Raw genomic sequence first — 72,089 nt, forward strand, 5'->3', positions numbered from 1 at the left:
GCTGTGGTCCGGTCCCAGGTCGACGGGCACGTGCACCTTCCGCCGACCACTGGCGACAACATCGATGTACTGTGGAGACCTCACGCCCCACGTGTTGAGCAATTCGGCGGTACATCCACCCGGCCTCCCGCATGCCCACTATACGCCCTCGCTCAAAGTCCGTCAACTGCACATACGGTTCACGTCCACGCTGTCGCGGCATGCTACCAGTGTTAAAGACTGCGATGGAGCTCCGTATGCCACGGCAAACTGGCTGACACTGACGGCGGCGGTGCACAAATGCTGCGCAGCTAGCGCCATTCGACGGCCAACACCGCGGTTCCTGGTGTGTCCGCTGTGCCGTGCGTGTGATCATTGCTTGTACAGCCCTCTCGCAGTGTCCGGAGCAAGTATGGTGGGTCTGACACACCGGTGTCAATGTGTTCTTTTTTCCATTTCCAGGAGTGTAGTTCACACCAGTTTATTTGTTGTTTTCATTTCTGCGAGAGGTCTATGCATCTACACTGCTATCACTATTCATCGCATTTACTTGCAACGGTTATACATTCTTACCAGTGTACAGTATGACAAGACTATAGGAGAACAACACACTACAGAAGAGAACAGACACACCAGTGACCGGATGGAAAGTTCAAAATTTTGTGAGAAAGAAATGGGACGCTGAGGGAGATTTCAACATAGATCTCTCGCTTCGCAATCCATCACCGTGACCACATAACCACAACGCCGCGGTTCTTGCGATTCGATAGATGTTACACATCCTCAGCTTCGACCGTACACTTTCAATTTTGCTTCTTTTTTCACAGTTCAGTAACCTTCCTGCTTTCATGCTTGATCTGTGTTCAGTTTTCGACCGGCTATCCACTGCGCCATTCTACCGCTAAATCTGATGGGGGTGCGAAGCAGCGATTCCCTTGTAAAAATGCAAATCTTGCAGCGCACGGTCTAAACATCAGTCCTATAAAGTTCGGTATCCACAAGGTAAATAGTTTCCAGTCTACAGTTGCTGAAGTAGCGAAACTTTAGTTGTAGCCACCTTCTATACACAACGGTGTAAGAACCAAGTAGAGAGGCATGGCCAGACGCATGGCGTATACCTTCTCGCGGCGATGAGACAGTAGTTGATGTTAATGTAGAACACGCCACACAGTGCAATGAGGCACATTAGTGTCATTTCTAATCGCTTTGGAATTTGGACATGGATCCTTTTGAACCCGATAGATTTCGTCCAATTCAAAGCCAACACAAGGTCGATTTCTCTTAGGACCAATTTATGACCAAACTGACTTTGACTAATCATGTTACCTGTAATCATTGTTCAAATCTGGAAGTAATTGTATGAGGTAGCGTCAAGCGGTGTGAAAAACACTGCTGGTAAAAATGCTGAGCTGCTCTCCCATTACACTGTGTCTCACCGAAGATTAACGTGGCGATGTACTGTGACAATGTGTACTTGGGTACACTAACTGCAGAAGTAGTCCACCATCGTTAACAGCATAGATGGCCACGTAATGTAAAGCACTCTATGCGGATACCCTACCTCATTGTATTGCATGGAACTGGGGATCTAGAAACGATGGAGAGGCTTCGTCGCCGCCGTAGCCCTTAGTGGTTCACAACTCCACAACAGGCTACAGCAGTCCACTCACCCCACCGCCGCCCCACACCGAACCCAGGGTTATTGTGCGGTTCGGCCCCCCAGTGGACCTCCCCCCCTCTCCCCCTCCGGGAACGTCTCACACCAGACGAGTGTAGCCCCAATGTTTGCGTGGTAGAGTAATTATGGTGTACGCGTACGTGGAGAAAGTGTTTGCGCAGCAATCGCCGACATAGTGTAACTGTGGCGGAGCCGGCCGAAGTGGCCGTGCGGTTAAAGGCGCTGCAGTCTGGAACCGCAAGACCGCTACGGTCGCAGGTTCGAATCCTGCCTCGGGCATGGATGTTTGTGATGTCCTTAGGTTAGTTAGGTTTACCTAGTTCTAAGTTCTAGGGGACTAATGACCTCGGCAGTTGTGTCCCATACTGCTCAGAGCCATTTGAACCAACTGTGGCGGAATAAAGAGAACCAGCCCGCATTCGCCGAGGCAGATGGACCGCCTTAAAAACCATCCACAGACGGATTCGTGCCGGGGACCGGCACGCCTTCCCGCCGGAAAGCAGTGCGTTAGACAGCAAGGCTAACCGGGCGGGCCACCCTACCACATAGTGACATAAATATTGAGCGAGACTTAAGTACTCGATTGAAGCTTTTCTGCTTATAACATGGAAGCAGTACACAGAGATTGTTTCTTGCGTAATAGTTTAGTCACCTCTGCAGCCTCCAGGAGAGTGTAGCAGCGGTATTGCAACATTCTGTACATCAGAAACAGAAGCAGAAGTACATACAGCATACGGTCATCAGCAACGAAATTAGAAGCAGCTATGTGCTAGTTGCCGAATGACGTGTGCGACAACCGCGTAATATCAGCGAATTTGATCTCGGCCACAAAATGGTATTCTAAAGAATGAGCCACTCCATCTCCGATATCCTGAAGTCATTGGGTTATATAGGTGACACTGTGGCAAGGGTGCACGAAACTCATCTTTATTAGAAAAAGATTTAGGTCAAGTGTCAGCTGCCGTGATTAACAACGTTTTGACGAGAACTGTCGCCGTAGACGACAACAGATTATGACAGACGGTAGACAGAAAGTGCACCAGATCACTCGCAGTTTCAGTGCTGGACAACAACAATCGGCGAGCAGCCATACCACCCAGCAGACCCCGTTATGAGTTACACGAGCCACCACCCCACACGTGTGCTCCCACTGCACGTCACAGGTTGCAGGGACCACGATGGGCCCAGGAGCATTATCATTTGATTATGGTAACAAGGAACTATGTCGTCGTCACTCGTCATACGGTCATCAGCGGTACTCGTTGATACACGAGTACGTCGGAAACCACATGCAATGACGCAACTCTCTTGCCCACAGGGCACCGGTAAAGCAGATGGTGGTCGTATTCTCCTCTGAAGAAATTTACGTTGAATTAAATGAGGCTGCTACACTCTGCTATCGTGTCTCACCGGCGAAAGAAATAAGAACTTACGGGCAGACCATTCGATCTGCAAGCTTACAATGCTCATTAAGCGACGTCGATTGTACGCAGCACATTGCTCCACACATCAACCACACCTTCCCATTGTGTCAAAATGCTTTGAGGGTACATGGCAGTGAAAATACAGTAGCTCATGAATTGGCAGGTCGTAACAGACTAGAAAACTGATACATCCACGTGTCAACATTAAAACAACTATATACACAGTTTACACCACATACATCTGTAATAAGTCACTGACAACAGAGTACATCATTGCAGTTAGGGTGCCGTTGGAATAGCATGTGGTGACCACGAACATAATAATTTTAATAACACTGACAGTCAAATTAACATATTTTAGGTTATGATTTCGGTGTTCCCCAGTACTACATTTGGTGTGCGAGGCTTATCACGTTTTTTACATGGGGAAGTTGTGGGAAGAATGTTCTTAAAACTACATGTGTAACCTGTAGAGAAATTGCACCCCAGGGGCCGCAGTATAGGTGATGGACAACAGGAGGAGAGACGAATTGGGGGGGGGGGGGGGGCGGGCATAAATGCTGAGTGTACGACCTGGCTGTGTGAGTGATTCTGGGAAGCAGAGCTCAGTGGATTGTATCTGCAGAGAGACTTTTGCCTGAAGCTCTCTCCTCCTTCCACTTCAGCTCGGGCACACGGGTGCCAGTCAGGAAAACATTTTATCTGGTCCAGGTGGTAGTCCGTCGTAAAGGAGACCAGTTGGTGGAAAGTGAGTGGAGAAGCCATTTAAGAGAGACTGCTGTATACTATGCTTCTGTGCAAATGGTCGGTAGGTCATTGACTTTGTTCACTCTCATGTTAGAAGCTGGGACGGTATGGATAGTGCGGTTGGTGTACGTCTTTAATGAAGGCAAGACCTTACTCTCCCAGCCTGATGCCAGGAAGTCGCCAAGTTTTTTTGGCGAGCTGCGAGAACGTATATTTCACAGACAGGAGTGTCTGGGAAACTTAAAAGCCTTCTATCAGAGATTGGAAATGATCGGCCAGAAAAGATTAGATCTCCCCATAAATGAGTGACTGTGGTCCCATATAGGTTGATTTTTTTTGCCGAAACATGGCCTTGCTTACCGTGAGAATGACGCCTCCATAGCCCAAAATCTTTTTTTTTTCTGACAAGAGACATTTGGAACCTCTGATTTTCTCCTCTCGGGATGTGCAAAGTCGAGGCTTGCTGCCACAGCGTAGGAGCCCGAGTGCTATCTCTGGATTGGTTACCAGGCCAACAGAACAGTCAAAGGGGAAGATTCAGTGAGTAGAGGATAGTTCGATTGGTTCGTGCAATGTGGGGGCGGTTTTGTATTTGCTAATTCGACTTCTGTACCGAAGCCTGGTGGAAAGTGGTTGTGATTCTTTGTTTTCTTCGTCTTCTGGTTCTCCCCTGGTGAAGAACTTCAGGTCTTTCCCTGCTGAATGAGACTTGTGGTCTGTATCCTGTGGTGGACTAAGAGCCAGTGGCAGTTTCCAACTGTACCTACAGTGGAACTGCATATCATCTCAGACACACCGTGTGTCTCTAGGATGAACTTATTCGTCCTGAGTTTTTTGTCTGAAGTTGGACAATTCCAGCATGCACTGTGATTGTGGCCAGACCCGTGAACGGGTGCACTTCACACTGAAATCTGTTGGAATTTCAGGGCTCTGATAAGGAAGTTTCCCGCGTTTTGACAATCAGAAAGTCAGACCGCGTAGTTTGCAAACTTTCGTGGACACACCAGAACATCACAGCACACCGCTCTTCGCCCTCAGCGCGCCGTTTTACGCTGCCGCCTGAATAAAGGTAAAAGGGTGAAACACTGCTGCCACAGCGTGGGTTTATTAAATGATATTCACAGTCCCCGGCTCTCAGGTGAACCATAGTTTGTTGTATACTTGGTCGTAGTTGATTCCATTTCAACAGAGTTGGATGTCACAGTGGATTCATGTAAACAAAGTCATATTGCGTTGTAAAAGGCATTAATTTAAGGGAGAGCGGGCCGGAGTGGCCAAGCGGTTCTAGGCGCTTTCAGTCTGGAACCCCGCGACCGTTGCGGTCACAGGTTCGAATCCTGCCTCGGGCATGGATGTGTGTGCTGTCCTTAGGTTAGTTAGGTTTAAGTAGTTCTAAGTTCTAGGGGACTGATGACCCCAGATATTAAGTCCCATAGTGCTCAGAGCCATTTGAACCAATTTAAGGGAGAATTTGTATAGCTTCCACTCAATGTATGCTTTGCTAATCAAACACCATTCCCTTTCTGATGTGTGTGTGTGTGTGTGTGTGTGTGTGTGTGTGTGTGTGTGTGTGATCTGGGCCTTGATATTAAATGCTCAGAAGCATGGTGAACGAGTTGTTTATTTTATGTCACGTGTTTCCTAGGTGGACGAGAACTTTCTTTCAGACGACACGATCAAACCGAAGACTATGATAATCGGGGCAATTTAGTTGAACTATTACATTTAATGACACAAATAGATGATTTTTTTTTTCAAACCATCTGCAGACTTCAACTGTTTTCAAGACATCTCAAGTCACATACAGAATGACCTCATCCGTTCCATTTGTACAGGAATTTCGAAAGAAATAAAAGAAACGCCATTCGTTGCGGTTATTAGAGATGAGACGGTGGATTTTCAAGCCAGTCCCAACTAACTGTTTTGCTGTATGTATTGTTCACTGGTAAAGTGTGTGAGATAATTTTGTTAGTCGTTGATGTCAGTGACATCCGAAGTGTAGCTAGCTTAGCGTATCATATGATCGGCTGCCCAACTTAATTTGATTAGGTAGAAAACTTGTATCTCAGACGTACGATGGCTGTGCCTTAATGACTCCGCAACATAATGGAATACAAAGGTTTGTGAGAGGCAAATACCTTTCAGCTCTCTTCGTACATTACTACGCTCATAAACTGAATTTGCTACTGAAACAGTTTGTTGAACATATACGGGAGTGCAAAAAAATTTTTCCCACAATTTCTGGTTTCGCCTCCTTTTCTCTAAATCCACTAAATGATCCAACGCTTTGGTTGAACTGATCAAACGATGATTTCTTTAGTATCCGACGCCAGATGGTTATACAACAGCAGAATAGCAGAACTAGTGGCAAACTGTAAGACTAAACTCGAAGAACTTGTCAACTTTATGAAAGATGATCTTCATCAGTGGGACGGCGAAACACAAGCGTGTGACACTTAAGCAATTTAATTTCAATTCTTTCTATAATGGTTTTTCATGTACACTTTATAAGTCAGCAGCTCTGTTAAAAGTACTGCAAACTACACTCTTTGATGTCGACTATTGTTTGAAGTAAGTTGGCCAGTTTAAGAACGAGTTACAGCAACTTCGCACTAAATTTGAACAAGTTTGGTCTAAAATCTAGCCATAGGGAAGCGATGGTGAGCATCCAAGAAAGAAACAATGGAATGACGTGACTGACAGAGAGTCATCGTGCTATGCTTTGTTTTGTGAAACTGTTGATACTGTCTCGCGTCAGTTAACTGATAGGTATGATGACTTGGATAATTAGAAGTTTTTTTTCGCATTTAATTACTAAAATTATTACCAAAGTACAGGTAACATACGGGAGCCGAATTTAATTTCTTGAAGGTATCCTATGGTGGATATTTTGATATCCTTCGACTAAGGACGGAACTATCTGTGATATATTCTTCAAACGTATTCCGGAACCAGCCAGTATTTAGACAAAGTCAGTATCTCACCTCCTGTCATCACAGTGAAGCAGTACCTGAAGCATCAAAACGAATGAAATTAGTTTTAGCCATTGCTGCAACCAGTGCTTCTACAGAAACACCATTTCCGACCTTGAAGAGAATCTGAAATACACAGTCGCGAATCACACTTGCTTAGTTGTTTTGTCCTTTCAAAACCGATTGCCCAAGTCCGTGAAACAACTAGTGTCATCTTACGGCTACGTGACTGAAGTTTTCGACAGGAAGGATAACAGACTTTACCCTCAAGTATCGTTTTTACCGATTGTGTGACAGCTGCTTATTTGTTGGGTCGCGTGCGTCCCTCGGGCCGTGAGTAGGACGCCATTGCTCTAGTTCGTGGATAATTTACTTCTCCGTGATTTCGTTTCTTCCATTAGTGCTAGTCCCGTAAGATTTCAGAGGAATGTCTGTGAAATTTGGAAGGTAGAGATGAGATACTGGCGCAAATACACCTGCGAGGTCGTTATCATGAGACACACCTAAGTAGCTCAGTCGTTAGAAGCCATTCCTACAAAAGATAGAGTTCTCAGATTCGAGCCCCGGTCTGGCACACAGTTTTAATCTGTAGGAAAGTCTCATATGGTTGGTGTTTCCCAAGTTTTTAGATCTGTATATTCAACATTTTTAACATTTAACAAAGAGAATATTTGTATCGTTTTTTTTTTTTTTTTTTTTTTTTTTTTCAGAGAGATCTGATCCTGTACTGTCAGTTATTTGATAGGCATAACGAAATATGTTATCCTATTTTTCAGGACCCATAACAGGGTCACATGTTTTCATATAAGAACACAAATATCTTACAAATGGTTAATTTTACATGTAACTTTTTGCAGATGTTACGGTTATATCTGGTGAAGACTTTTCGCAAAAAATCTCCGCGAAACTGCACTCATTTTTATAATATTTCAGTGTGATATAAATACTGATAGCTACTGTTGATGGACGAAAATAAGGAAACGCCGAAAACACAACACATGACTATGCCTAATACGGTGCAGCAAATTCGTAGGTAGTCGTCTCGGAGTGGATAAATGCAAGTCCTGTATGGCTATCAAGGGAATCTTAGATCATTCATCTTGTAAAACAGTGGTAAGTTCTGATAATGCTGATGGAGATCGATAGCGATCACGCATTCTCCTCTCCAAAGCAGACCACAAAGGCACAATGATACTGATATCTGGTTGTGTCAACATGTGAGAATCCTTATTCATGTAAGGTACAGAAATGGGTATTTTTCGGGTATCCGGTCACTAAGTAGGCATAGTCTTTACGAGGTCGGGCCTTGTAGATTAATAGACCGCATATGACATTATCAGTGTAATACTAGGGCGTGACACGACGCAGTAACAGATAATCGTAAACAATAACATAATAACAATGACAATAATAATAATAATTACAATATTGTTACTTGGATAACCGTAAAAAATAATATAATAATAAAAATGATTGTTATAAATGCAACAACAATACTATTGCTTTTTAACAGTTTTTTAAAGCGGTAACAACGAATATCTCACGCCTCGCCACTGATAAAGCTTGTGGTTATTAGGCGACTCATTGAAAACATAAGACGTTTTGGGATCTTATCTGTCGGTGTAGGCCCTTTAATTGTCAGTCCTCTTGTTCTACTATAGAATTGTTAAAAGGAAATAGCCAAATTGCTTTAGTGGTTGCAAATTCGTAATACACCGCCAGTTTGTACCGGCAGTGCCGTTGCCATGCCGTTGCCATCTGGCGGCAGCATTGTGAACTGAGAGGCGTTCAGTGGCGCGCTACAGCTTCAGCAGTGCTCCGCAGAGCGGCGCTGTAGTCTCCGTCAAGCTCTCGCGGAGTTAGGGGAGGAATAAATTATTCCTCCCCTACCGAACGCTGTACGGTTGTTAACAGAGATGGAATTCAGATACCCCTTCTAGAATTTTGCATTGAAATTCATGTGCGTCATCGCAAAATTATTGTCTTAAATATTGTCTACTATATGCAATACCTCTCGTACGAGGCGATTAATTATTTTGGAAGATGCTGCTGCACTGACGATACTTCATAATCAAGAGAAATTACACTGTTCAAGATTCCGACCGAGTGCAAAACATCCTGGATGTGCTACAAACAAAAGAAATGTGTGCGAGTATGAAATATGTCTCCTGCGAGTCTTATCGCGAAATTGGTAAGGGCCGTTTTTACGAAACGAAAACAGTGACGCCTGGCAACATACAGGGTGGGTCGCTTAAATCCGGACACATTTGAAGAATTTCCTGCTGTGTCTTAGTTCCGCCGGAGGTCACGATTGGCGTTATCGAAAGGCATAGGCATCTAGTAAACAGTCAGAACCTTAAAATGTCCGCAATGTTACGGACAAGTGCGGAGTACAACCGAAGAGCCATGATTATCGAAATAGTTCGATTCTTCTTGGTACCCGTCAGTATTGAATGTCACCGAGCGAAAAATGCGTCGGATGGTAGAGGGGGACCTCATAAGAGCCATTTAGTCTGGCTCTCGGATAACGTTGACATGTTCTATTCAAAGTAGTTATGGCCCAGGATTTGAACCCCCTCGACTACAAGTTTGGAGCATAGTCGAAAGAGTTACCAATCGAGATATCGCATGTCTACGCACCGCTATCGGAGCAGCTGTCACGAATATGGACAGCGCTGTTTTAAAGAGTGTGTGCCATCGTTTTAGGACAAGATTGGAGGCGGTCATTGCGACTGGAGGGTGTTGCATCGAGTAATGTTACTTTTGAGCGATAACACTACTTATTTGTAAAAGGATTTTCATTTCCGTTTGTATTTTATTTTAATACATTTGCTTTAAAAAACGTTTCATTTGTCCGGACTAAAGCGCCGCACCCTGTATTCGTAAATTTTCCTTCAGTAGACATTCGTCAACATCACAAGTAATTTGGCTGTTCTAAGATTCAAATTAAAATAGAAGCTACAACGCAGTAAGTGCAAAAAAATCTAGAAAAGCAAGACGACTGGGTCGCTATCCACACAGCTCGCATCGTCAAGGACTGGTTTTCTGAGCACAACTACGAATTGTTGCATCTACCCTGGCACCTCAGTCACCAGATCTCAGTATTACTGGGCCTTTGTGGTCTACCTTGGAGAGAAGGATGAATGATCCTATCAACCTCAATCAGCATTATCTGAACTTGCCACTGCTTTGCAAGGAGAATGATCTAAGATTCCCTTGAAAACCATACAGTGCTGTATCCATTCCGATGCGACTACCTACGGATTTACCACACCGTACTAGGCATGGTAATGTGTTGTGTTCTGGTGTTTCTGTATTTTCGTCCATCAACAGTTGTTATCAATATTTATATCATACTGAAATATTATGACAATGAGTGCAGTTTTGCGGAGATTTCTTGCAAAAAGTCTTCATCAGATATAAGCATAACATCTGCAAAAAGTTACATGCAGATTTAACCATGTGTAAGATGTTTGTGTTGTTATATGAAAACATCTGACTCTGTTATGAGTCCTGAAAAATATGATAACATATTTCGTTATGCCTATCAATGGTTGAAATGGCTCTGAGCATTATGGCACTTAACATCTGAGGTCATCAGTCCTCTAGAACTTAGAACTAGTTAAACGTAACTAACCCAAGGACATCACACACGTCCATGCCCGAGGCAGGATTCGAACCTGCGACCTTAGCGGTTGCGCGGTTCCAGACTGAAGCGCCTAGAACCGCTCGGCCACAAAGGCCGGCTATGCCTATCAAACAACTAACATTACAGTATCAGATCTCTCTAAATAAACTATACGAATGTATTCTCTTTACTAAATGTCGAAAGATGTTGAATATAGAGATGAAAAAACTAGGGGAACACCAACCATATCAGACTTCCAGGCAGATTAAAACTGTGAAAACTGTGTGCCAGACCGGGAATCTGGGATTTTTTTCTTTTTCAAGAAAGGCTTCTGACAACTGAGCTATTCAACCGCTTCTCATGATACGACCTCACTGGTTTACTTGCGCCAGTACCTCACCTCCTACCTTCCAAAAATTACAGACGTTCTCCCGCATATCTTACTGGACTAGCACTAGTGAAAGAAAGGATATTACGGAGAAATAAGTTACGACAAATTGATATTTGCAGTTTGAAATACCTGCCACACGACGCTGTTCTCTCATTGGTCTATCCCGTTCTTAACATTGCTGCCCGTGCTATATTTGAACCCCCAAAGTCTCGTCCTTACAACCGGCCAATCCGCCAGACACCGAGAAAACTTATGTAGAAATTCTAAAAATGGATAATGTTATCCAAATCGTCGTGAAATTTGTAAATTCAAGAAATTCCTCAGACGTTTGGATGCTGAGTGTGGTGTAACGTGTCTCAGTCTGGGTCAGTTGTCGAAAGGGCTTTATAGTACTAATTAAATCAAACTGTTCGCAATATCAATAGCAAACTCGTTGCCTGAACTTGACCGTGTCAGTAGGGTGGCCGACAGATTAGATCTATAGTAGATTTGGCTGCTCATTTAGGTGACTTAAACAGACGTTTTCAAGGTTGAAGCCTAGTATCAGTAGAAAGTGTCAAACAACAAACGCGTTCCAAATGAATTTTAAATTATGGCAAGCACAAGTACAAATAATTTATTACACTTTAACACGTTGCACAAATATCATCCTAAAGACAGGACGAAATACACAGCCAAATGTTTCGATTTGAAGCTGGAATTTGAAAGTACGTTTCAAGGTTTCCTGGAAAATAATAACTTTTTCTACTTATGTGACACCTTTTACAATTAACAGAGATAGGTTGAAAGAAGATTTTCAGATGGAATGCAAGGAGTTGCAGTCTGTCATCCAACTAAAAGAGAATTTTTGATCATTTAATTATGTTGGACGTTTGTAAATTATACCTTTCCAGAGAAAAAATGTTAATGCTGCACTGTCTAACAACCCTAACCACAACAAAGATCAAAATTTTATAATGAATGTGGCGTTGCTCACGCTGCTAAATACGGCATTTTCGGGCAACATCAAAGTTATTATGTGGCAGGTGTCATTAGAGCACAGTTAATAGTCATTTCATGTAATAATGAATAAACTAGGCACTCATCTTTTCGTGTTTCCCACGCTGGTCTCGTCGTAAAATCGTGGCTCAATCGTCGAAAATCTAGGTGGTAATGATTCCAAGCTCGGATGGAAAAAGGCCTAGGTTTTATTCTGCTATATTCAAAAGTTTCGTAGATGCGCTTCACAAACCATTCTTGAAGATTAAACCTTTCAAAGTTAGCACAATAGTGATGTAAAAAAAAAAAAAAAATAATCAGCACTCCGAATTTAAGTTTCACTTCCTTTTTACTGCTTTTATTGCAATATCACGTAATACACAAAACATCACTTCACAATACAAAACATACTTGAAAACATCTTCCTCACTTTTAAAGTTCACTTTTTATGAACTGACTACAATTTGCGTCTTTCCAACATGACGTCCAAGACTTGACTTTTTCAAGGTCCGACTCTAACTACTGCTTACGCGCCCAAAAATCAAGAGTTACTAGTACGTCAAAGATCATAGTGACAAAACAAAGAATACACATAAGAATAATATCATTGCAATATAAACATATCGATGTATCACAAATGAAATTAAATCTGAATGTTGTCTCAGAAATATGTTAACTACTTCTACAGAAAAACAGTAGAATATTACTGGTATCGAGAGGTTCGGGTGAGGTGCCGCAATGGTTACGTAATTCAAGTACCATTACAGCTGTCACGTGTTATACACAGTGATCAACCGCAATATAGTGGCTACCGACCTACTATCGATATAAATTCGTCCAGTCGATATAAGCGTCATCTGGCGAGGAATTACTGCTAGTCAGTCATGGGCACGGTACATACGAGGATTGGAACTTAAATAGTTGCAACTATTTATTCACAACCAATACGAAAGAGTTACATGTTTGCACCTGTTACTGTCTTTCAAACTAGTCACCAGCGTTGTGTAGAACCCTTTTCCAGCGATATGGAAAGCGTAGTATACCATTAGCAGAGACTGTTCTGTTGATGGTGCGAATGGAGCGGTTTACTGCCTGTCGAATCTCTATAACAGTTCTGAAGCGCATGCCACGAAGTGATTCCTTCATCTTCGGAATCAAATCAAAGTCACAAGGACTTAAGTCCGGGGAGTAAGGTGGATGGTACAGGACTTCCGAGTCCCATCGACCGAACACAGAAGCCACAGCTTGCGCTGTATGCGCCCGCGCATTGTCGTGCAAAATGATGGGTGGGTTGTGAAGAAAGTGTCGCCGCTATTTCCGCAAATATGGTAGCAGGTGATGCTCCAAAAACGAGCAGTAACACTGTGCACTGACGGTCTGCCGTGGAGCAAGGTAATGCGTTACGATAACACCATCACAGTCGTACATGAGAATCACCATAACTTTCACCATACTGGGACTTTGACGCACTTTGGACTTTGGCGGCTACCCATAATGACGCCATTGGTTAGATTGGCGTTCGAGTTTTGGTACGTACGATGTGGCCCATGTCACATCCAGTGTTACGATACAGCGTAAGAAAGCCTCTCCTTGCGCTCATACGCTCCAAGTGCGTCTGAGCAGCGTCGTAACGCACCCATTTCTGCATTTCCGTCAAGTCATGCGGAACCCATCGTGAAGCAATATTTCGCATGCCCAAGCGTTCCATCAGGACGCGAAGCACATTCGTATGCGCTAATCCGGTTTCGTAGGGGAGCTCACGAATCGTATGGCGTCGATCACTGCCCACTAACGCGTCAACAGTATGCACTTCGTCTTCAGAGACGCTAGAACGACCTGTCCAATGGCTGTCTGACACAGTTAGCCGACCTTCGTTGAAGGCTTTTACCCAACGTGCCACTGTTCTGTACGGCAATGCCGATTCCCCGCACGCCTCTTGAAGACCTTGATGACACTGTGGTGCTGTAGGACCTCTGGCACATTAAGTCTTGATCCAACTCATCTGTTCCTGTTTCGAAAACATAGTGAAACCGTTACTTTAGACCGCTCGCTCACAAGTGACTGTCTTTCCCTCGATTGTGCGCACGCCGGTGACGTGGGACGGGCAAGTCCATTTGCTCGGAGGTAAGGCAGGTATGTCAACAAGGTGTGCTATCAGCGACAATAGTAGATTCCATTGCATAGTGTCTCCACAGTAGTGTTGCCACCATTTAAGTTCGAACCTACGTATACTATCAACTAGCGTGCTGTCCGTGTGTAGAGCGGGGAAGACGCGAGATCTATTTGAATGTGACCGAGGGCATATTTTGATGGCACAGAGACTCGGCTCTAGCATTTAGCTAACTACATGATTTGTACGGTGTTCGAGGAGTGCTGTGTTGAGTGTTTTCAACACGTGGAGAAACAAAGATTAAACAATATCCAGACGTGTGGGGTTGGGCGGCCACACCTCGTTATAGATGTAGGACGTCGTAGGCTGGTAAAACAGGACAGGTGCCGAACTGTGGCGAAGCCAATATCAGAATTTTTTTTTTAATTTGTGGTAAGATCTTATGGTAAGAAACTGCTGAGGTCATCGGTCCCTAAGCTTCCACACTACTTAATCTAACTTAAACTAACTTATGCTAAAGACAACACACACACCCATGACCGAGGGAGGAATCTAACTTCCGACGGAGAGAGAAACGCTGACCGTGACAAGACGCCGCTGACTGCGCGGCTACCCAGGGCGGCAATCATCATACTTTAATGCACGGCAGACTACAAGTGTGTCTAAACACACAGTGCACCGGGAACTAATAATGATGGGCCTCAACAGCCAACGACCACTGCATATGCCAATGTTAACACCACGACATCGGAAACGTCGACAAAAATGGGCACTTGACCATCGACACTGGACGTTGGAGCAGTAGCAGAGCGTCGCATAGCCTGATGAATCCCGATACCTTCTTCATCATGTCGTTGGGAGGGCGCTGATCCGTCGTTTTCCAGGGGATCTGTTCCTTTACACCATCACTGCGAGACGGAGACAAGCTGGCGACGGTTCCATTATGCTCTGGGCAACATACACATTGGAATCCATGGATCTAGTGGAGCTCGTGCAAAGCTCTATGACGGCCAAGGAGTGTCGTAAACTGGTTGAAGTCCACTTACACCCCTTCATAACGATTACGATTTCCGAAGTCAGTGGCGTTTTGCAACAAGATAATGCGCCATGTCACGAGGCTAGAAGTGTGATGCAGTGGTTCGAGGAACTCAGTGGCGGGTTCCAATTAATTTGCTGGTTCCCCCCCCCCCCCCAACTCGCCAGATCTGAAACCTATCTGGAATATGGTTCAACGTGATGCCAGAACTCATCGCCCCCCCCCCCCCCTCCCCGGAATTTACGGAAATAAGGTGAATAAGTGTGCAGATGTGGTACCAACATCCTCCAGTGACCTACCAAGCACGTATTGTTTCCATGCCACAGTGCGTCGCCGCCGTTATCCGTGTCAAATATGGACATAGCGGCTGTTAGATAAGTGGTCATAATGTTTGGCCTATCAGTGTACGTCTTCTTTGTTTGGAAGCCTGTACGGTTATGAATAGTTATTTTCAGTAGTAAAGTAGACAAAGAGTAGGATCAGAACCAAAGTAGCAGATGAACACCTTGAGAACACCCTGAGAATTGCAACCACTTCCCTCGAACCTCATACTAATGTACCAGTTTCCCTAATTCAAAGTCTAATGTCACAATAATGGTATCATTTGTAATCACTTATGTATAAAATTGCTCATGAATCTGATATATAAAATGTCAAATTAATTACATATTGCTTTTTTAATTAATAAATTCTAAATTAATTTTTTTTGCTCGGCCACTATCGTTAGTTTTAAGTATATTATGTGCGACCCAAAAATAGTCGTGTTCTTCCAGTTTTGCCAAGGTAAGCTGAAAGGCTTGACACCCTTGACCCAGTGGATGTTTCCCAGAGTGAATTTTCTCACTTCAACCGACTGTGCGCTGATTTTAAACTTCCTGACAGAATTAAACATCCTACTGGCTCGAGAGTCGAATCTGAGACTGAGGAAGTAACGCTACGAGAGAGGGTCGTGAGTCGTTCTTCGGTGGGTCAGTCAGTTGATCACAAGCCCGCTGTTAGCAAATCCTGCCTTGGGCATGAATGTGTGTGATGTCCTTAGGTTAGTTAGGTTTAAGTAGTTCTAAGTTCTAGGGGACTGATGACCTCAGATGTTAAGTCCCATAGTGCTCAGAACCATTTGAGCCATTATTAGACTGTTGAACTTGATCAGTTCGAGTTGAGATTCATTGGACTAATGTTCTCGGAATCTATGTTGGATATAATAATGATGGACTTTTAAGGTTTATAATCATACTTGTACTTAAGACATGCTGTACGAATACTGAACAGATATACCGAAGTGATGGATATTGTTACTTCCATAAGTCAGTTTTGTTGCATTTCTTGAAGACGGACGTTATTTACGCTGTATTCCAGTCACTGTAAACAGTGCTCTATTGGATAAAACTGTGGTAATTTATAATATGAGACTGGAGATGCTCGAGCTGACGATTCAAAGTTAAATCTATAAGTGAGTTGAGGCCCTGATAACTTTTAAAAATTTCGCTTGCTTTTAAACAGTACTGGCTATTTGCCACTTGATTTAGTACTTCAGCAGTAAAATGAGCCTGTTTTCCTTGATTTAATATTGTGAAGAACTGTTCAGGATTTCACCTTCAGATTTGCTGTCGTCCGTTTCAGATCCACCATCATCAGCAGGTATTTGCGCGCAATTTCCTTGACACTGGGGAAAGTTATAGCCGAGGTTTTGAATGATAAAATACAGTTTTGCCAACCAAACGTGTTTCAAGTAGCATGTGCCCATCTACAGTTCAAAAAATGGTTCAAATCGCTCTGAGCACTATGGGACTTAACATCTGAGGTCATCAGTCCCCTAGAACTTAGAACTACTTAAACCTAACCAACCTAAGGACATCACACACATCTATGCCCGAGGCAGGATTCGAACCTGCGACCGTAGCAGTCACGCGGCTCCGGACTGCAGCGCCTAAACCGCGTGGCCACCGCGGTCGGCCATCTACAGTTGTTGACATGCTTTATCACACACGCGGGCTGGGCAGAAACAGTCTGAAAAACTTCTAAGGTTGTTACAGAGTAAGTTGTACTGATAAATAACTGTTAAGAACAAATTCCATACGAGCATACGCTGCGGCATTTCCGAGTTGATTAGTATTGAATTTAGCAAGTCAGGCCTGCCAGCGGAAATTCAAGCGGCCACGAGTTGTCCTGCGGAATTGTTTTTTTGGAAGTATATGTTATTACTGGTGGGTAGAATGTGAAGGGAATTATCTTCGATGTTCAGAGCCATTACTTTAGATGAGGGCCGAAATGTGGTTAAAAAAAAATAACTGTTGGACGCGAACACGCGACTATGCGTTTAGAATGCACGGCAGTTATCACTATTTTTTAAATTTTTTGCTCTTCTCATTTTGTTCGTTATAGTTCTTTACATTTGTTCGGGCCAGACGTCCCATGACACCTGTTAAAGTTAATGGTTGATCCCTTCACTCAGTTTTTTTTATTATCGAGGGCAGCTAAACCTCTGACCATACACGCTGACCTACCGTGCCAGCATGACTAGACCACGGGCTTACACAACACGACAACGTCTCGGAAGTAGACAACACTTCCTCCTGACACTTCAGCATCTTATAGTGTTGACATATTGTGCAGATTACCGGAGATAGCGTCGGTCGGTTTTATTAGCCACCTTAAGCGAACGACTCGGACTTAATCTCTGTGGCGGCCGGCTGGCGGTCAGTTTTTGTGTCTAAGAATGTACAGTAGTATGTCCTGAAGAAATGATTAGCCTTTGAACCATGTGGGCCCACGGACTCATGATCAACATTGATATCGCGGCGCAACACTACGTACAGGTAAAATGTGCCCGCGACTCTAGTTGTCGCTATAATCCGAATGTAATATAATGCCGTGTGGCTAGGGCCTCACGCCGGGTAGACCGTTCGTCTGGAGCAAGTCTTTCGAGTTGACGCCACTTCGGCGACTTGCGTGTCGATGGGAATGAAATGATGATTTTAAGGACAACACAACACCCAGCCCCTGAGCGGAGAAAAATCTCCGACCTAGCCGGGAATCGAACCTAGGCGGGTAGGTACGACCGAATGTAATGGATCAGTGTGACTTGCGCAGATGTGCAGGATGCCTTTCAGACGTATGTGCTAACCGCACCGTCAGATCAGTGAGTTTGAGAGAGGACGCATTATTGGCATAATAGAATGTGATGCATCCATCCGGGAAACTCCTGCTCACGTGGTTCAAAAAATGGCTCTGAGCACTATGGGACTTAACATTGCACTGGCACTGAGCACTATGGGACCTAACATCTATGGTCATCAGTCCCCTAGAACTTAGAACTACTTAAACCTAACTAACCTAAGGACAGCACACGACACCCAGCCATCACGAGGCAGAGAAAATCCCTGACCCCGCCGGGAATCGAACCTGGGAACCTGGGTGTGGGAAGCGAGAACGCTACCGCACGACCACGAGATGCGGGCGGGACTTAACATCTGAGGTCATCAGTCACCTAGAAATTAGAACTACTTAAACCTAACTGACCTAAGGACATAACACACATCCATGCCCGATGCAGGATTCGAACCTGCGACCGCAGCAGTCGCGCGGTTCCGGACAGAAGCGCCTAGAACTGCTCGGCCACTCAGGTCGGCTGCTCATGTGGGTCGAGGTGTTTCGGCAGCGCTGCGGGTGTGTGTAGGATGGTTCACAGAAGGCCGTAGGAGACGACGAGATGGGTCAGGTCGTACCACCCAGACTACTCCCAGAGAAGATCGACACGACATCAAAATGGAATTGTAGCTCAGATCTGCGTCCTCCTCGCCTCTGGTGCAACAGTATAACACATCGTACACTATCGATGGTGTCAGTCCATCGCCGTTTATTACGGCATGGATTACGTGCACGTCGTCCACTTCTCCGCCTAGTTAGTTTAAGTCAGATTAAGTAGTGTGTCAGCCTAGGGACCGATGGTTTTGTATCCCGCCTGGAAGGTGGCGTGTGGGTCTGCTCCTGAAAACTGACAAAGAGGCCGAATGAAAATAAGCGTCCGCAGCTCGTGGTCGTGTGGTAGCGTTCTCGCTTCCCTCACCCGGGTTCCCGGGTTCGATTCCCGGCGGGGTCAGGCATTTTCTCTGCCTCGTGATGACTGGGTGTTGTGTGATGTCCATAGGTTAGTTAGGTTTAAGGAGTTCTAAGTTCTAGGGGACTGATGACCATAGATGGTAAGTCCCATAGTGCTCAGAGCCATTTGAACCATTTTTGAAAATAAGCGACTAAGAGCAGGTGAGATAAAGCACGTCGGTACTGCAAGTAAAGTAAAAGAGGTTTTGACTGGTGCATGAATATATATAAATGTATACGTAACTTTGTACAGATGAGCACGTAGGTGTGCAGCCAAAGTCCAGATGAGAAACTCTCAATAGCAAGCTAAGCTAAAGCGATGGTTCTCGGCCGTCTGCTCTTCATGAACTGGGCGAAAGTGGAGCGGCGCCCGTAGAGTTGCACAGTGTCGGCTAGAGGGCGCTGTGGTCGGCGAAGATCTTCCGCTCTCGTAGTGTCAACCTACGCTGTGCCATCGGAACTATCGATACAACAAATGAGCTCAGCAGTTGGGTCCCATAGAACTTACCACAAATTTCCAAATTTTTTCCGCCTACCTTTGACAGAAACATACTAGACGGCGGTGGTGTTTGGAACGACGCCATTGGGGACAGAAATGGCATGAGATAATGTTTTCGGACGAATTTATGTTCTGTCTGTTTGAAAACGATGGCCTCAATTTAGTTCGTCACAGTGACTGCATTCGCACAAGACATAGAGCGCCATCTCAAAGCCTTTTGGTGTGGGTTGATATTGGATATAACCACAAATCACAGTTGATGCGTTTCCAGGGCACTGTGACTAGTGTAATCTACGTAAATAACATCCTGTGAGCCATGGCCATACCCTTCCTGCACAGCACTCCAGACACTACTTTTCGACAAAACAATGCACGACCACATGTTGTTGCACCTGCACGAGCACGTGCCTTCTTGGTGTCACAAGATGTCAGCCTTTTGTCTGGCCCGCCAGATATCCAGATTTGTCACCAATCGAAAATATGTGGGATATGTTGAAATGACGGGTGCAGTGCTGTGACCCAATGCCAACCACCGCAGTTGAACTTTGGAACCAGATGAATGCAGTCTGGATGGCAATACCACAGGACGCCATTTGCTCCTTATACGTGTCGATGCCATCACGAATGGAACAAGTTAACAGGGCCCATGGCGGACCCTGTGGCAGGACACATGCTGAACCGAGGTGACTGAAATGGTAGCCGTTTCTGCAGAACATACTAATGTACAAGTCCTTTGAATATGAACGTCCTCTCTCTAGTAGTTAAAGGTGTTCTGCTGTTTCTGAAAATGAGTGTAAAATTGACTTACGCATCTGTTCAGACATCTCGTTGTTAATTGTCCACTCATTTACTAAATAAAATATTTTGCTTTCGGTAATTGGTAATTGAAGATTTCACACTAAGTACATTAGTAGTTGTTAATTGTCCATCCTTTACTCAACAAAACGTTTTGCTTTCTGTAATTGGTAACTGAAGGTTTCACACGAAGTAAATTAATAAGAGACTGATCAGATACCCCACTGTACACAAAACAAATAAGGACCCTGTTGCACAAACAAAGAAAACATATTGATGCTCGCGTTCAATTTCGATCTTCTGCAAAACATCGCCACTATACGAGATTTTGCGATTTTTGAATCTGGCACGCTAAGATACTTTTTTTTGTTTCAACAAAGAAACTCTACTTCGCATCCTGACAGAAAACCCATAGAGAATATAATATTTAAAATATAACACTGGCATGGCACAATCAAGAACTTTACTGCGCGGTAGCCATGACAATGTGGCAATGTTACCGACGGCATTGCCAATAAACCGGACTTACAAAACACGGGTTTCCGGAATTATTTCACCAAGGAAGATGCAACAAATATTCCAGATTTCGAATCAAGAAAAGCCGCTAATACGAATAATGCAGAGATAGAAACCTTCCATGTATCGAGGTAAGCTGAGTCACTAAATAGAGACAGTTCTTTACGTGCAAATTGGATACCAGTTATGTTTCTTTTGAGGTATACTCACAAAATACCTCCATTTTTAGCCATCACTCACACACACACACACACACACACACACACACACACACACACACACACACACATAAGATTCGTAGTTAGAGAATGGAATGTTGCTCAAATGCTGAGGTCATCGGTCCCTAGTCTTACACACTACTTAAACTAACTTATGCTAAGAACAACACACACACCCATGCCCAAGGCAGGACTCGAACCTCCGGCGGGTGGGGCCGCGCAGTCCATGACATGGCGCCCTTTTCTTTACTTTATTATACTTTATTTGTTGCTGATTTTGTTCTTATTTTGTTGTAATGTATTTATTTGTAATTCTTTTTTCTTTCGGGTGGTGTCCACAGTAGCCAGACGGCGGTATGTCCTGGTCGTCTTCTCGTTCAGGGAGATGAAACACCCTACAATTACCGTTGATGTCTCTCATCAGCCCATCATATGCAATCTCTCAGTCTCTTCTCACACCTGGTACACCCCAATGGTCTGGAGGGTGCGTAAACAACGGCCTCAAGTAATTCGCAAAGAGCGCACCATACGACGCATTGTGCCGTAAAATCGTATAGTTACTCGTTAAATAATGTCAGAAATCTAACAAACCTGCAACGCTCTCATTAAAAAAGTATGACAATGCCATTCCCTTAACCGACACCGTGGCGTTATGACGATTAGCAGGAAAGTAAGTTACGTCGGGATGGATCAGCTCGTTGGGCTGTACGGTCTGGGGCGTCCGTCGCAGCAACAGTGCCAACATGCGCCGTGTGAGGAGCCAGCAGTCGATAGCCGAACCACAAATGAAACGGTGCATGTCGGTGTCAACACCGATACACAAGATGGGAAACTGAAGTAATCCGCTGAATTATAGACTCATATCACTGACATCGATTTCCAGTAGGATTTTGCAACATGTTCTGTGTTTCAACATTATGAAACATGCCAAAGGAGACGATTTAATAGCCGCACAGCCAGCACAAATCTACTAAAGAGACTGCCTACACTGCGCTTGTCCACCCTCTTCTAGAATGTTGTTGAAGAGTATTCAATCATTACCAGACAGGGCTGCCCTAGGAAAATGAAAAAGTTCGTAGAAGGGCAGGTCATTTTTTAATATCGCGAAATAGGGGAAAGACACCACCGATGTAATGAGCGAGTTGCGGCGACAACCGTGAAAACAAACGCGTTTTTCGTAGCGGAGAAATTTTTTCACGAAATTTCTCCTCTGAATGTGAGTATATTTTTTGACTCCCACTTGCATAGGAAGAAATGAACATCATCGTAAAATTAAGAGACATTATAGTTCACAGGGAAAGACTTAAATGTTGGTTTTCCCACGTAATATTTAATGGTGGAAGGATCGATAAATGGTCTGAGTGGTTCTATGCATCCTGTGCCAAGCACTTAAACGTGAAGTGCAGAGTAGTCATGTGGATATAGATGTCGCACGATATGATCTCCTGTATCCAAGTTGCCTAATGCAGTAGTATGAGTTTAGGAAATGTTACGTTCAGCTTTAGCGTTGCTGCTAAAAAACTGAAAATTTGGAACCGCCCAGATCATCTTCTTTAGATAACTACGTGGAGACTCCAATATGCTTTTCACGTATCATCTTCTCACATGTGGTTCATTTTTAAGCTATTAGTGACACAGTGCTTTCTTTCAGGGAACTTAATTCCCGCCTCTTGCCAGTCACACGATCTAAAATTATTTTTCTCACATTCAAATAAGGTTCAAATGGCTCTGAGCACTATGGGACTTAACATCTGAGGTCATCAGTCCCCTAGACTTAGAACTACTTAAACCTAAGGACATCACACACATCCATGCCCGAGGCAGGATTCGAACCTGCGACCGTAGCAGTCCCGCGGTTCCGGACTGAGCGCCTAGAACCGCTAGACTACCGCGGCCGGCTTTCTCACATTCGATTTACTTATAACGTACCTGTACACCTCAAAGTGACGTGTTAACTACCTCTAGGATAGTAGAACCCAGTAATTGCACTGCGAAAGCAGAACTGTTAAAAGTCTCCTCAAATGGTGACCGCCCAATCAAACAGCAGCACTCGTAAGAGGCCCCAGACTCAAGGTATATGGCCCGGGGTTCGCGTTCCAGAACTAAACAAAGAACACTTACGTAGATACAAATGTGAGCAGCTTAATCCGAGGACGTGCTGAAAAGTAATTCGTGGTTGAAGTGTTATACATTGAAAGCCATAACATTATGACCGTATACCTAATAGCTATCTCCACCTTTCGCACGGATAACATTGGCGATGCGTCGTGATTGGTAGCTGGAGGGAGTTGGCGCCACATCTTCACACACACAAGTCACTCAGTTCCCGTAAATGCCGGGGAGGGGGCTATGAGTTCTGACGCCACGTTCAATCACGTCTCATGTGTGTTCCATAGGGTTCAGATCTGGCGAGTTGAGGAGCCAGCATATCAATTGGAACACGCCAATGTGTTCCTCGAATCACTTCCTCACACTCGTGGACTTGAGATATGGGGCATTATCTTGTTGAAAAATGCCACTGCTGTCGGGAAACATGATCGTCGCGAAGGGGTGTACGTGGACTACAACAAGTGTACATTACTCCTTGGCCGTCATGCTGCCTTGCACGAGGTGCATTGGACCAATGGATGCCCCCGCGTGTGTTCCCCAGAGCATAATAGAGCCGTCAGCAGCTTGTCTCCGCCCAGCGGTACAGGTGTCAAGGAGCTGTTCCCCAGAAGACGACGGATTCGCGTCCTCCCATCGGCATGATGAAGAAGGTATCGTGATTTATCAGACCATGCAACACTCTGCTACTGCTCTAACGTAGAGTGTCGATGGTCACGTTCTCATTTCAGTTGTCGATGTGATGGGGTTAACATTGGCATATGGCATATGCATGGGTCGTCGGCTGTGGAGGCCCATCGTTACGAGTGCTAGGTGCACTGTGTGTTCAGACACACTAGTTCACTGTCATGCATTAAAGTATGGTGTTAGTTCCGCCACCTGTTCTCCGCCTGTCCTGTTTTACCAGTGTGCCCAGCCTACGACGTCCGACATCTGTAATAAGGGGTGGCCGCCCAAATTGGTTCAAATGGCTCTGAGCACTGTGGGACTTAACATCTTGGGTCATCAGTCCCCTTGAACTTATAACTACCTAAACCTAACTAACCTAAGGACATCCCACACATCCATGCCCGAGGGAGGATTCGAACCTGCGACCATAGCGGTCACGCGGTTCCAGACTGAAGGGCCTAGAACCGCTCGGCCATCACGGCCCGCTGGCCATAATTCTGATACTACACAGTTACGAAATTCTGAAAGTACAGCTATTAAATTTTACCTCGCACCGATTATTTGTCACACGCTCCGCCTCATTGCAGCCGCCTAACGCCCGACGCGAATTACTGTACAGTGGAGTGAGTAACAGGTTTGTGAAATACTGTTTTGACGTTGGTGACATGCTTTGTTCATTGCGTCAAAGTGTGCGGCTGCTAACCTGCAGCTGGCACCACAGTTCTCCACGCTTTTAACATTTTTGTGTTGCCATTCAAAAATGCAGTATAAATGGATGAAACCAATTAGCGTGTCATGAAAGTAGCGTAGCGCTATTTAATTATTAACACTGCCGTTGTGCGCTATTTTCTTTGTTCGATACTGTTAAAATGAAGTACATGTGTAGGAGATGCGCTGCTCTTCAGCTTTAAACCTAAAATCATTAACTTCATTTCATAACTATTCTTCAGTTGCTTAGGTTTATTCATTCTGATTTTGTGGCGTATACGTAGCTGCAGAATTCAATACGAGAGTATTGTTAAAATAATGCTGAACATATACACGCGTGAGGTTGGCATATTACGTACTCAAGAGACTCAGTATATTTTTTCGTAGAATAACATGTGTTTTAGAAAAGATTTCAAAACGTTTTTGGCTGATGAATCCACCTCCCCTCTGCCATCTCCTTCAACATCCCGCGAATGGGAGGACTCTGGTTGCCACTCCACTGAACAGTAATTCGCGCTCGGGGTGTGGGGGCTTGGACATTCAAGCTTTGCGCACGAAAGTTTAAAAGCTGTACTTCCAGGAGGTTATAACTCCGTATTATCAGAATTATGGCACAAAATTTCGCTCGGGATCGATTGCTGGGGTCGTAACTTGCAAGTACCTTTTTTTCCTCCATACATTGTGAGTTTAAGTTTGTGATGTTCCCTTGTAAGTAGTTCTTCCAAATGAGAATCTAAGATAATACCATATTTTTCCCATATTACAGGGAAGTCTTTTATATACGGTGAAGTTAGTCAGAATCTTGCCCGCATCTCGTGGTCGTGCGGTAGCGTTCTCGCTTCCCGCGCCCGGATTCCCGGGTTCGATTCCCGGCGGGGTCAGGGATTTTCCTCTGCCTCGTGATGGCTGGGCGTTGTGTGTTGTCCTTAGGTTAGTTAGGTTTAAGTAGTTCTAAGTTCTAGGGGACTGATGACCATAGATGTTAAGTCTCATAGTGCTCAGAGCCATTTTTTTATTCAGAATCTTCAACTCCAATAAACAGCGGTAATTTTTCATACGAAGCTGCTTGTACTTTCTTTTCCGAAAGTGCCGATTGAGAACTCTTTGAACTTTAAAATATTCCAATCACAGGCATGAAAATTGGTTCAGTTTCATCATATCATTAATAAAATGCTGCTGAAATTTATAAACAATACGCTCCACTGAAAGTAGTGATAATCTCTAATGTTTTACTGTTTTTACCACGAAAATACACTGTACTTAATAGCATCGAAAGTACTGAAAATATTAAAACATCAGTTTCAGGACGATATTGACTTAGGCTGCTCAAATACACGTTAAAACTTGAGATCTGTAGCTTCTGTATTTTGGTGGGATTCAACATTATGAAAGAACACGATTTTCTTATAAATGATTGGTTTTACTTTCTTCAAAGCTACACACCTCCATGTCGGAGGCAGGATTCGAACCTGTGACCGTTGCGGTCTCGCGGTTCCATACTGACGCGCCTAGAACCGCTCGGCCACACTGGCCGGCGGTGGCCGCCCAACCCAACGACGTCTGGGAGTGGTTTCAGCTTGATTTCGCCACGTGTTGAAGACCACCGCACTCCTCGAACACCCGACAAGTCGTGCAGTTTCCGAAATGCTCGTGTCGAGACTCCGGGCCATCACAATCTGCCCTCGGCCAAACTCAGATAGATAGCGCACTTTCCACACTCTACACACGGACAGCACGCTCACTGATACTACATGCACCGTGCGTGTGGCTGGCTAGCAGTCACTCCTCGCCAGGTGACGCTGCTATAGTGTGAACGTGCTTATATCGAAAATAGATTCAAATGGCTCTGAGCACTATGGGACTTCACATCTGAGGCCATCAGTCCCCTAGAACGTAGAACTACGTAAACCTTACTAATCTAAGGACACCACACACATCCATGCCTGAGGCAGGATTCGAACCTGCGACCGTAGCGATCGCTCGGTTCCAGACTGAAGCGCCTAGAACTGCTCGCCCACACCGGCCGGCCCGAAAATAAGTCGTTGGTCATAATGTTCTGCCTGATCAGTGTATATCATGTATATTGCTCAGTCGTATTCCCGTTACGTTGCCTCAAGTTGCAACCCTCTGCCGCTAGAGGGTTCCGAATAACAGCGTATAAAGTAGAGGGGATACCGTAACTATTTCGGTGCCTGAGAAACAGCGTACCTTACTCGAGTTTGGAATTCGAAAAGTTCGTTCACACATGGAGCATCCACTTCTTCAATATTACTGTGTCACGCGAGACACGCGTGCTGTGACATCTGCAGTAATCCGTCATCGATCATCCTCCTTACAGTCCCGACTTGGACCCACCCGATTTTTATCAATTCCAAAACTTAAATAACACCTTCAAAGGCTTCAGTTTGATACTGATGAAGCAATGCAAGCAGAGCTGAGGTTGTGACTTCTTTAACAAAGTCTACAGTGATAGTATCAACATATTGGTCTTTCGTTGGGAAAAATGTGTTCTTTGCCTAGGGAACTGTTTCGAGAAAATAACTGTCTATGAATTTCAGATCACAATCAAACCGTCACTAGTAAATTCTTCAGCATTAAGAACGGATAATCGTAGGATCGGACACACTCCTCTCCAAGCAACACTTCTAGCCACATTCCTGTCAATTTATATACAAGCGACGTTCCAAATACAAACCGTGAAAAATTCTGCTATGCTGATGACATGGCGACAGCCACACAACCTAAGAACTATGAGCAAGGCGAGCGAATACTCAGTAAGGATTGAGATACCACAAGTAAATATCACAAGGAGCTGATGCTGTAGCCGAACCCTTATGAAACTGAAGTATGCTCTTTCTATCTGAACAACTACACAGGAAGTAAAGAACTAAGTACAGTCTTTTGTGATAGGAAGGTAGAAGACATTCAACTCCCAAAATATCTTAGAGCGTATCTAGATCGCTCCCTCACCTTTAAAAAGCACCTAGAAAGCAAAAGCACGCAATCGAAATTGAAAACCTGAAACTGCTTGATTAGAAATTTTTTTGGAACAAGCTGAGGAACACACGCAAAGACACTGTGAACAGCACTGGTATATCCTTTTAGTGATTATTACTCTCCTGTCTGGGGTAGAAACTCTAAAATTAAAAAGATAGATGGGCACCTTAACGATACAATAAGGCTAGTATCTGGAACACAAATCTACGCCTCTTCCATGGCCGCCTGTTCTCCCTAATATTGCCCCTCCTCATCTTTAGATGACAACTACAATTGGTTCAAGAGTGGAAAAAGATCAGCCATATATCGGTCTCCAATGACCTGCCAATAAATAAAGCCTATATGGAACCATATTCCACCTACCTATGACTAACAACAATGGGGATCATAATGAGCACCTTTTCAAAACCACAACTACATAGCTTACACAGATACAACCAAACCATTTCCAGGAATGTACTTGCCTCGGAAATCATGAAACCACCTGGACATAATCAGACCAGGGAATGATAGAACGAAAGCTGTGCTGTAGGTTGGCAAATGATGGAAAATCATCAATACGACAGGTGCGCTCCAGAACAAACAGTACACCGTATAGTGACACAGTATCCACACAGGAAATTACAAGTGACGTGGGACGATCTGATAACAGCAACAACTGAAGCAATTGAATGGTTGGACGCACCGTACATCGCACTGCAGCAGACACTGAAAAATGAAATGCAGTATAGAACCTAGATTTAAATTTATATTTACATACTGTAATCACTGTTCAACATTCAGTATCTTTTACATTGTATTTATAATACATGTCTTCCACCTAAAAATGTTGTATAATTGTTACAAGGTGAAGGGCTCAGATACGGCCAACTGACTCGGCGCATATTTGACGGCTCGTTTGTCTACAGCCCAAAATGAAAGCCTCTTAGATATTTTGGCTCAACATCCCCCTTTTCTAAGTAAACCATCTCCAAAGTTCATGGCGCGCAATCGGCTCAAAATTGATCGAATCAGTAGATTATCTAAAATGAACAGTTTTCATCATCATATATGGGGTACATAAACGCATATTTCCCTGGAAAACGAGGAAAGGAACTTTTACGACTGCCGCTTCTATATCCATAAATGATGTTTAAAGGAAGTACCGTTGGCGTAGTGAACAAGGCTGCTGGCTGCGGAGCAGAGAACCTGTGTCCGATTTCCAGATGGATTCTGTAGTTTTTTGCATTTTCTGTCGCATAGAAATTGTTAGTTACAGGAGGCTTAATAATATTATTAAATGAATACGAAATATGAAAAGGTAGACAAAAGTATTTCTGAAACGACCTGGATTAGTAATGAATTTAATTTTAAGTCTCGCTGTAGGAGAACAGTTCCCTGTAAGACTGCTGCGAAGACGAGCATTCGATGAACATAATTGCATAAGGCAGTAAAGTGAACCCTTGTAGCTGTTTGTAGTATATACAAAATAGCGCACTCGGACACAGCGCTAAATTACATTACGTCTGGAAGATCGTTTCCTAAAGTTAACCTGTGCTTATAAGAAACAGCTGAGTAATTCGGTCCTCGGGGTGTAGAAGAAACCAATCGCTTAACCAACTCGTTACTTACTCCAAATCTAGCAAATCGATAAACTCAATTTATGGAACATATCTTGACAACATTCTGAAAACCTAAGTTGCTGTACAGTTTCGTCTGATACTGGATTGCTGGCATGAATAATCTAATACCATCATGTTTGACAATATGTTAATAGATGACAATCATTAGTCGACTTGCACGGTAGAAGTAATTTCAGACGTGTGTGCCAGTCATATGGTGTTTATTTTTATTGCCAAGTTGAAAACTTTATTTCGATGCTTCAAAATTGCTGTCTGGTTCTGGAAACCCAGCAGGAATTGTACAGCCATGCATATGTAACAACGATTTGCAGCGTAATTCATAATCAACTTTCTGTAAGGATTTTTCAGGCAATATTATCGTATGCATCAAATTAATTCCCGAAACATAAATGTTTTGGAATACAAACCAAATCCATTTTCCATCGAAACTTCGGAAGGAATCACGTACGAGGGCGTGCTGAAAAGTAATGCCTCCAAATTTTTAGGAAGAAAACTCAAAGCTTTTCAAATAAAATAAACGTTATTAACATTCTACACCTTTATTCTTCATGTCTTCGAATTTTTTTTCTCAGTACAGTCACTATGGCGACGAACACATTTCTCTTAACGGTGACCAATTTGTTGATACCGTTATTATACAGTGTTTGACTTCATTAACGGAATCACAACTGCAATTCTGCTTGCACCGATTCATCACTTTTCAAACAGAAGTCCTCGAAGGCATTCTCTAAGTTTAGGACGGGGCAAGCTGGGGGGGGGGGGGGGGTTTATGGTGGATGACAGTGAACCCAAGGAGTCGGATTGTTGCAGATGTCACAACGTTCGAGCATGGTCAGGTATTGTCATGCTGAAGGAGACGGTGCTCCGTGTGTGGACGACCTCTCCTAATTCGAAACTTGATTACATCACGCTGTTTCCCACGAACGAATATAGTTATGTTACACCCCGACACCTTACGCGCTACAGTTCGGGGGCCTCAAACAGCAGAGGGCTGTAAATATGTAGACATGAAGAATAATTATGTAGAATGTTAATAACGGTAGTTTTAAATTAAAAACCTCAAGAGCCTTCTAAAAGATGAATTGACAAGAAGTCCAAAATTGCTAAGCAGGAATGGCTAGAGGACAAATGTAAGGATGTAGCAGCATGTATCACTAGGGGTAAGATAGATGCTGCCTACGGGAAAATGAAAGAGACTTTTGGAGAAAAGAGAACCACCTATATAAATATCAAGGGCTAAGATGGAAAACCAGCCCTAAAGAAAGAAACGAAAGCAGAAAGGTGGAAAGAGTATACAAGAGCCCATACAAGAGAGATGTACTTGTGGGCAATATTATGGAAATGGAAGAGGACGTAGATGAAAATGAGAAAGGAGATATAATACTGCGTGAAGAATTTGACAAAGCAAGTCAAAAAAAGGATCCGGACCAGACAACATTCCGTTAGAGCTGCTGATAGCCTTTGGAGAGACTACCATGACAAAGGTCTTCCATCTGGTGAGCAAGATGTATGAAACAGGCGATATATCCTCAGACTTCAAGAAGAATGTAATAATTCAAATTACAAATAAAGCAGGAGCTGTCAGATGTGAATATTAGCGAGCTATCAGCTTAATAAACCATGTCTGCAAACTGATAACAAGAATTCTTTAGAGAAGAATAGAAAAGCTGGTAGAAGACGACCTCGGGAAAGATCAGTTTGAATTCCGGAGAAATGAAGGAACACGCGAGGCAGTACTCACGAAACGACTTCTCATTAAAGATAGGTTAAGAAAAGGCAAACCTACATTTATAGCATTTGTAGACTCAGAAAAAGATTTGACAATGTTGACTGGAAAACTCTATTTCAAATTCTAAAGGTGGCAGGGGTAAAATACAGGGAGCGGAAGGCTATTTACAATTTGTGCAGAAACCAGGTGGCAGTTATAAGAGTAGAGGGGTACGAAAGGAAAACAGTGGTAGGGAAGAGAGTGAGACACGGTTGTAGCCTATTGTCGAAGTTATTCAATCTGTATATTGAACAATCAGTAAAGGAAACAAGAAAAAAATTTGGAGTAGGGATTAAAGTGCAGGGAAAAGAAATAAAAACTTTGAGGTTTGGCACTGTAATTCTGTCAGAGACAGCAAAGGACTTGGAAGAGCAGTTGAATGGAATGGACAGTTCTTGGAAGGAGGATATAAGGCGAACATCAACAAAACCAAAACAAGAATAACGGAGTGTAGTCTAAATAAATCAGGTTATGCTGAGGGAATTATATTAGTAAATGAGACATGTAAAGTAGTAGATGTGTTTTCCTATTTGGGAAGCAAAATAACTGATTATGGTCGAAGTAGGGAGGATATAAATGCATACTGACAATGGAAAGCAAAGCGTTTCTCAAGAAGAGAAATGTGTTAAAATCGAGTATAGATTTAAGTGTCAGGAAGTCCTTTCAGAAAATATTTGTATGAAGAGTAGCCATGGATGAAACTGAAACACGGACGATAAACAGTTTAGACAAGGAGAGAACAGAAGGATTGGAAATGTGGTGCTACAGAAGAATGCTGAAGATTAGATGGGTAGATCACGTAACTAATGAGGAGGTACTGAACAGAACTGGGGAGAAGAGAAATTTGTGGTAAAACTTGACTAAAAGAAGGGATTGGTTGGAAGGAAACATTCTGAGGCATCAAGGGATCACCAGTTTAGTACTGGAGGGAAGGATACAGTACGCAGAGTCAGAAGGACGTAGGTTGTAGTAGTTACTTGGTGGTGAAGAGGCTCGCAAAGGATTTAGTAGCATGGAGAGCTGCATCATACCAGTCTTTGGACTGAAGACCACCACCACAACAACAACAAGAGTTTTCTCATTAAAAATTAGGAGGCACTCATTAGATGTTCCTGGTGCCGCGAGTATATTTGCTTCGAACGTTTATATGAAAAGTACCATCCACCTAGTTGTTCGAAGGAAACAGAAAATGTAACAGAGTGATTAAAGAGCTATTGTAGAGCGAGCAGGATTAAATTTTTAATTATTTATTAATCCAAGTTTTTTGAGGAATTTATTTGCCTATCTTGGCATTATTCGTTGCTGACTTACTTAATTTATTAATCCTCAATTTCTAGACGGAAAAAATACAAATGGAATGAAACTTCCGTAGAAATCGAAGACAGGTTCCTCTGTTCCGCAGACAGATGCCATAATAGCTACTCCAGAGGCACTTCTGTCGAACAGCGTTTTCCTTCTGGGCACATAGGTGGCAGTCGTAAAAGTTTCTTTCCTCAATTTCCAGGTAAATATGCATTTATGTATCGCACGTATGATGATGAGAAATGCTCGGTTTTCAATTATCTGTCGATCTGTGAATTCAGAGTCGCCAGATCGTGGTGGCGTGATGTGCACGGGGGGTGGGTGGAGTGGAGGGGGATGTTGAATCAAAATATCTTACAGTCTTTCATTTTAGGTTGTACTCAAGCGACCTGATAATTATGGCAGTATCTGAGTACCTCCTTTTTTCAACATAAAAACTATTTATACTTGAATGTAAGGGACTGATTACCTCTGTAGACGCCACTGGATAAATATATTTTAAGACAAACACGAGGAAGCACCATGAAGGAATCATATGAATGGGACGGGAATTGATAGATATGATTTATATGTACAGATAAATGAATGATTACAATTTCAGAAAAATTGATTGATTTATTCAAGAGAAAGAGCTTCACAAATTGGGCAAGTCAATAACGCATTGGTCCACCTCTGACCGTTATGCAAGCAGTTATTCTGCTTGACATTGATGGATAGAGTTGTTGGATGTCCTCCTGAGGAATATCGCACCGATTTCTGCCAAATTGGGGTTTTAGGTCGTCAAAATCCCAGTCTGGTTGGAAGGCTGGAATCTGATTGACTGAAGTAGAATTGTGTCCACTGATGAATCCTGCTTAGAATTGAGCACTAGTGATCATCGAAGACGTGTCTGGAGACGCCACTGACATCCATGCCATACCAGCCGCTATACGGCCCGAAAACCAAGCGTGATGGTCTTCGATGCTATTTCATTTCATAGTAAAACCCTTTTAGTTGTCATCCGCGGCACCCTTACAGCACAGCGGTGCGTCGACGATATTCTTCGCCGTTTTGTTGCCCTTCGTGGAAAACCAACCTGGGCTTACATTTCAGCAAGATAATGCCCGCCCGCACACAGCGAGAGTTTGTCCTGCTTGTCTTTATGCTTGCCAGATCCTACTTTGGCAAGCAAGGTCGCCGGATCTCTCCACAACTGAGAACATTTGGAGCATTACAGCCAGACCTGTTCAAGCTGCTCGGGTTTTTGGAGGTCTAACGCGCGAATTTGACAGAATTTTGCATGATATCCCTCTCTCGGGCATCCAACAACTCTGCCAATCAACGCCAAGCCGAATAATTGCTTGTATAAGGGCCAGAGGTAGACCAACATCAATACTGAACACAGGTTTGTCGTGGCGGGATTGGATAATGTAATCCCCAAATCCCCGAAAAATAAGCGAAAAATATACCTATTCAAAAAAGCAGATAAAAATTCACTTGACGCCTTCCTGAGACACAATCCGCACCCGTTCCAAATTAATAATATAAGGGTAGACCAGATGTGGCTTAAATTCAAAGAAATAGTATCGGCAGCAATTGAGAGATTTATACCAAATAAATTAACAAACGACGGTGCTGATCCTCCTTGGTACACAAAACTGGTTAGAACACTATTACATAAACAAAGAAACAAACATGCCAAATTAAAACAGACGCAAAATCCCCGAGATTGGCGATCTTTTACAGAAGGTCGAAATTTAGTGCGGACTTCAATGCGAGAGGCCAATGACAGTTTCCACAACGACACGTTGTCTCGAAACCTGGCAGAAAATCCAAAGAGGTTCTGGTCGTATGTGAAGTATGTTAGTGGCAAGAAACAATCAATGCCTTCTCTGCGCAATAGCAATGAAGATACTATCGAAGACAGTGCTGCCAAAGCAGAGTTTCTAAACACAGCCTTCCGAAATGCCTTCACAAAATAAAACGAAGTAAATATTCCAGAATTCTAATCAAGAACAGCTGCCAACATGAGTAACGTAGAAGTAAATATCCTCGGAGTAGTGAAGCAACTTAAATCACTTAATAAAAGAAAGTTTTCTGGTCCAGAGTTTATACCAATTAGGTTCCTTTCGGAGTATGCTGATGCAGTAGCTCCATACTTAACAATCATATACAACCGTTCACTCGACGAAAGATACGTACCCAGAGACTGGAAAGTTGCACGGGTCACACCAATATTCAAGAAAGGTTGTAGGAGTAATCCACTAAATTACAGGCCCACATCGTTAACGTCGATATGTAGCGGGATCTTAAAACATATATTGTGTTCAAACATTATGAATTACCTCGAAGAAAACTGTCTATTGACACACAGTCAACACAGGTTTAGAAAACATCTTTCGTGTGAAACACAACTAGCTCTTTACTCACATGAAGTGTTGAGTTTTATTGACAAGGGATTTCAGATCGATTCCGTATATCTGGATTTCCGGAAGGCTTTTGACACTGTACCACACGAGCTGCTCGTATTGAAATTGCGTGCTTATGGAATATCGTATCAGTTATGTGACTAGATTTGTGATTTCCTGTCACAAAGATCACAGTTCGTAGTAACTGACGGAAAACCATCGAGTAAAACAGAACTGATTTCTAGCGTTCGCCAAGGTAGTGTTATAGGCCCTTTGCTGTTCCTTATCTATATAAACGATTTGGGAGACAATCTGAGCAGCCGTCTTCAGTTGTTTGCAGATGACGCTGTCGTTTATCGGCTATAAAAGTCATCAGAAGATCAAAACAAACTGCAAAACGATTTAGAAAAAGTATCTGAATAGTGCGAAAAGTGGCAGTTTACCTCGAATAACTGAAAGTGTGAGGTCATCCACATGAGTGCTAAAAGGAACTCGTTAAACTTCGGTTACACGATAAATCAGTCTAATCTAAAAGACGTAAATTCAGCTAAATACCTAGGTATTATAGTTACGAACAACTTAAATTGGAAGGAAAACATAGAAAATGTTTTGGGGGAAGGCTAACCAAAGACTGCGTTTTATTGGCAGGACACTTAGAAAATGTAGCAGACCTGCTAAGGAGACTTCCTGCACTACGCTTGTCCGTCCTCTTTTAGAATACTAATGCGCGGTATGAGATCCATACCAGATAGGACTGACGGAGTACATCGAAAAAGTTCAAAGAAAGGCAGCCCGTTTTGTATTATCGCGAAATATGGGAGAGAGTGTCACAGAAATGATACAGGATTTGGGCTGGAAATCGTTAAAAGAAAGGCGTTTTTCGTTGCGACGGAATCTTCTCACGAAATTCCAATCACCAACTTTCTCCTCCGAATGCGAAAATATTTTGTTGACACCGACCTACATAGGGAGGAACCATTACCACGACAAAATAAGAGAAATCCGTGCTCGTACGGAAATATATAGATATTCGTTCTTTCCGCGCGCTATACGAGATTGGAATAATAGAGAATTGTGAAGGTGGTTCGATGAACCCTCTGCCGGGCACTTAAATGTGATTTGCAGAGTATACATGTAGATGTAGATGTAGATGTAGAACATGTCATTGACTTGCTCAGTTTTTGAAGCCGGCCGTGGTGGTCTCGCGGTTCTAGGCGCTCAGTCCGGAGCCGCGTGACTGCTACGGTCGCAGGTTCGAATCCTGCCTCGGGCATGGATGTGTGTGATGTCCTTAGGTTAGTTAGGTTTAAGTAGTTCTAAGTTCTAGGGGACTGATGACCACAGATGTTAAGTCCCATAGTGCTCAGAGCCATTTGAACCATTTGAATCAATTTTTGAAGCACTACCTCTTCAATTAATCATTCAGTTTTTCCGACATTTTAATAATTTTTTTATCAGTACATGTACATCAAAACTACTGATTTCCATTGAATCTGAATAATTGCTTCGTTGTGCGTCGTTCTTTTTGTCTTAGAGTGTAAATAAACCATTTCAAAATGTCTGCAGTATAGTATGAAGTCACAATAATTATATTTGTCGTATATGTAGTTCTTTGTTTAGTTTCTTCTTGTGCATTTGGACTAGACATATTACATAGCGATTGTTTGACCTTACTGTCACCTTTCGATTCCTTTTGGTCTCTAAATCAACGTAATGGAACAACCAACATCACGCATGGTTTTTTGCCGTGCATTGGGAAAACTCGACGTAATGAGAATAGCGTTCTTCCTCATCCTGTGGGTGTTTGAGTTTTCACATTTAGATATTCGTGAGATTCATATTTTCAAAATTAATTATGTTTCAACATTATTTACGTCACAACGGTTACTCTACTATTCCAGATAACATTCGTGGGATTTCATTTTACGCGTTTACCTCATACAAGGCTTACATTTCAGTCTATTGTACGTTTATATGGTGGTAAAAGACAAATATTAGGATTCGGAACACACAGATCTCTTCTTTACAATTACTTATTTTTATCCTGTGGCCCTTTGTTTCGTGATATGACTTTTAGAGGCCACGGGCATCCATTGTAAGTGAATAAAATTTACTGTCTACCACACTTCCATGAAAATTCTTTAATATGTCTTATGTAAATCATTTTCTCTGTTGTGCTTTGAGAAGTTAGTTTTGTTAAACATAAGCGTAGCATCATTCTGGTACTGCAAGGTATCAACGTGATAGGGTTTTTGACGTTATTAGTGTAATAGTAACTGTGACACTTCAGTGGTGGTGTTCAAGCAGTAATTCTCTTTCAATTTTAATGCAGCATTTATTATAATTTCACTATAGCTAAAAGTCTTTTATGGAACGTCGAAAACCAATATCGCAACTTCTCTTTTTACCATGTCACGTCCATAATCATCGGAAAGACAACCATACCAGAAAAACAATTATTCACCGCTAGGAGATATCTCGCTAATACCATGTCACACCACGTCTCAGATTTATATCCGCCGTAGTTCAGCGGCCGGCCGGTGTGGCCGAGCGGTCCTAGGCGCTTCAGTCTGGAACCGCGCGACCGCTACAGTCGCAGGTTCGAATGCTGCCTCGGACATGGATGTGTGTGATGTCCTTAGGTTAGTTAGGTTTAAGTAGTTCTAAGTTACAGGGGACTGATGACCTCAGCAGTTAAGTCCCATAGTACTCAGAGCCATTTGAACCATTTTTGAACTGATGACCTCAGATGTTAAGTTCCATAGTGCTCAGAGCCATTTCAACCATTTAGTTCAGCGAAAACATGTATCCTAAACATTCTTTAAGTATGCTGTATCTAACTGAACCTACTCACTAATGATCAGATCCCGAGGAGTGACGAGAATGTTGATCGCTGCATTACAACTGCTGTTACAAATAATTCCACATACACCGTAATTTCATGAACTGGTAATTTAACAGGCCAGTTGGGGTGCGATAAGGTAGGCCTACCTGAACGTTCGTCAAACCAGGAACGTAGGAACACGGCTGTTGTCATCCTGGAGAAAGGACGAGTCCACAGAGCACTTAAAAGGGGCGACGATAAAGTTTCCGTTTGAGGGGATTGCTGCAGCATACATGTAGGGCGATTCCGATGCGCGTATATAAGCACCGATATGTAGGAAAGGGATCAGTGTTTTTCCGACATGAGCGCGGTAAGTGTGGAAACGTGAACTATGGAGACGTTATTACCAAATGCATCCAAACTGGACCAACTTGCTGTTATTCTTTTCTTGGCTGCCGAAGAACAAACACAGACACAGACATCGAAGAATGAAAATTGGCTATGAGACAGCATGTCTGTCGAAAACCTGCGTTGTAGAGCGGAGCGCCAAGTTTCGTGCTGGTCGCGGTCCGTCAGAAGACGCTGGTCGATCTGGGATCGCAAATATCGTAACACAGAAATTACGCCAACTCAAGTGGGAGACACTCGCGCCCCTTGCCTATTGTCTTGATGTCTCCCCAAGCGCCGGGCGCTGTGGCCGAGCGGTTCTAGGCGCTTCAGTCGGGAACCGCGCTGCTGCTACGGTCGCAGGTGCGAATCCTGCCTCGGGCATGGATGTGTGTGCTGTCCTTAGGCTGGTTATGTTTAAGTAGTTCTAAGTCTAGGGGACTGATGACCTCATATGTTAAGTCCCATAGTGCTTAGAGCTATTTGAACCATCTCCCCAAGTGATTACGACACCTTTTGTCCCTTACAAAGGGTCTTGAAGGGCGGACGATTCCATGAGACAAGGGCGTGCAGCAGGGGGTTACAGATATCTTCAGGCAGCAGGACACCAAACGGATATCTTCGACCTGGTGCTACGGTGGAATGATTGCCTGAATTCACACGGTAATTTTGCCTCATTGGCGTACCTATTCTGGACTGTACGGCTTTCGAACGGAAACTTTTTGATCTTCCCTTATATGGTGGATATGTGAAAGAAGGTGCAGCAATTAGTCTTCCAGAAGGCTGAAACAAACATCCTGGTTGGTCAGTGATATCAGAAAATTGAGTCCGACTTGGTGCAAAACACCTTCTTTATGTCTATGTGTAATGAACAGAAGTCGTCGTAATTCGCGCTACAGTTTTTCATAGCCTTTCTCGCCACATGCGATACACCTCTCGCGACACACGCAAGCAGCAAGATGGCGTAATGTTCTCGATCAGAAACAGAGTGCAAAAGTTTTGTTTTCCTGGGCCGGCCGGAGTGGCCGACCGGTTCTAGGCGCTTCAGTCTGGAACCGCGCGACCGCTATGGTCGGAGGTTCGAATCCTGCCTCGGGCATGGATGTGTGTGACGTCCTTAGGTTAGTTAGGTTTAAGTAGTTCTAAGTTCTAGGGGACTGATGACCATAGATGTTAAGTCCCATAGTACTCAGAGCCATACAATAAATAAGGTAGTATAAAAGTGTCCATTGAAAACTATATTTAAAAAACGAAAAGTAAAAATGTAATAACCTGCTACTGTGTTTGTATCACCATGCTATTTTTTGTATGTTTTAAATTTAAAAAAAAACACCGATGATGGTGATATTTGTCGCCGAAACTAGTTTGGGAGAGTAAAGAAATAAACGGATAACAAGTTATTTTGCATCAAGGCGGACACAATTTTCTGACATTACTGTTTTTTTATGCAAACACGGACCAAATGGAAGCCGGCCGGAGTGGCCATGCGCTTCTAGGCGCTACAGTCTGGAGCCGAGCGACTGCTACGGTCGCAGGTCCGAATCATCACATCACATCGGGCATGGATGTGTGTGATGTCCTTAGGTTAGTTAGGTTTAATTAGTTCTAAGTTCTAGGCGACTTATGACCTCAGAAGTGAAGTCGCATAATGCTCAGAGCCATTTGAACCGTTTTTAGAACCAAATGGAAGAATTCCAACATAAAATCATTGATCCTGGTTGGTGTTCACAGTAACCTGAGTGAGTGGTTCCAAGTCGTGTTGCTATAAAAACTCCCAAAACATCATAGAAGCAACTCTGCCCTGAACCACACCTCCACTCTCTAAGTGTTAAACGCTTTATTGTACCTTCCGTGCACTCAGCGCCTTGTATCATTTTGAAAAGGACGAAACCGCGACTTGATGAGCCACACTACTCGCCTACAACTACTGTCAGGTTTCTAAGTTATTTTGTCCATTAAAGATGCACAGCTTAACATGACGCTGTGCGCAATAGCCTTTTGCGTCTACCAGACTCCAACTGTCAAGCTTTCGCAGTTTCCTTCTCGGAAGCTGGTTGAGATGGACCTGCATTGACTGACAGCAGCAATCTCTGTCGGATTTGAAACTGTTTCTCATTGCAGTGGTATCCATGACATCAGCGCGTCGCTGACAGCTAAGCGGGAGGACGTCACATTTAAATCTCCAGTCAGCTCGCGGGCCGGCAAGCTCGCTTTTCCATTTCTCGCTGTCTCGCATACAAGCCCCCAGAGGATGTTGAATTAACGTGACCTCACTGTCTGCCACTCCGATCTGACCGAGTGTCGTACGAAGCAGCCACACTCACCGTTTCGCCCCAGTTTCACATCAAGTGCTGAGTGATATTGACAAGGGATTTCAGATCGATTCCGTATTTCTGGATTTCCGGAAGGCTTTTGACACTTTACCACACAAGCGGCTCGTATTGAAATTGCGTGCTTGTGGAATATCGTCTCATTTATGTGACTGGATTTGTGATTTCCTGTCAGAGAGGTCACAGTTCGTTGTAATTGACGGAAAGTCATCTTGTAAAACAGATGTGATTTCTGGCGTTCCCCAAGGTGGTGTTATAGGCCCTTTGCTGTTCCTTATCTATATAAACGATTTGGGAGACAATTTGAGCAGCCGCGTGCGGTTGCTAGCAGATGACGCTGTCGTTTATCGACTAATAAAGTCATCAGAAGATCAAAACAAACTGAAAATTGATTTAGGAAAAATATCTGAATGTTGCGAAAAGTGGCAGTTGACCCTGAATAACGGAAAATGTGAGTGCTAAAAGGAATTCGTTAAACATCGCTTACACGATAAATGAGTCTAATCTAAAAGCCGTAAATTCAACTAAATACCTAGGTACTACAATTACGAACAATTTAAATTGGAAGGAACACATAGAAAATGTTGTGGGGAAAGCTAACCAAAGACTGCGTTTTATTGGCCGCACACTTAGAAAATGTAACAGACCTATAAAGAGACTGTCTACACTATGCTTGTCCGTCCTCTTTTAGAATACTGCTGCGCTGTGTGGGATCCTTACCAGATATGACTGACGGAGTATATCGAAAAAGTTCAAAGAGCTGCAGCACGTTTTGTACTATCGCGAAATATGGGAGAGAGTGTCACAGAAATGATCCAGGATTTGGGCAGGAAATCGTTCCTCCCTATGTAGGTTGGTGTCAAAAAAATATTTTCGCATTCGGAGGAGAAAGTTGGTGATTGGAATTTCGAGTTGGAATCTTCTCTCGAAATTCCAATCACCAACTTTCTCCTCCGAATGCGAAAATATTTTGTTGACACCGACCTACATAGGGAGGAACGATCACCACGATAAAATAAGGAAAATAAGAGCTCGTACGGAAAGATACAGGTGTTCACTCTTTCCGCGCGCTACATGAGGTTGGAATAATAGAGAATTGTGAAGGTGGTTCGATGGACCCTCTGCCAGGCATTTAAATGTGATTTGCAGACTATCGATGTAGATGTAGATGAATCTCCCTAAGTTTTTATATGGAAAATAAAATTATTAATGTTTTACGTTTCCCTGTCTTCATTAGCCACATCAACTACCGATACATCAATTAACAAGGCTTGATACTTGTCTCCAAGCCTTTCCGGTAGGATCTCTCTACCACCACTATTCTTACGTCGTGAAACAGGCTGCGAGTGGTATACCATTCCCTGTAGACACAGATAACCAATCTACGTTGGTACTCCAAGAAATTGGAAAGCTTTATTCACAGTGTAGTCATGGACCCTTTAAACAAGGTAGCTCCTTCCTGACGTCGTAACACGTCTCCTTGTTGACCTATCTTACTGCATGGATACCACACAACCATCTGGCACATAGATACTTCACTCTGTGTCTGACGTCTGTAGTGGAAGGCCACGTGACTTCCGGTTACCAGTTTTACTCCGTCTATACTGCTCCAAAGCGACCACTGCTTTCTTTTAAAGGTATAGCTAATGTTTTCTTTTCCTGTGAGCTTAGTTAAAACGTTACATTGTGTTAATGATTTTGGTATCTGAATAATGCGGTAGCCAACGTAAAACGTATAGCGTTCTGGAGGTTCTAATTCTACGACGAATAGGCAGTTACATATAGGGTAATTCAGCTGCCCCCTACATGTGGGGCCGGCTTGTGTGGCCGAGCGGTTTTAGGCGCTGCAGTCCGGAACCGCGCGACCGCTACGGTCGCAGGTTCGAATCCTGCCTCGGGCATGGATGTGTGTGATGTTCTTAGGTTAGTTAGGTTTAAGTAGTTCTAAGTTCTAGGGGACTGATCTCCGCAGATGTTAAGTCCCATAGTGCTCAGCGACATTTGAACCATGTGGGCCTTATTCAACTTGCAACACCTTCAAAAGCCATGCACAAAATTTTTATATTCTCTCGTTCGCTATGTGCAAACTATTAGTCCTACAGAGGAGATGAACAGAACATTTTTGTAGAAAATTTACCTACGTTAAAGTTAGTAGTGGGAAATGTTTCGGCTAGAGACCATAGTTTCCGAATTATTCAAGAAAAACGTACAAAAGTTACTTCAATTGCATTTTTCTTGAACAACTCGAAAATCGAGGCCTCCAGCGAAAATGTGTCCCAGTACAAAATTGAACTTGATTAAATTTCGTACAAAAAGGTCCTGTTCATTTTTTCTGTACGCATAAGAGTTTACGTGTAGCAGGCGAGAGAACACGTAAATCGCACGAGTGGTTTTTGAAGGTACTGTGGGTTGCATAAAACCCATAGATAGGGCAGCTGAATCACCCTCTATATTTTGACCTACAGTGGAGATATACTGATATACATAATTAATTTTGGCAGAGCGTTTCAATTGATCACTGACTCCTTTCATTAATATTGTTTACTAATGACACTTTGATATCATCGATAAAACATCAGTAAATCACTTCATCAATCGTCCATTCATTCAAATACTACTTACACATCAGTGTCAGAATAGCTTTTCACGGTATTGAGTTGGATAGCCTGTTAACTTGTCTTACCAAATCTTCTTTCTGCTATCAGGGGATTATCTTACCTGTTGTACGATGGGGCGTGTTACACTGTAATTAAAAACAATGAAACCAACTGCTTCGTAGTCAATTGAAGAAAGGTTCAAGTCGGTAGCTTTAACGCAAACTGCTGGAATCAATGTAAGCTCTTTCACAAATAAATGCGTAAGTCATTTGGTGATACATTACGCAAGTTATTGACTTCCGGAAAGTTTGTGATCGCCCAAAAATGAAGTCGTCATGGTAAGACTTGCTGGATGCCCAGACTCACAGTACTGGGGCCCAAGTGCTGACTCCTACAAGAGTGCGTTCAAAAGTAATGTCTCCGAATTTTTTACAAGAAAACTTTTAAAGCTTTTTAAATAAACGTTATTAACATTCTACATCTTCATTCTTCATGTCTACATAATTATTTTTCAACGTATTCATCCTGGCGAAGAACAAAAAGCCAGTTTGTTGATACCGTCACTGAAGAATGTTCGACTTCGTTGACGTAGTTAGAACCTCTCCTCTGTTTGCACCACTTGATCTCTATGAAAGTGAATTTCTCGAAGGTGTTATTTAAGTTTTAGAAACAGATGAGAATCGTATGGAGCCAAGTTAGGACTGTGTGGAAGATAATGGATGACAGTGAACCCAAGGGTCTTGTGCGTGGTCTGACATAGTCATGCTGAAGGAGGGGTTGCTGTATTTGTGAACGAAATTTTCTGTGCTTAGAAACTGGATTACAATACGCTTTTTCTCACGCATCGATATAGTTAAGTTACGCACCGCTATGTTACACGCCACACACTGAAGCCCTCCAGGGGCAGAGGATAGTAACGTGCGTCATGGAAGCGTGAAAGTCGACCGAGTAAAATGCATAACATTTAATACCTCAACTGATATTGAGAACAGAATAAAAGCTTCTGAGGAATTATTTTTCAGCACGCTTTCATACAGGGTGGTCCATTGATTGCGACCGCGACCGGGACAAATATCACACGAAATAAGCATCAAACGAAAAAACTTCACAGAACGAAACTTGTCTCGCTTGAAGGAGGAAACCTATGGTTAGCCAACTAGATGGCGCTGCCATAGGTCAAACGGATATCAACTGCGTTTTTTTTAAATCGGAACCCCCATTTTTATTACACATTCGTGTAGTACGTAAAGAAATATGAATGTTTTAGTTGGACCACTTTTTTCGCTTTGTGATAGATGGCGCGGTAATAGTCACAAACACCCGGTTGACAATTTTAGACGAACAATTGGTAACAGGTAGGTTTTTTAAATTAGAATACAGAACGTAGGTACGTTTGAATATTTTATTTCGGTTGTTCCAATGTGATACATGTACCTTTGTGAACTTATAATTTCTGAGAACGTATGCTGTTACAGCGTGATTACCTGTAAATACCACATTAACGCAATAAATGCGCAAAATGATGTCCGTCAAGCTCAATGCATTTGGCAATATGTGTAATGACATTCCTCTCAACAGCGAGTAGTTCGCCTTCCGCAATGTTCGCACATGCATTGACAATTCGCTTACGCATGTTGTCAGGCGTTGTCGGTGGATTACGTTAGCAAATATCCTTCAACTTTCCCCACAGGAAGAAATTCGGGGATGTCCGATCCGGTGAACGTGCGGGCCCGTGGTATGGTGCTCCGACGACCAATCCACCTGTTATGATATATGTTATTCAATACCGCTTCAACCGCACGCGAGCTATGTGCCGGACATCCATCATGTTGGAAGGACATCGCCATTCTGTCATGCTGTGGAACATCTTGCAGTAACATCGGTAGAACATTACGTAGAAATAAGCATACATTGCACCATTTAGATTGCCATCGATAAAATGGGGGCCAGTTATCCTTCCTCCCATAATGCCGCACAATACATTAACCCGCCAAGGTCGCTGATGTTCCACTTGTCGCAGCCATCGTGGATTTTCCGTTGGCCAATAGTGCATATTATGCCGGCTTACGTTACCACTGTTGGCGAATGACGCTTCGCCGCTAAATAGCACCCACGCAAAAAATCTGTCATCGTCCGGTAATTTCTCTTGTGCCCAGTGGCAGAACTGTACAAGAAGTTCGAAGTCGTTGCCATGCAATTCCTGGTCCACAGAAATATGGTACGGGGGCAACAGATGTTGATGTAGCGTTCTCAGCACCGAAGTTTTTGAGATTACCAGTTCTCACGCAATTTGTCTGCTACTGATGTGGGGATTAACCGCGACAGCGGCTAAATCACCTACTTGGGCATCATCATTTGTTGCAGGTCGTGGTTGACGTTTCACATGTGGCTGAACACTTCCTGTTTCCTTAAATAACGTCACTATCCGGCGAACGGTCCGGACACTTGGATGATGTCGTCCAGGATACCGAGCAGCATACATAGCAGACGCCCGTTGGGCAATTTGATCACAATAGCCATACATCAACACGATATCGACATTTTCCGCAGTTGGTAAACGGTCCATTTTAACACGGGTATTGTATCACGAAGCAAATACCGTCCTCGCTGGTGGAATGCTACGTGATACTACGTACTTCTACGTTTGTGACTATTACAGAGTGATCTGTCACAAAGCGAAAAAAGTGGTCCAACTAAAACATTCATATCTCTTTACGTACTGTACGAATATGTAATAATAAATGGGGGTTCCTGTTTTAAAAAAAACGCAGTTGATATCCGTTTGACCTATGGCAGCGCCATCTAGCGGGCCAACCATAGCGCCATCTGGTTTTCCCCTTCAAGCTAGACGAGTTTCGTTCTTTGTAGTTTTTTCGTTTGATGCATATTTCGTGAGATATTTGGCCCGGTCACTATCAATGGAGCACCCTGTATATGCCGAATGAGGTGTATTGACAGTCAGTATGCCACCATTAGAGGCACAGCATGATGGTAAGCATCGCGAAATGCCTATCTAACATGCGTACAACTATGACACGTGTGATAGTTTTAACATTTTTCTTCCACACATTGTCGACTTTTATCAAGTTTTTTCTAGGCACTCTTAGGGCAGTTATTTCATGGACATAAATGTGTTACAATGTTTTCTTGATCTTAAGTTAAATATCCATTGTTGTTGTTGTGGTCTTCAGTCCTGAGACTGGTTTGATGCAGCTCTCCATGCTACTCTATCCTGTGCAAGCTTCTTCATCTCCCAGTACCTACTGCAGCCTACATCCTTCTGAATCTGCTTAGTGTATTCATCTCTTCGTCTCCCTCTACGATTTTTACTCTCCACGCTGCCCTCCAGTACTAAATTGGTGATCCCTTGATGCTTCAGAACATGTCCTACAAACCGAACCCTCCTTCTGGTCAAGTTGTGCCACAAACGCCTCTTCTCCCCAATTATATTCAGTACCTCCTCATTAGTTATGTAATCTACCCATCTAATCTTCAGCATTATTCTGTAGCACCACATTTCAATAGATTCTATTCTCTTCTTGTCTAAACTATTTATCGTCCATATTTCACTTCCAAACATGGCTACACTCCATACAAATACTTTCAGAAACGACTTCCTGACACTTAAATCAATACTCGATGTTAACAAACTTCTCTTCTTCAGAAACGCTTTCCTTGCCATTGGCAGTCTACATGTTATATCCATAGTGCTGTAAATCCATATCTTCTGAACATTGTACTTACGTTGGTATGTATTTTTTCTTATTTCAGGATTAATCATAACGCGTTTTCTTATAGTCCATTTACTGATGCAACTGAAACATTCTACATACTGGTAACATGAAAGTAATGGATAGTGTTATATGTATTGTACTCAAAAACTGTGATGCAGCCCAAACTCGTGTTATAACCGAGAAAATCTCCCTGACTGATTAATGTTAAATCTCAACTGTTGGGAGTGCTTTATGGAAGATGAGGTCAGGAAATAAATGATCATATACTGAGCTACCGGCTTCCTCTTGAGTTCAGTTCTGTAACTTCGTATTTTCATAGTGAATCTAGGATAAATGCATACAAAGAAACGTTAATCATTCACGATATGATAAATTAAATTTTAATCACATCGTCGATCATTAACGTTTCTTTGTATGCCTGTACCCACCTCCACGATCAAAATACAAAGTTACAGAACTGAACTCAAGAATCTGTCGGTACCTCAGTACATGATCATAAATTTCCTGACCTCACGTTCTATGCAGTAATATACAAATATGCAGTACCTACAAACACACTTTTGCTCGGTGGCAGTTTTTTGATTAATAGTGTGACAGTAAACTAGTTTACTACGAGGGGCAGCAATCGACAGAGGTATGATGTAAGTTGGTGTGTCCTGTAAACATAATACGATGGGCAGTTTACCAGTCCCTCTTGGGTTGCTGCTGTCATTCGTTAAAAAGGTAAAGGCCTGAGTGAGTAGCTAGTGTACCAGACGCTACTATCAAACGTTAGCCTGGTTTCCTTCGATGTTAGACTAGGGGCCCTCACACGCTCAATATTTATCGTGTAATACTGAGTATTGTTCAGTAATGTTTACCGTCTGGGAGCGGTATTGACGGTTAGCGCATGGTATAGAATGAGACTTCAAAACTTTAAAAATATCGATGCCACACAGTAAATTGCCCAATATATTGTACGTGTAAGGATACTATTGGGCAATAAAAAGCTGTTCCCATCGGGACCGATAGAAATTCAGTTCGTCCCGAACGAATTTTCGCAAAGAACTGAAAAAAGTAAACGACAAAAGATCGAGAATTGTACCGGTGGAAGTATATTAAAGCCTCATCCAGTACATTGAGAAATGGAACTCCTGGATGTGTGAAAACGCCAAATATCTCGTTGTCCACAATAGGCAATTGAAGGTCATGGTAGCATATGACAGTAAGCAGAAATGTTTATCTTTCTTATAGAAGTTTTCAGAGATGGCAAATAAAATCAGGTCAGCTGCCTCCCTTTCTTTTTTCAACAGTTGTCACATGTCACATAATGTACAGAAGATAATCAGTAAATAATTAATTTATTTCGTTTGCAAAAGGTGTTAAAGTAAACATAGAAAACAGAATATGTACATGATAAATTACACAGTTCACTTGTTAAATTGGTAATTAGTTTCTTTGTGGTTTACGAATCTGCAGTGAATGTGGCCCTGGACCATTGAAATGTTTACTGGAAGCTTTTCATAAAAATATTTCCTCCGTTCTGGATAATTTATGCTTCTGCTTTGCAAGGCAGGTAACTCAGTCGCAGCACATTCGAAATTCACATCGACCGCCAACATGTTCGCTATGAAAGCAGAGTCTTTAACTGACGCATCCTGGGCATAAATACTGCGCAATAGTATTGTGCCGTTCTTAGCGTCGAGCTTTCACGCAATATATTGACACAATACTATGTATGGTACAGTAAATATTAAGACGTGATGCAGATAGAGATTTATTGACTAGTCTCTAGGCGTCAATCGTCGGCATACAAATGTTTCAGGTGTATGTGGACACACAGCGAGTTCAGGAATGTTCAAATGGCTGTGAGCACTATGGGACTTAATTCTGTGGTCATCAGTCCCCTAGAACTTAGAACTACTTAAACCTAACTAACCTAAGGACATCACACACATCCATGCCCGCGGCAGGATTCGAACCTGCGACCGTAGTGGTCGCGCAGTTCCAGACTGTAACGCCTAGAACCGCTCGACCACCACGGCCGGCTACAGAGCCAGTAACAATGTAAACACCTTAAATTTCTACACATGACAATGCAGAAACTAGTAAAGCGACTGTCCTACGATATTTGCAGGACTTTGGCACGCGTTATGTTTCATTCCCGTTTATCAACAAAATTAGTTTGGAATGAAGGCCTTCGGTAGTTCACAACAATTCTTACATACCAAAATGTTGTAGAGACATTGTTCTGTGTAGTACAGTTACCATTACATCATTCATTTAAATGAGATGTATATGCTCCATGTTGCAGCTGGGGTAAGTGGATAATCAATATCGTCTGTGGTTTGAGAGCGTGGACTGTACTTCTGGCACGTGGAACACAGAGCCCAACAATATTGCTTCATGTTTTTCCCGTGCACGTATATTTGTACAGGATTGTAAGAAAATGTTTAAGTGACGTTTTCCTTCCTTTTATTCAGCGTTCCAGAAACTGATTAAATACTCTCATAAGACAGGCGAAAATATTTCGCCACAGAGCCTAGTTGGCAAAAGCCACGTAACACAGTGCTCGGCCGGCCGCGGTGGTCTCGCGGTTTTAGGCGCTCAGTCCGGAACCGCGGGACTGCTACGGTCGCAGGTTCGAATCCTGCCTCGGGCACGGATGTGTGTGATGTCTTTAGGTTAGTTAGGTTTAAGTAGTTCTAAGTTCTAGGAGACTGATGACCATAGATGTTAAGTCCCATAGTACTCAGAGCCAACACAGTGCTCTGACAGACAGATGAATCTTATAATGGAATGTGGGCATCTGATGATGTCAGCATGTTGCCGTAAAGTGTATTATCACATCCTTCTTGACAAAAAAACACCACTGAAGCATAAAACGAGTGGATGTTTTTAAATATACGAATTCCTGGCACATTAAACTGTTCGCGGGTGGAAATCTACACAAATGGGGTTCTGAAAATCAAGTGAAACCCCATAGCACATGCAGTGCAGGAGTGGCGTTCTGATGCATTGCAAGCGACGTTTGACATAGTAGGGACGAAGTCACTTTTTGCTCGACTGAAAAGGCGAGTAGGGCGAAGATGGGACATCACTGTATGAAATGTTGCCATATTTAGTTACCGTAGCCCAACCATGAAGTCAGCAGAAATTTTAAATCTTGAAGAGTGAATCGAATGTAACGTGAGAGAGAGTGTATCAGTTACAGTCACGCACTGTGCCGCAGTCACGTCCGTGAGATGAGGTATCGTCGAGATTCACAAAAAAACATTCTGTCATGGCGACACTGTACGAACTAAACTGTGGATAGACAACGCACGTGGCACTGCAGTAAAGGATCACTCAGCGTGTATGTAACAGTGTGTGAGAGTGTGTGTGTCTATGTGTGTGTGTGTGTGTGTGTGTGTGTGTGTGTGTGTGTGTGCGTGTGAGCGCGTAAGCGCGAGGATTGGGTTTATAATGATTCTGACTGGGAATTCTACACCGAAGTGACATGGGATAGCGATATGCAGTACGAGGGCTGTTCAGTAAGTAATGCCCCCCCCCCCCCCCAATTCTCCTTAAAAAGCCATTACTATACATAGTCAAACGTCCTTGTTGGTGCTTCACATTTATTGTTTGTTCTACGCGCCAGTGAACTTTCGAACCGCCCTGGCAGATGGCAGAGCCGTAATACAGCGTGAAAATGGCGTCTACTTATGACTCACGTTACAAGCAGCGTGGTGTTATGGTATTCTTGTGTGAGGGAAAAACAACTGTGGTGAACATCCATAAACGTTTGTGTGCAGTGCGTGACGATGCTGCAGTTGACAGTACAGTTGGGCGATGGCTAAAGAAAGTTACAGCCTCAGGAAATGCAGAAACAAGCTTCATAATCAGCCACGCTCAGGACGTTCCGTCACAGCCACTGCTCCAGATATGCTAAATCGTGTGGATGTCATTATTCTCGCCGACCGGAGCATCACAACTCGATAATCGGCTCAACAGCTGTCGGTCATCATTGGAAGTGCGTCTGTAATGATTGAGACTCTGCCGGCCGCGGTAGTCTAGCGGTTCTAGGCGCTCAGTCCGGAACCGCGAGACTGCTACGGTCGCAGGTTCGAATCCTGCCTCGGGCATGGATGTGTGTGATGTCCTTAGGTTAGTTAGGTTTAAGTAGTTCTAAGTTCTAGGGGACTGATGACCACAGATGTTAAGTCCCATAGTGCTCAGACCCATTTGAACCATTTGAGCCATTGAGACTCTCGGATATTCAAAGAGGTACTCACGATGGATTCCAAGAATGCTCCCAGCGGACCACAAGATTCAAAGAAAGGCCATTTCATCTGAATTGTTGGAGCGTTTTGAGACCGACGGAGAGACGTTTCTGTCACTTTGAAGATCTCGGGAGTGTCAGTCATGCAGTGAAAACATGTCTACGCCTACAGGACAAGAGCTTTTACCAGCAGGGAATACATGATCGTCCACCAAGTTGGCGTACGGCCATAGAACGTGATGTAGACTACATGGAAAAGTAGGACATGGACAAGACATAATGATGTATATTGTCACCAAATTCTGACTCTTAACAATAAATATGGTTCAAATGGCTCTGAGCACTATGCGACTTAACTTCTGAGGTCATCAGTCGCCTAGAACTTACAACTAATTAAACCTAACTAACCTAAGGACATCACACACATCCATGCCCGAGGCAGGATTCTAACCTGCGACCGTTGCGGTCGCTCGGTTCCAGACTGTAGAGCCCAGAACCGCACGGCCACTTCGGCCGGCAACAATAAATATGTTCTGAGGAAAAGAAGTTCTGAGGAAAAGAAGTGGGGCATTACTTATTGAACGACCCTTGTAACAGTAGAAATCGGTGTGGGACGTACGGAGAAAGTATTCGTTAGGACAGTAAGGCGAAATTTGTCGTTAATGAGCTATGGCAGCAGACAGCACGACATTGCCTGCAGCGCCTCTCCTGGGCTCCTGACCATATCGGTTGGACGCTAGACAGGAGAACCATGGCCTGGTCAGATGAGTTCCGATTTCATTTGGCAAGAGCTAATGGTAGGGTTCGAGTGTGGCGCAGACACCGCTAAGCCATGGATCCAAGTTGTCATCAAGGCACTGTGCGAACTCGTGCTTGCTCCATAACAGTGTGTGGCTGTGTTAACATGGATTATTGACACAGTAAAAGGTTATGTTCGACTACTTGGAGACAATTTGCTGCTATTCATGTACGTTATGTACCCAAACAACGATGGAATTTTTATGGATGACAATGCGCCATGTCACCGGCCCACAATTGTTCGTGATCGGTTTGAAGAAGATTCTCGGCAGTTTGAACGAACGGTTTGGCCATCCAGATCGCCCGACTTGAACCCATCGAACATTTATGGGACATAATGAAGAGTTCAGTTCGTGTACAATGTCCTGCACCGGAAACATGTTTTGCGATTATGGATGGCTAAAGACGCAACATGGCTCAATATTTCTGCAGAGAACTACAAACTACTTGTTGAGTCCATGCCACGTGGAGTTTGTGCACTAAGCCGGGCAAATGAGTTACGACAGCGTATTAGGAGATATCCCATGACTGCTGTCACGTATCCGCGCGGGATTAGCCGAGCGGTCTCAGGCGCTGCAATCATGGACTGTGCGGCTGGTCCCAGCGGAGGTTCGAGTCCTCCCTCGAGCATGGGTGTGTGTGTTTGTCCTTAGGCTAATTTAGGTTAAGTAGGGTGTAAGCTTAGTGACTGATGACCTTAGCAGTTAAGTCCCATAAGATTTCACACACATTTGAACATTTTTTTTGCTGTCACGTTAGTGTATGGCACACAGCGTTCCAGTTATAAGGAAGAAAACGGTACTGTGCATTCACATAATTGTATCACGTTAGGTATGGCCACGTGATTCTCAGGTAAGACGCTACCCGTATTCAGAATGAGGTCCTGGAAATAAATGCCAGTTGTGTCACAATATTAGGCTTGTGGAGCTCACACAAAGCGGGAAGCAACATGCAGGGTTTATGTCGAAAAGACTGATTCCTTTCTACAACAGCTACAGTTATCTTGTCTTAAAAGCGAGAAGTATCCGAAGGGCACAGTGGTCGCCTTGCTATACCTCTTGAGGCTCACTCTGGGTCATGTCTGCCGCTTTAAATCATTGCCCTCCTTCTAGCAAACCCGATTTCCTTTCGTTTCTGTCACACTTTCACCATCCAACATAAAGTGCTCGATTCTATTAGTCAAATAATCCTTGAGCCATCCACATATTTGCAGATATACTCCATATGATCGTATCATTTCTAGTTGTCGAGATTAGTTTTATAGTGTGGAACTCCTTACGGAAATACATGAATTCGGACTATCTCTACACATGCAGTTATTGTTTGCAGAGTGTCGCGTATGACTAAAGCAAGCTGCGATTCACGAATGTGATTTTTTCTAAGTCCTTCCAGGATCGTCATGGTTTGAACTTAGAATAAAATGTAGGATTGTACAAGAACGATATTGGTATGCACGAGATGTTCTACGTCGGTGGGAGTAGCACTAAAATACACTGGTGTCCAAAATTGAAGCAACAAACCCCTATTTCGCCGTCCTGAGTCTAATTCACGAAATAAGAATACGAACTGTTTCCAGATGTCTGGCCGGCCGCGTTGGTCTAGCGGTTCTAGGCGCTCAGTCCGGAACCGCGCGACTGCTACGGTCGCAGGTCCGAGTCCTGCCTCGGGCATGGATGTGTGTGATGTCCTTAGGTTAGTTAGGTTTAAGTAGTTCTAAGTTCTAGGGGACTGATGACCTCAGATGTTAAGTCCCCTAGTGCTCAGAGCCATTTGAACCAGATGTCTGCACGATCGTGCTCTGCACGGAAGATGACATTCCGGTCAATTGACAACCACACCAACGGTGATGTCAGGACACCTAGCAAACAGGGTAGTGTTTGCCGGGTAGTTTCACATCAACAATCGAGGTATACACAGTCAAGACGCTGCAGTATGGCACAGAGAATAAACCTACCAGACTCTCTGCGGAGGAAGGCCATAGGAAAAATGGAAGCAGGACAGTCGCAAACTGATGTGGTCCGATGGTTTAACGTAAATCGTTCTGTTGTTTCTCGGGAAGCGGCGACGGTTTATGGAGACCGAAACTGTACCCTGAAAACAAAGACATGGCTGACCACGTATGACACCAGAAAGAGAGGACCGTTATTTGGCTGTACGAGCACGACGGTCCGCCTTAGTACCGCATGGAAGCTGACATCTGACATCACAGCATCGATTGGACGTGTTGTATCGAGGTAAGCCGTGTACAGAAAGCTTCGGCAGAGTGGCCTTTGTAGTCGGGAACCTGCTATATGTGTACGTTTGACGCGTCTTCACACAAGGGAAGGCTTAGAGTGGAGTAGTTAACATGCCACCTGGATGGTTGAACAGTGGACCAATGTACTTTTCACAGATGAATCCCGATTTCGTCAGAAGAGTGATTCGCGACGGATATGCATCTGGATGGAAGGTGGAATACGATTTCGGGGCCCAGGCATCGTAGAAAGAGACCGACATCGAGGAAGATTCTTAATGGTGTGGGTACAGATTATGTTGACAACTCCAAAACCTCTTCATGAAAATGTACGGGTGAATCGGCAAGGTTTAACTGGTGTCAGGTATTGTGATGAGATCTTCGGACCTCATGTGCGGTTTTCACGAAATGCTGTCGGCCCACATTTCGTACTGATTGACGATAATGCTCGAGTTTGTAGAGTACAAGTGTCTGATGTTTTTTTGGAAACGGAAGATATTGCACGCATGGCGTGGTCTGCCTGCTCTACCGATCTGAATTCCAAAGCGCATGGCTGGGCTGCACTTGGGACATGGGATGCACCACGTCAGCATTCGCAACCACTCTCCAAGACCTGCTAGCAGCTCTGGATGAATAATGGGCGTTACAGCTTAACCTGAGATTGATGACATCATTAACAGTATGCCCCGTCGTTTTCAGATCTTCAAAAAAATCGCTCTAAGCACTATGGGACTTAACATCTGAGGTCATCAGTCCCCTAGACTTAGAACTACTTAAAGCTAACTAACCTAAGGACATCACACACATCCGTGCCTGCGGCAGAATTCGAAACTGCGACCGTAGCAGCAGAGGGGTTCCGGACTGCAGCGCCTAGAACCGCTCGGCCACAGCGGCCGGCCGTTTTCAGATCTGTACTGTTTGCTGCAAGAAGTGGTCACACCCCATACTGAGCACACTAACCACTTGTCGGAATGTGTGTGCAAATACGTTAAGTTGGAAAAAACAAAGAATGTTTTTGTCTACCGTTATGAATGTTGCAGTTGTTCACGTTCTGCATCATTTCTCCTTTACTATCAAAAATGGTTCAAATGGGTCTGAGCACTATGGGATGTAACTTCTGAGGTCATCAGTCCCCTATAACTTAGAACTACTTAAACCTAAATAACCTAAGGACATCACACACATCCATGCCCGAGGCAGATTCGAACCTGCGACCGTAGCGGTCGTGCGGTTCCAGACTGAAGCGCCTAGAACCGCTCGGCCACCCCGGCCGGTCCTTTACTATTATCTGTTTATATTGTTTCGCGCCAAAATAAACGCAACCTTGCACAGTTTCCATTTGTTGCTTTAATTTTGGACACCAGTGTAATCACCGTATTCCATTTTTGATTGGGCACCTTTTAGTAACCATGCTAAGTCCTCACCTCAAGTTTTTTAGTGAATCTGAACGATTCCTTATCTTACGTACGTGAATGTATCAATCATCATATCACAAAGTAAGTTTCAGGATCTCTGCAGATTGAATGTACGGTTTCTAGTTTTACCAGACGACTTCATGGGGGAGACGGAGAGGAAAGTTTTCAAACCACTAAGTTAACTCCACGTTGATGAATAAGAGTAAACTTCGTAGGCTGTGACAATTGGGAGCCTAGAGATGTCTTGCGACGTGTAACAACATAGGACTCTGTCCTATCCATACATTTATAAGTCACACCTTTGTGAAGGGTATTTTGGGAGGTTAAAGGTTAAATTCCTAAGATGGCCTGAAAATAGAAGTTAGTTGTGTTAAGCTGTAGCAGTGGGAGTAATTCCAAACCAGAGTGTAGGCTAGTGCGAATGTGGCAACGTTAGCTACAATGACCACCTGTATTAACATCGTAAGCTAATTGTGAAATGGAGACTAAACGTACAGCGTCACCTGTCTGTATCCACTTCTCTTGACGGAAAATACATCAGAAACGCCACACCAAAAACTTACAGGTAGCCAAGTTTATCTTAAATTAAAGAAAAAATACTGAACGCTTAAAAACAGCTGTTAATTAATATTGCAGTTATAGTTTACTGTAACGTTTTCTCGTACTTATTTTCCTGAAAATATTTTAATCTCTAACGAGCCAATAGTTGAACTGATGTGGTTGGAATTGGGTCCCTAAAGTTCATTAATTAGAAGCTAGTTTGAGGCAAAAGAAGCGGTTCGTCAAATAACATAATTAATGAATTGCAAACTTTTACATCTGAAATGCCAGACTGTTCTAGATTTCTGAGGAGATTAAAATATTCATGACCAGAATGCTGTCAAGGAATGAAGTTGTTTACTTCGGCTGTATGGTTTTTTTTTCTTTTGGTGAGAAAATTTTCTCAGCGTTTGAACACATTTCTCCTTGCTCCTCCATTTATAGTTGGTATGAAGTTAATAAAAATGTAGCTATATATTTACAACTGTTAGAGACTAAAATATATTCCAACAGCATGGCCGTGAAAGCCGGAAACACATAAAAGAAGTCTTGAAAACGTCGCAAAAAGTCGTAAATAAAGTTTATGAGATATTTATAGCAAACCATGGCCGGTTTTACGCAACATTTACTCTTCAGAGCGCTTCGCGCATTCATTCGCCTTTATACAAAGTTGTTATGCTGCAGTATCATGGTCGTAATAATTGTAATCCCTTCTTTCAAAAGGCTCAACCGATTACAGCCGTAGAATTCTACAATGCTATTCTGAAGATCTTTGCAACATAATGAATGTAGACCTTCCAAGTTAGGCCTGTAATAGGAAACCACGCTACAATTTCTAACCATTCTGGTACAAAATCATCTCAATATCACCTTTCTTGCACCATGTGCTCAAATGAATATCTTTGGAAAATGACTAAAATTTGGATACTTACGTTGCTCAAAAAGCATATTTCAGAAAATGCAGCATACACTGAACGCTGTCAGTAAGTTAGCAGGACAGTAATGGTTAAATGTACCACAGTACTTTACTGCATTTAACATTACTGCAGTTACTGTTCTAGTAACTTACATTCTCTGTGGACGAGTAGCGCTTCTGTCCTCTCTTGGTTATCATAGTACATAAACAAACTTTCAACTGCAGATGGTTGAATGAATGACAGGTATGGATTTTCCAGGTGTTTCCATTTGTTTACCGTCAACTTCAGCAAGGGAATAGTTACGTTACCTCGGCTACTTTATATGTGTGCTGGTAGAGGAGAGTCATTCAGTTCTGTGCTAAGATTTTAATAACATCTTGTTTACGTGAATTTTACACGTTTTGAGTAGTTCATGATGAGAGAAAGTGGATTACCGAATGAAAAGTACAGTATGGCAGTTAAGAAAGATTTAATGCTATTCATATCTTCGTAACGAACAAAGCTACAATAAAGGCAATGATACTGGTTGATGTCCTTCTTCGCAGCTAAACCTTTACTTTATATATTTCTTTTAGTCTCCTTTTCGACATAAAAGTTATTAATGATGGTCTAGATAAATGGGACACCCCGTACAGAGAACTTCAACTAAAACGACAAATAACTACGTAAGTGAACGCGAGAGAGAAAATCAACAACAACCTATAAAGAGGATAAAGGAAAATGGACCTGATAGGAGACCTACACGAGTACGAGAAAGAACTTGTTCCTCTCCTGAAAGCAGCTCATTTTAGGTTTATGGAGAAACGAAAATCCGAATAAGAATACGATGGACCTGGTCCACTGAAGTTCTCCATAAAGTTCTTGTGCAAGGTTATGACGAAGAGGGTGACACTGAATATCGCAAATAACTGAAATACGAGCTCGAAGGTCTTGAAACCAATACAGCAGCCATGTAACAGAGAGGATACAGAGGCACCTCAAATCAATCGTGAAATGTAAAAGAAGGAGCGCTCCGTCCTGATGGCATAGCAGGGGGAGTGGTACATCATTTAAGTTTCTATGTAATCCTTTAAATCAGCAGATTATTCATAGAATGCATGATTTTTTTTAATGCACATTATTGATTCAGTAATGGGAATATACGGAAGGCCCCTCTTCATGAAGCGAAAAACTTAATATATGCTGTACATGCAAAGTATGTTATAGGAATAATGACAGACACTTCTGTGGCTGCAGTCATGGACTGTGCGGCTGGTCCCGGCGGAGGTGCGAGTCCTCCCTCGGGCATGGATGTGTGTGTTTGTCCTTAAGATAATTTAAGTTAAGTAGTGTGTAAGCTTAGGGACTGATGACCTTAGCAGCCAAGTCCCATACGATTTCACACACATTTGAACATGTTTGAACTTCTGTGGCGTTTTACAGCTTATGGTGGCCTTCATTCTTTTAAAAAAAAGGTAGAGGAGACGAGCTGTCTCAAAATGTTATACTACTGTCTAGTCGCGATGGATACGTGAGGATGTCAACTACTACAACAATAGTTACCAAACGTTTTACGAAACGAGTCTTCTGAGTACTACATGTTTCGTATCTGGGTCAACTTCCAACCACTGGTACCCACTTTATTAGACAAAAGAGAATCGTCAGGAGCTGTCGAGTACGATGATAAATTGTTGCTTCTCGTCTATATTAGCGGCTGAGAATCGTTTGAAAACGTGAATGGCAAACTCCATGAAAACTTGCGTGAATGCTGCGGGAAAGTGCGTCTCAGACTACATATCAAGTAGTGTGTAAAAAGCCATGAAAATGTTACAGTATTAATAATAAAAATAAACAGAACTAAAGGAAAAGTAATATGACCAATATTACTAATTTCAATTGAGATTCTGCGTATAAAAGAGGCTGCTAAAATATTTATAATTAACGTGAATGTAGATTTGATTTGTATTGGCTTATTGTTTTTACTGAGAAACTTTAATACAGTGAACGAATAAATAAACATACAAAAAATTATATTTGGAATAGTTGTAGGACCATTTTTCCGAAAAGTGATGTACTGCATAAAACAGTAACTGTCAATGAGGTATGGCACCAAATGCAATTTTAATCTTACCAGCAAATTACACAGCAAAAATTGCTAGATTCTAGTTCAAAGTATTCTAGGTTAATTTGAAACCAGTCTCTCTCTCAGTCCTCTAGGGAGAGACTATTGTGGAAATACGACGCAAAAAGATCTGCATCACTCTCTACTTTTATGGTGCAGTCTCATTAAGGAGTCCACGGAAATATGGGTGTTGGAAAACCTCATAAACAAGAACCGTTGTTTCATGTTTGACAGGATTAGACTCAGGAACTTAGCATATTAAGACCTTGTCAGTACGTGCGGTAGCGTTCTCGCTTCCCACGCCCGGGTTCCCGGGTTCGATTCCCGGCGGGGTCAGGGATTTTCTCTGCCTCGTGATGGCTGGGTGTTGTGTGCTGTCCTTAGGTTAGTTAGGTTTAAGTAGTTCTAAGTTCTAGGGGACTGATGACCATAGATGTTAAGTCCCATAGTGCTCAGAGCCATTTGAACCATTTGACCTTGTCAGTAATTCCATCACCTCAACTACGGAATAGGAGATCAGATATTCGCCTCAAGGAATACCAGTCAGACCTTAGAATTCAAGTATCTCCTCGCTTTACTGCCAAAATTACGGTGCTGAAAACTTTGCTCACCATCACAACTGGAACCGACTACCACGGAGTCCGGTACCTCTGCGGATTCCTAATCTCCAGTACCGAGAATATTTCTAAAAGAATGTGGTGGTTTGACTCATTCAAAGACTGTACACTCCATGTTCCGAGGTTATTCGCAGTTTGACAGTAATGTATCAATTTGTATGTCAATTCTTTCACGAAAGATACCGGGTGATCAAAAAGTTAGTATAAATTTGAAAACTGAATAAATCACGGAATAATGTAGATAGAGAGATACAAATTGACACACATGCTTGGAATGACATGGGGTTTTATTGGAATCAAAAAATTACTAACGTTCAAAAAATGTCCGACAGATGGCGCTTCATCTGATCAGAATAGCAATAATTAGCATAACAAAGTAAGACTAACCAAAGATGATGTTCTTTACAGGAAATGCTCAATATGTCCATCATTCCTCAACAATAGCTGTAGTCGAGGAATAATGTTGTTAACAGCACTGTAAAGCATGTCCGGAGTTATGGTGACGCATTGGCGTCGGATGTTGTCTTTCAGCATCCCTAGAGATGTCGGTCGATCACGATACACTTGCGACAGGTAACCGCAAAGCCAATAATCGCACGGACTGAGGTCTGGGGACCTGGGAGGCCAAGCATGACGAAAGTAGCGGCAGAGCACACGATCATCAAAAATGGTTCAAATGGCTCTGAGCACTATGGGACTTAACATTTATGGTCATCAGTCCCCTATAACTTAGAACTACTTAAACCTAACTAACCTAAGGACAGCACACAACACCCAGTCATCACGAGGCAGAGAAAATCCCTGACCCCGCCGGGAATCGAACGGGTACCCGGGCCCACGATCATCACCAAACGACGCGCGCAAGAAATCTTTCACGAGTCTAGCAATATGGGGTGGAGCGCCATACTGCATTTTGCTTCCTAATAAAACCCCATGTCATTCCAAGCATGTGTGTCAATTTTTAGCGCTCTATCTACATTATTCCGCGGTTTATTAAGTTTGCAAATTTATACTGACTTTTTGATCACCCGGTATTTCGCGGTAGGAAACGACAATTCGCAGTGCGATGAGTACTCTCACGACATTCTTGACAGTCTTTGACACTGCTGAACCACCCCCCACCCCCCACCCCCCGCCCCCACTCCCGGGTCGCTTCATCCCTTCTCTAAGAACATCATGGGCCAGCAACAGCAAGCCCACTGAACATGATTGCACCCCTTTGGGGTGCAGTGCGACCACAATTTTTGCTCTGGTACACAGGGTGGATACATTAGGGAAGCTGTAAAGGATGGTTATGCATTTTCAGCCCCCGTACTTTTAAGCTATAACCGGGGGGATGGGGGTGGGGGGTAGAGACGTGCGACATTGCCACATGCATGAATTGAACGATCAAGGGCCCAAGGGCCAACCTTGTTCAACAAAACCATCGGTGCCATATGCCCGCCTTCACTGGGCACTTTAGAAACGTATCTGTACTGGAGACAATCTGTGACGGATTCGTAGGTGCTTACAGTCGGGCTACGCTGCAGCTGTACCGCCACTTGGCGGCTAGTATGCATGACGAATCAGAGAGGTGTCAAGGGGTTGACTGACTGCAAGCGACTAGGACACCACAGATTGTCTCTGTACAGGTACATTTTTAAAGCGTTCAACAAAGGCGGGCGGACGCACCAGAACAAAAATTGTGATCGCACTGCACCCCAAAGGAGTGTGACGATGTACAATTTTGTTACTGGCCCACTTTGTCATAGAGAAGGTTTGAAGCGTCCAGGGGGTGTAAGCAGTGTCACCTTCAGAATGAGATTTTCACTCTGCAGCGGAGTGTGGGCTGATATGAGAATTCCTCGCAGGTTAAAACTGTGTGCGGGACCGAGACTCGAACTCGGGACCTTTGCCTTTCGCGGGCAAGTGCTCTACCAACTGAGCTACCCAAGCACGACTCACGCCCCGCCCTCACAGCTTTACTTCCGCGAAAGGCAAAGGTCCCGAGCTCGAGTCTCGGTCCGGCACATAGTTTTAATCTGCCAGGAAGTTTCATATCAGTGTCACCATGTCAAGAGCGTCGATCCGTTGCTCATAGCAGTCCTGACTGGTGTTTACGAAGCAGAAATGTGTGGGAATCAACGTCCCAAGGCAATGGGTGGTTTTACTGACGTCCTTCATGTCACCCCTTAAGGCATTTTCGTGTCGATTCTGAGCGGCGATATGTCTGAATTATTTTCGCCTGCCACCAAAAAGAGAACCACATGTTATCTACACTGGGCGTCGCTGTTCTGACCTCCATCGCAGAGCAGTCAGAAAAGAAAAGGAATGAAGTGTGGTAATGGGCGGTTTGATGACTTTCCCATCGTGTGACACATCTACGAAGGCTTTAGAGAGAATTGTGTTCAAAATTGCGTGCCAGTATGACATCAGTGTTGTTGTTGTCGTCGTTGTGGTCTTCAGTCTTGAAACTTGTTTGTTGCAGCTCTCAATGCTACTCTATCCTGTGCAAGCTTCTTCATCTCGCAGTACGTACTGCAACCTACATCCTTTTGAATCTGCTTAGTGTATTCATCTCTTGGTCTCCCTCTACGATTTTTACCCTCCACGCTGCCCTCCAGGGCTAAATTTGTGATCCATTGATGCCTCAGAACATGTCCTACCAACCGGTCCCTTCTTCTTGTAACGTTGTGCCACAAACTCCTCTTCTCCCCAGTTCTATTCAATTCCTCCTCATTAGTTATGTGATCTACCTATCTAATCTTCAGCATTCTTCTGTAGCACCACATTTCTAAAGCTTCTATTCTCTTCTTGTCCAAACTATTTATCGTCAATGTTTCACTTCCATTCATGGCTACACTCCATACAAATACTTTCAGAAACGACTTCCTGACACTTTAATCTATACTCGATGTTAACAAATTTCTCTTCTTCAGAAACGCTTTCCTTGCCATTGCCAGTCTACATTTTATATCTTCTCTACTTCGACCATCTCCAGTTATTTTGTTACCAAATAGCAAAACTCCTTTACTACTTTAAGTGTCTCATTTCCTAATCTAATTCCCTCAGCATCACCCAACTTAATTCGACGACATTCCATTATCCTTGGTTTGCTTTATTTGATGTTCATTTTATATCCTCCTTTCAAGACACTGTCCATTCCGTTCAACTGCTTTTTCAAGTCCTTTGCTGTCTCTGACAGAATTACAATGTCATCGGCAAACCTCAAAGTTTTAATTTCTTCTCCATCGATTTTAATACCTACTCCGAATTTTTCTTCTGTTTCCTTTACTGCTTGCCCAATATACAGACTGAATAACATTGGGGAGAGGCTACAACCCTGTCTCACTCCCTTCCCAACCACTGCTTCCTTTTCATGCCCCTCGACTCTTATAACTGCCATCTGGTTTCTGTAAAAATTGTAAATAGCCATTCGTTCCCTGTATTTTACCCCTGCCACCCTTAGAATTTGAAAGAGAGTATTCCAGTCAACATCGTCAAAAGCTTTCTCTAAGTCTACAAATGCTAGAAACGTAGGTTTGCCTTTCCTTAATCTATTTTCTAAGATAAGTCGTAGGGTCAGTATTGCCCCACGTGTTCCAACATTTCTACGGAATCCAAACTGATCTTCCCCGAGGTCGGCTTCTACCAGTTTTTCCATTCGTCTGTAAGGAATTCGCGTTAGTATTTTGCAGCCGTGACTTATTAAACTGATAGTTCGGTAATTTTCACATCTGTCAACACCTGCTTTCTTTGGGATTGGAATTATTATATTCTTCTTGAAGTCTGAGGGTATTTCGCCTGTCTCATACATCTTGCTCACCAGATGGTAGCGTTTTGTGAGGACTGGCTCTCCCAAGGCCGTCAGTAGTTCCGATGGAATGTTGTCTACTCCCGGGGCTTTGTTTCGACTCAGGTCTTTCACTTCTCTGTCTAACTCTTCACGCAGTATCATATCTCGTATTTGCCCGCATCTCGTTGTCGTGCGGTAGCGTTCTCGCTTCCCACGCCCGGGTTCCCGGGTTCGATTCCCGGCGGGGTCAGAGATTTTCTCTGCCTCGTGATGGCTGGGTGATGTGTGCTGTCCTTAGGTTAGTTAGGTTTAAGTAGTTCTAAGTTCTAGGGGACTTTTGACCACAGCAGTTGAGTCCCATAGTGCTCAGAGCCATTTGAACCATATCTCGTATTTCATCTTCATCTACATTCTCTTCCATTTCTATAATATTGTCCTCAAGAACATCGCCCTTGTATAGACCCTCTATATACTCCTTCCACCTTCCTGTTTTCCCTTCTTTGCTTAGAACTGGGTTTCCATCTGAGCTTTTGCTATTCTTACAAGTGACTCTCTTTTCTCCAAAGGTCTGTTTAATTTTCCTGTAGGCAGTATCTATCTTACCCCTAGTGAGATACGCCACTACATCCTTACATTTGTCCTCTAGCCATCCCTGCTTAGCCATTTTGCACTTCTTGTCGATCTCATTTTTGAGCCGTTTGTATTTCTTTTTGCCTGCTTCATTTACTGCGGTTTTATATTTTCCTTTTCATCAATTAAATTCAATATTTCTTCTGTTACCCAATGATTTCTACTAGCCCTCGTCCTTTTACCTACTTGATCCTCTGCTGCCTTCACTATTTCATCCCTCAGAGCTACCCATTCTTCTTCTACTGTATTTCTTTCCCCCATTCCTGTCAATTGTTCCCTTATGCTCTCCCTGAAACTCTGAACAACCTCTGGTTTAGTCAGTTTATCCAGGTTCCATCTCCTTAAATTCCCACCTTTCTGTAGTTTCTTCAGTTTTAATCTACAGTTCATAACCAATAGATTGTGGTCAGAGTCCACATCTGCCCATGGAAATGTCTTACAATTTAAAACCTGGTTCCTAAATCTCTGTCTTACCATTATATAATCTATCTGATACTTTCTAGTATCTCCAGGATTCTTCCATGTATACAACCTTCTTTTATGATTCTTTATATTATACCTCACGTGAACTTCTTCGTATGTGTCACCACATTGCTGTTTGAAGTGTCGGCGAGCCCGTGAGTGACGTCACGGGCCGCCACGCTTTTGCACCATTATAGAGGAATGTTGTTGACACCATTGAGTTATATTTCAAACTTCTACGTTGCAATGGGAGACAGTTACGGGGTTTCGAAAAAGAGATTCCTTAACTTTGTTGCGCAATGCAGATTACGAGCAGTATATTGTGAAGAATGATTTGCTCTGAAAAGTAAATACGATTGTCATGAATACACAAATATGCCATGAATAACTGATTTCCTTATCACAGTCAGTAACTTATGGCAACTGCGTGGACAGTTACTCTTACTGCATGAGGCTCTGGTCAACGGTTGGTGTGTATTGAACAGATTTGAAATAGTAACAAAAGAAACACAGATAGCCGTTCCAGACGTTGACGATAAAACATGTTTTCATCGCCAGCATTATGTCAGCAAGGCGAGGAGAGTTAGTTGAAAAAAATTTAAATCAGCCAACTCAACACCAATTCCTGCAGTGTCTCTTTGCGTATTGTCGACGACTTCAGTAGTGTTATTCGAGAGAACTGGGCTACGTACTTGTAAAGTGTTTCACTCTTTCTCTTCTCTATACCACCACCACCACCACAATCATCATCATCATCATCACCTACTACTACTATACTACTATTACATTCACCGATCCCATTCGCAATTGAATTACGCTTATGACACGATGGGCACGTAAATCGCCGGAATAGAGTCCGATTGAAAGACTTGCTCAAGGCAATGTGCCACATGGGATGAAACTGTCATGCAGCCCCTCAGTTAAAACACAACATTGTCACTTGCCTTTGTTCTCAAATTTCTAAGACTTTCTAAACCCCAGATCTAGCTTCCTATTTATTCTGTTATGTCAGAACTTGAAATCAAATCAGGTTCACATGTGTTACCTAAAAGAGAATGAGCAGACGAGCGTGTAAACTCCACTACTCTCAAGAACTATCCAGTATCTTAGCTAATGCACCCTCTTGTTGATAAGAGTGACCGGGCGACCTGGAGCAGCAATTAAGATATAGAACCCACATTGTATTGTATTCAAAAATGGTTCAAATGGTTCTGAGCACTATGGGACTTAACATCTATTGTCATCAATCCCCTAACCTAAGGACATCACACAACACCCAGCCATCACGAGGCAGAGAAAATCCCTGACCCCGCCGGGAATCGAACCCGGGAATCCGGGCGTGGGAAGCGAGAACGCTACCGCACGACCACGAGATGCGGGCATTGTATTGTATTGTATTGTATGTTAACCGGGGACCTAGATACGACGAAGAGTCTCCGTCCCTGCCGCAGTCGCAGTGGTCCACAACGCCACGACGACTACCGCAGTCCACTTCACCCCTCCGCCGCCCAACACCGAACCCAGGGTTATTGTGCGGTTCGGCCCCCGGTGGGCCCCCCCAGGGAACGTCTTACACAAGACGAGTATAGCCCCAATGTTTGCGTGGTAGAGTAATGGTGGTGTACACGAACGTGGAGAACTTGTTTGCGCAGCAATCGCCGAAATAGTGTAACTGAGGCGGAATAAGGGGAACCAGCCCGCATTCGCCGAGGCAGATGGAAAACCGCCTAAAAACCATCCACAGACTGGCCGGTTCACCGGACTCGACACAAATCCGCCGGGCGGATTTCGCGCCGGGGACCAGGCGCTCCTTCCCGCCCGGAAAGCCGTCGGGCGCTGATAACCTCGTTGTTGTGCGCCCTAAAACACTAATAATAATAATAATCATCATCATCATCCAGAAAGCCGTGCGTTAGACCGCACGACCAACCGGGCGGAACCCACATTACTGAAACATGGACTATCGGTTTGGCTTATGTGTGATCTCTTTGCTTTTCCTAAATCGATTGATGCAAATTCTGGGATGGTTCCTTTGAAAAGGAGATGGCCAATAATCGTCCTTTTATGTCCTATCCGAACTTGTTCCACATCTTTGTCTATCTTGTCTGCGGTAAGTTAACGCCAAATTTTCCTTTGATAATTACAGACGAAATTTGCTAATGGGTTCAGTTCGTATTATCGCGTGTTACGGTTGTGCTACACGCCCGTTGCTTTTTGAGAATTTCAAAGTAACTAGGATCGCCACAGACATTGGAGCTCTTCTCTTGTTCGGACTTTCCGCAATCCATCTTACATTTCATATTGACGTGGTGGCGCAGTGATTAGCACAGTAGTTCCGCATTCGTGAGGGGCGGGGTTCAAAGCGGTATCTGACCCTCTTGATTTACATTGAAGAGCCAAAGAAACTGGTACACCTGCCTAATATAGTGTAGGGTCCATCTCAACACGCAGAAGTGCCGCAGCACAACGCGGCTGGGACTCGACTAATGTCTGAGGTAGTGTTGGAGGGAACTGGCATCATGAATCCTTCAGGGCTGTCTATAAATCCGTAAGGGTACGAAGGGGTGGGGATCTCTTCAGAACAGCATGTTGCAAGGCATCTCAGATACACTCAATAATGTTCATGTCTTGGGAGTTTGGGGGCCAGCGGAAGTGTTTAAACTCAGAAGACTGTTTCTGGACCACTCTGTAGCAATATTGCTAGTGTGGGGTGTCGCATTGTCCTGTTAGAATAGCCCAAGTGCGTGCCGTCTGTCACAGTCATATGTAGACGTAGCAGGGGTCTCATATCAGTCCAACTGCACACGCCCCACACCATTACAGAGCCTTCACCAGCTTGACCAGTCTCCAGCTGACATACAGGGTCCATGGATTCATACGGTTATCTCCGTACTCATACACGTCCATCCGCTCGATAAAATTTGAAATGAGACTCACCCGACTAGGAAACATGTTTCCAGTCATCAACAGTCCATTGTCGGTATTGATGGGCCAAGGCGAGGCGTAAAGCTTTGTGTCGTGCAGTCATCAACAGTACACGAGTGGGCCTTCAGTTCCGGAAGCCCATGTCGATGATATTTCGTCGAATACTAGGAATGGTATTGATGACCCAGCATTGACATCTGCAGCAATTTGAAGAGGGGTTGCATATCTGTTATGCTGAACGATTCTCTTTAGTTGTCGCTGGTCCCCTTCTTGCATGGCCGGCCGGAGTGGACGGGCGGTTCTAGGCGCTACAGTCTGGAGCCGAGCGATCGCTACGGTCACAGGTTCGAATCCTGCCTCGGGCATGGATGTTTGTGATGTCCGTAGGTTAGTTACGTTTAATTAGTTCTAAGTTCTAGGCGACTGATGACCTCAGAAGTTAAGTCGCATAGTGCTCAGAGCCATTTGAACCATTTGAACCTTTCTTGCATGATTTTTCTCCTGCTGCAGCGATGTCGGATATTTGATTTTTTTACTTGATTCCTGATATTCAGGGAACACTCGTGAAATGGTCATACTGGAAATTCCCCACTTCATCGCTACTTCGGATATGCTGTGTCCCAACGCTCGTGCGCCGACTACAACACACGTTCGAACTCACTTAAGTGTTGATAACGTGCCATTGGAGCAGCGGTAATCGATCTAGCAACTACGCCAGACACTTGTAGTTTTATACAAACGAAAAAACTACAAAGAACGAAACTTGTCTAGCTTGAAGGGAGAAACCAGATGGTGCTATGGTTGGTCCGCTAGATGGCGCTGCTATAGGTCAAACTGATATCAACTGCGGTTTTTGTTTTTTTTTTCAAATAGGAACCCCCATTTTTATTACATATTCGTGTAGAACGTAAAGAAATATGAATGTTTTACTTGGACCACATTTTTCGCTTTGTGATGGATGGCGCTGTAATACTCATAAACATATGGCTCACAATTTTAGACGAACAGTTGGTAACAGGTAGGTTTTTTAAATTAAAATACTGAACGTAGGTACGTTTGAACATTTTATTTCGGTTGTTCCAATGTGATACATGTACCTTTGTGAACTTATAATTTCTGAGAACGCATGATGTTACAGCGTGATTACCTGTGAATACCACATTAATGCAATAAATGCTCAAAATGATGTCCGTCAACCTCAATGCATTTGGCAATACGTGTAACGACATTCCTCTCAACAGCGAGTAGTTCGCCTTCCGTAATGTAGGCGCATGCATTGACAATGCGCTGACGCATGTTGTCAGGCGTTCTCGGTGGATCACGACAGCAAACATCCTTCAGCTTTCCCCACAGAAAGAAATCCGGGGACGTCAGATCCGGTGACCGTGCGGCCCGTGGTATGGTGCTTCGACGACCAATCCACCTGTCATGAAATATGCTATTCAATACCGCTTCAACCGCACGCGAGCTATGTGCCGGACATGCATCATGTTGGAAGTACATCGCCATTCTGTCATACAGTGAAACATCTTGTAGTAACATCGGTAGAACATTACGTAGGAAATCAGCATAAATTGCACCATTTAGATTGCCATCGATAAAATGGGGGCCAATTATCCTTCATCTCATAATGCCGCACCATGCATTAACCGGTCAAGGTCGCTGATGTTCCACTTGTTGAAGCCATCGTGGACTTTCCGTTGCCCAATAGTGCATATTATGCCGGTTTACGTTACGACTGTTGGTGAATGACGCTTCGTCGCTAAACAGAACGCGTGCAAAAAATCTGTCATCGTCCCCTAATTTCTCTTGTGCCCAGTGGCTGAACTGTTTACATATCTTTGCATTTGAATACGCATGCCTATAGTAGTTTCTTTGGCGCTTCACTGTTGGTTTCGTAGGGATTAGTTCCAGGCAAATGGAAGTTTGAACTCCTCACGATGCAGTCCTTTCCAAATTCTCTAAAACCAAGCTGGTTCTTCGTATGTAATCATCTCAAATTTGCCAGGACATAGAAGCCTAATCGCTTATCCATAAGTTTATGACGTCGGCCGGCCGCAAGTCACACTGAGTAGTGCTAAGAAGGAGTGTGAAAATTTTTTTGCGCTTGGCATATAAATAACGCCGATATGGGCGAAATTTTGTTTAGGTCCGTATGCGTGAAGAGGATAAGTCGATTTCATTTGAAAGAAGTGCCATTGCGTTATGGGGTGGAGAATGAGCACTTGATATAGATTATCTCACAAAGGGTGAATGAAGATCCGTGTAATACTACGGAAGTCTTGTGTACAGACTGCATGAAAAACGTACGTAGGACGGGTGAAAGTGCCCCATTGGAAAAACCGATACTAAACTGTAAGTAGGTGAAAGACTCAAGCATGTCACTCCCATTAAATCCATCAAACTGTTTAGCCAGTGCCTTCTGTTGTGGTAGAAAGCAGACATTTAAAGGAAAACGGCAGTCATCATTCAAATTCAATTACATGTTGTTGTTGTTGTTGTTGTTGTTGTTGTTGTGGTGGTGGTGGTCTTCAGTCCAGAGACTGGTTGGATGCAGCTCTCAATGCTACTCTATCCTGAGCAAGCTTCTTCATCTCCCAGTACCTACTGCAACCTACATCCTTATGGATATGTTCAGTGTATTCATCTCTTGGTCACCATCTGCGATTTTTACCCTACACGCTGCCCTCCAATACTAAATTGGTGATCCCTTGATGCCTCAGAATATGCCATACTAACCGATCCCTCCTTCTAGTCAAGTTGTGCCACAAATTTCTCTTCCCTCCAATTCTGTTCAATACCTCCTCATTAGTTATGTGATCTACCCATCTAATCTTTAGCATTCTTCTGTAGCACCACATTTCTAAAGCTTCTATTCTCTTCTTGTCTAAACTATTTATCGTCAATGTTTCACTTCCAAACATGGCTACACTTCATACAAATACTTTCAGAAATTATTTCCTAACACTTAAACCTTTACTCGATGTTAACAAATTTCTCTTCTTCAGAAATGCTTTCCTTGCCATTGCCTGTCTACATTTTATATCCTCTCTACTTCGACCATCATCAGTTATTTTGCTCCCCAAATAGCAATACTCATTTACTACTTTAAGTGTCTGATTTCCTAATCTAATTCCCGCAGCATCACCCGATTTAATTCGACTACATTCTATTATTCTCGTTTTGCTTTTGTTGATGTTCATCTTATATCCTCCTTTCAAGGTTATGTCCATTCCGTTCAGCTGCTCTTCCAGGTCCTTTACTGTCTTTGACAGAATTACAGTGTCATCGGCGAACCTCAAAGTTCTTATTTCTTCTCCGTGGATTTTAAGTCCTACTCCAAATTTTTCTTTTGTTTCCTTTACTGCTTGCTCAATATACAGATTGAATAACATCGTGAAGAGGCTACAACCCTGTCTCACTCCCTTCCCAACCACATGCTTCCCTTTCATGCCCCTCGACTCTTATAACTGCCATCTGGTTTCTGTAAAAATTGTAAATAGCCTTTCGCTAACTGATTTTACCCCTGCCACTTTCAGAATTTGAAAGAGAGTATTCCAGTCAACATTGTCAAAAGCTTTCTCTAAGTCTACAAATGCTTTAAACGTAGGTTGGCCTTTCCTTAACCTATTTTCTGAGATAAGTCGTAGGGTCAGTATTGGCTCACGTGTTCCAACATTTCTACGGAATCCAAACTGACCTTCCCCGAGGTCGGCTTCTACCAGTTTTTCCATTCGTCTGTAAAGAATTCGTGTTAGTATTTTGCAGCAGTGGCTTATTAAAATGATAGTTCAGTAATTTTTACATGTGTCAACACCTGATTTCTTTGGGATTGGAATTATTACATTATTTTTGAATTCAATTACATATAAATCGTCAATAACAAATTCTTGGCACTCTTGACAGTCCCTTATAATATAGTGCGTCTTTGTGTGATGAACGAAGCGTAAATGAAGTCCCCTAGTTCATGTTTATTATGGATGCAGTACCATTTACATGTAGCGGAGTGGCTCTATGACTCATAAGATAAAGCTGCACTCTAAGCAATAATGTTTGTAGAAGGTCCTGTGTAGGGGGAGTGGGGTACAAGGCTGATACGTGACAGTATTAGTGTGTCGCTGTGCTCCTGAGACGCGAAGTAACTCAATATCAGCTAGTGCAGCGGCCCCTTGACCTCCTTTGATGTTCTCGGGAGCAATAACGGCCACGACCCACGTATGCTGCCGGTATGTGCTGGCATTGTGCAGCCACCATTTGCGACGACGGATTCCATTCGACCGCGTGAGCCCTTGGCAGCGACAGTATTTGCCATACTTGCCTTTGATGTTACTGGAAATACTGTTCAGTGAATCGTTATAGTATGCTGAAATGTTATGCTCGATAATACCGTATAACCTGAATTAAGAGGCGAAACAGCCTGTGGAAGGAAATATCAGTGAATGTCTTCGACGGGTAGCTGTCCTATATGGTATTATAAGTTACAACTAAAAAGGAATTCGACATAGCAGATAGCAAATTACTTCTGATAGCACCAGGTTTTTCACAAATTTTCGTATATTGCCTGAGTGATAAGTGTAGGCACAGGTGTCACATACGGTACATGGGAAATGTAGTAAAACAAAGGGCAGCTTCTAGGGACTGATGACCTTAGCAGTTAAGTCCCATAAGGTTTCACACACATGTATGTGAAAGGGCAGCGTCAACATTAGACAGAACAGAGAATGAAAAATTACAAATTTAGAGCAGTATATTCTCCAGAAATGTGACGTGTAAAAATGTACCACGAGAAAGCAGAAGTGATACGGTAATATGAGTCGTATTAAAATAACCCAGCCTCAAAGAAATCACTATCAATGAAGTAACGTCTGCTTTCTGCGATAATTTCAAACTAATTCTTTCAAAACTCTACTACGATAGCCTGGAGCTTCAATTTAAA

The sequence above is a fragment of the Schistocerca americana genome, chromosome X (assembly GCF_021461395.2).
Source record: "Schistocerca americana isolate TAMUIC-IGC-003095 chromosome X, iqSchAmer2.1, whole genome shotgun sequence".
NCBI lineage: Eukaryota > Metazoa > Arthropoda > Insecta > Orthoptera > Acrididae > Schistocerca > Schistocerca americana.